At 34.2% G+C, this 61219-nt stretch overlaps 4 protein-coding genes and 1 pseudogene across 7 annotated transcripts; 2 read left to right on the top strand and 3 right to left on the bottom strand.

Moving 5' to 3' along the window:
• Nucleotides 1–18036: 18036 nt before the first annotated feature.
• On the top strand, nt 18037–26110 carry LOC111992152 (DNA-(apurinic or apyrimidinic site) endonuclease, chloroplastic). 3 transcript variants are annotated; one of them, XM_024023991.2, is made up of 12 exons: nt 18037–18317; nt 19470–19650; nt 19735–19835; nt 20038–20117; nt 20311–20562; nt 20731–21047; nt 22813–22920; nt 23413–23550; nt 23625–23672; nt 24192–24272; nt 25200–25359; nt 25721–26110. In XM_024023991.2, the coding sequence occupies exons 3-12, from the start codon at nt 19804–19806 to the stop codon at nt 25840–25842; spliced, it is 1338 nt and encodes a 445-aa protein (XP_023879759.2). In that variant the 5' UTR covers nt 18037–18317; nt 19470–19650; nt 19735–19803; the 3' UTR covers nt 25843–26110. The 3 variants fall into 3 exon arrangements, with proteins under 3 accessions (XP_023879759.2, XP_023879751.2, XP_065633592.1); XM_024023983.2 differs by having other exon boundaries at nt 19462–19650; XM_065777520.1 differs by having other exon boundaries at nt 19452–19650.
• Nucleotides 26111–36721: 10611 nt separating this feature from the next.
• LOC111992230 (uncharacterized) lies at nt 36722–45295 on the top strand. 2 transcript variants are annotated; one of them, XM_065777519.1, is made up of 11 exons: nt 36722–37184; nt 38458–38545; nt 39663–39754; nt 39869–39987; nt 41621–41736; nt 41811–41938; nt 42187–42273; nt 43685–43745; nt 43879–43919; nt 44006–44126; nt 45018–45295. In XM_065777519.1, exons 1-11 carry the CDS (start codon nt 36805–36807, stop codon nt 45066–45068), a joined length of 1284 nt encoding a protein of 427 aa, XP_065633591.1. In that variant the 5' UTR covers nt 36722–36804; the 3' UTR covers nt 45069–45295. The 2 variants fall into 2 exon arrangements, with proteins under 2 accessions (XP_065633591.1, XP_065633590.1); XM_065777518.1 differs by having other exon boundaries at nt 36724–37184; nt 44855–45295.
• Nucleotides 45296–46655: 1360 nt separating this feature from the next.
• On the bottom strand, nt 46656–48831 carry LOC111992367 (protein GAST1). The gene is made up of 4 exons (XM_024024237.2): nt 48687–48831; nt 47467–47526; nt 47261–47294; nt 46656–46974 (listed from the first exon to the last, which is right to left on the bottom strand). The coding sequence occupies exons 1-4, from the start codon at nt 48756–48758 to the stop codon at nt 46796–46798; spliced, it is 345 nt and encodes a 114-aa protein (XP_023880005.2). The 5' UTR covers nt 48759–48831; the 3' UTR covers nt 46656–46795.
• A 4475-nt stretch (nt 48832–53306) lies between these two features.
• On the bottom strand, nt 53307–55551 carry LOC111992376 (uncharacterized; annotated as a pseudogene).
• A 90-nt stretch (nt 55552–55641) lies between these two features.
• On the bottom strand, nt 55642–59105 carry LOC112034041 (uncharacterized). Its single transcript, XM_024066827.2, has 4 exons — nt 58943–59105; nt 58002–58124; nt 56324–56426; nt 55642–56194 (listed from the first exon to the last, which is right to left on the bottom strand). The coding sequence occupies exons 1-4, from the start codon at nt 59035–59037 to the stop codon at nt 55949–55951; spliced, it is 567 nt and encodes a 188-aa protein (XP_023922595.1). The 5' UTR covers nt 59038–59105; the 3' UTR covers nt 55642–55948.
• Between the last annotated feature and the right edge of the window lie 2114 nt (nt 59106–61219).

Below are 61219 nucleotides of genomic sequence, written 5' to 3'. Positions count from 1 at the left end.
TTTTTTTTTTTTTCTTTTTTTATAAATAATTTGATAGTTAGGGAAGTGAGATTTAAACCATAGATGTCAAAGGCATCAAGAGGTACTAAGCAGTTGAGTTATAAGACTTTTAAAAAAAAAAAAAATTTATGAGTTATAAGGTTCTTGATAAGTCACATCACTATTAAGTATGTTATATGATTAAAAGTACACATATTTTTAAATTGTTATACAATGGTTTGGATGAGTGTTTCTCTAAACTTATTTTTGAAGAAAATTTTTATTTTAATTTAAACTTTATTTGATAATGATTGTAATTTATATTCTTACAAAATATTTTAAAAAAATATTATTTCATATGTATTATATTAAAGTTGAAAAATAATTAGAATCCAAATTAGTTTCTAATTGTTGTCTAATTTTGTGCTATATGTTCAATATATTTTTACTAATTTTAGTGTTAAGTGATCGATTCATAATACTCAGCATAAAAGTCGAGATGGTCATCTAAGTAAAACTACCTCATCATCATTATTGTTATATATGTCTATGCAAAAACACAGGTTACAAACAAGTGTTAAAATTATTTTAGGTCCTTTTTTTAAAACAAGTTGAAAGGGATTTTTATCCTTATCACCCAAATATAAAATGTTTATCATGCAGTTTCTCCCCAATAATGGTCCACATTTAACATTTGAAGCAAGTCCAGATTATGCACCATTAGAAGTTTCTTTAACATAACTCATAAGAGACAAATGTTACATTGAACAGAGGAGAGAGGGAGAGTCAATTCAAAACTTAAGTTATCTACTGAACATCAGAACATGAATCCATGGAATGGTTCATACAAAAGAATCTCTAACATTGGCGTGGCAAAATATTTCTTAATTGCTTAGTAATTTTTGGCCTTGACTAATTAGAGAGATAAATTTTCCAACAAATCATGGCCTTACTTACATTAGTTAGATGAATACAAGGACCTCTCTCTGGCAATCACTTGAATTTCAAACAGTGGCTAAGAAGTTCTCAGCGTGGCTGTAGGCCTGAGGCTTGTCAAATGTTTTTGATCCCCTCTCTGCCAGATTTTCCAAGTATACCACACTCATAGGCCATAGCTTCATAAATAAGATCCCTTCTTCCATGGTATTTCTGGGCTTATCGCGTCTTTAATAGCTTTAGCCTTAGACATTTTGATCCTATCTTCCATGGATTTCCGGGCTTATCACGCCTGGCTATATCTATACAGTGTGTAGCTTATATGGAGCTCTAGATGAAAGAGATGGAAGTATCAATGCTGAAAGTGAAAGGATGAGAGAAGAAAATTTAGTAAATTTTCTTGTTGCCATATGTAGTGGAATTGAAATCAATGTTTCTGATTTGATGGAAACAAGCTATATAACTCAAGAACTAAATTGATGTGTTCACAAGTAGTGGATCCTGGTCAAAAAATGATACAATCTTATGTAGTTCTCAAATATCAACTGTCTAAATATGACATACAGAGATAGAGAATGATAAAGAAATTTCTGAACACTGTTTTGTGCTTACCCTCAAGCATTTATCAAATTTAAGTATATAGCCAAAAAAATAAAAGTTCTAATCATTAGGACCAAGAAACTAATAAATGGTAACCAAATAGATTCGTTTTAAATAGAGAAGTAAATAAGAAATACTAGGAATGCTCATTGTTCTGATGAATAGATTTATTCTAAGACCTGTCACCTCAAAACCAAGCATATGATACTAGGGATGTTCAATGAACAAAAACAATTGGATCAAAGACACTCATAATGGCTGTAACAGCAAGATAATAGTTTCATTTTTTCAGTCTACAAAGAATTATGGCAATGCCTATCAGAAGGCCGAATGTCCAAACTTAACAAAAGATAAAAAAAGATTGCACTTCTAGGTCTTTGTTTTATTGCTATTGTACGACTATACTACTAGAGAGACTTTACTGTTCAATAAGATTGGAACTTAAAGAGGTTCAAATTAATATTTATACACCCTTGTCCAAAAAAATTGACAAAAACAAATAGATGAAAAAGCCTTCCATAGTCCATACAGTTTGAAGATTGAGGAACGCAAGTTTTTTTTTTTTTTTTTACCCCTATTGTACAGATTTATTGCTTTTGGGATTGAGATAAGGTTGAGTATTTAAATAGAATAGATGTGTTATTCGCCATATAGATTTAAAAAAAAAAAAAAAAACAAAAACAAAAGATTAGGCACACAAGAATATCAGTACATAACAGGTTCAAAGATTTTCATTTTCAAGATAGCAAATACCATTCTTTTTTCACTTCTAAATTGGGTCCCAAGGTTTACTATGTCAACACTGTTGGACCAACCCCTGGATTGAAGATTATATGTTTGTAAAAGCTCCTTATTTTTCTATTAGTGGATTATAAATAATCACATATAAATAGTAAACAAGCTGAAAAACATGAGACAAAGAATTGATATGCAGATATAATATAATACATTAGAGCTAACATTAATAAGAGGACTATGGAACAGGACATACCACCCCAAGTGACATTGTCTGCCAAATGGATGTGCGTTTCTACACAGACACCCGCTTATCTTCGTCTGATTACTGCAAAGATAAATCATACACCAATTTTTTGTATAAGTAATTCAGAAATGATTATCATAGAAAAGATTTTAAGTGAAAAATGTTGATTTGCAAGTTACAGAAGGTCCTCTATAAAGAGTTTTTGAGAAAGGAGAAGATAGGGATAAAAAAAAATACACAAAGTTGCATAAAATGGTCACTTTTTAAAATTAGAAATACTATTTCATATGGCATGCAGATGCAATTTCTGAAAATGAGAACTGCGATTTCAATTAGCCTATGCTAAAAATGAGGACAATTAAAAAAGGTTGAGCAGATGACTTAGGCCATTATTGATATGGGACAACCCTGTTCAAGTAACAAAAATAATTCCATTACCAGAAAGGAATGGAAACTAAAATTATTCTAATTAAGTTTTTTTTTTTCTTTTTTGCTAACAAAAAACAAATACTTTATTTGGATAATTCAAAAAAAAATTCCATAAATAAATACTACCTTATTTCAATATGGCACACCATTATATTAAGAGAAATGCTATGTCTACAATATTTTCACAACAAATTATAGGTAGCAGGTTGTTACTTGTTATTATTGTTGAGGTAAAAAAGTAATCTCAGTGGTAAGTTCAAATTTGAACCAATAACAACTAACCACTTATGATTTGTTATGAAAATATTGTAAAAATGTTATGAACGTAGCACTTTTCTTATATTAATTAAGGAGGAAAAAAATTGAGTTTAGACTCAAAAACTAAATGATCATGAGGAATATGAGCAAGGCATAACAGTTGCCATGACCAAAAAAAAAACCAAGGCCATGTAGAGAAAAATTGAGGAAAAAGTTTAAATTTTAGCAGGGAATAATAATTCCTACACTATAAATTGAAATTCTATTGTAACTACTGAAAGTTTGTTTATTCAAAGAAGTATATGCATGTTTTCTTAAGTATATAAGAAATACACTTACAATTCAAATTCAAGTTTATTTATTCTTGTAATACAAATATCTTTTGGTAAATCATTGATCCGATTTGAGAATCCAGTAATCTCTTTTGAGATCATATTCCCGTTTGATTTGTGAAGAGATTGATAAATAGGATGATCGGATGGGATTGGCAATGGAAGATGGGAGATAAATGAGCAATTGGAGATGGATGAAGCCATAACAGAGGCATTAAGAATTGAGAATTGAGATGAGTAGGCAGGGCTAGCAAGAAGGGTATTTATGCCCCGAGGACTTATACTCAAAACAAAAGCATGGCACGCAAGTAATGTTTACTTTGGAAACTTATTCGAGCATTTGTTGCAATTTTGGAAACAAAATAAATGGCAGTTTATTACATTACAATTAGCTACCAAATAAAAAAGGCCCCTCAGATTTTCGTGCTAGACATGCCTTACATGCCATTTTATGAACAATGCAATTTGATTGTCCAAAAATGACCATCCATATATTCCATCACTATCAGTTTAATTTCTTACCAAAGCTAAAAAATGCATGCATGAATTAGTTTTTACTGTTTCCCTATGTATAGCATATTTGTAATCTCTTGTCTGTCAAATTTTGATTTTCACATAACAGCCTTATTCTAACTTGTAATTGGTAATTCAGAGATATAAATCATGTCAATATGGATAATGAAAATGCTTGATAATAGCTTGTCTTCTAAAATGTTCTTTGAGTACAACCTAAAGCTACTTCTCATACTAATTAGATAATAAAATATGTGAGTGTCTCAAAACCTAACTACAGTTTAGATTTTGCTGTGATAGTCCTCATGCTGTGAATCTCAAGAGTTTTTAGGATAACTCCACCATAAAGTTTCTAAATATTCAATCACTTTGAAATAAATAGATTGGATTTTGCCAAATCATCAACATTTAAACAAACATTGCTATTACTATTTTTTTTTTTTTAGCATTTATTGAAATTATTAATGAGGAGTCAAAATCCACTCTTCTTAATACAATCTTACAACCGCATACTCTTAGTGTGACAATCATTCCACAAGTACAAGTTCTTGTGGAGTGGGGGTACGGGGGACAATGAGCAGGGTTTAGATCTCTGGGAGGCTGCTTCACACATATATACATTTAGATTAAGTTAAAGTATGATTTCTATCTCAAATTAAAGGGAAAAAAAATTCACAGTCCTCATAACCAATTGATTAGAATAGATGCTGTCTTCAATTGATTGAAAATGACAGCGTGGTCAATTGGTTAGCATAATAAATTTATTGATAAATTTGATTAACCTATCAAAATTGGAATTAAACTTATTAACCCACCTGAATTTGAAAGATATGGATAGGGGTGGCAATTTGTGTTTGTAGGTCAGGTTTGTGTCATGTCGAGTCATGAGTATTCAACAATATATGTTGACTCGAACCTGACCTGTTTAGTAAACAAGTTGACCTGACACGACACGTTTAACCCATTTAATTAAAAAGTTATGTAAAGGTCAATACAAATGACTCGTTTAATAACCCGTTTGATATGGATAAGGGATATCTAGATCCATAAAAAAGAATGGCCAACTAATACCTAACTCGTTAAAACAAAGGTTGGATTAGGTTGACACGTGGGTCACATGGATAAACTTGTTTTCTTTTAATTTTCTTTTTCTTTTTTTGGAAAAAAAAAAAAACTCAATTTTCTTAATTTTAGACTTTTTTATTTATTTATAGAATGCCTTAATTTTAGACTTGGGGTAATATTTAATTAACTTATAGAACAATCATAGTCATAAAATTAAAAAAATTCATTAACCCATTTCATTCACATTTATAAATTCTCACTTCATTTGTTTCACCATTGCCCAATTTGCACTGATATTAATCTCTCTTCCTAAAAGTTGTCTTTTAGCATCAAACCCAAAACCCTCCTCTCTTCCTATAATTCTTCACTTTAGTCAACAAGTGATGTCATTGATATTATAAATTTTACAATATTAACTTTATAAACTACAATGGTTTTTTTTCAAACATAGGACAAAAAACTTAGTTAAAAAATGTATTTATTATATCCGCAGCTCCAAAATTTATTTTTAAAGGGGTCATTGAGAAACTTAAATTAAAAAAAATTTAATAAAAAAAGAACTTGAATATGTTGAGTTATCAACAAAAAAAAAAGTTTTACAATTGTCTTCTACAAGTTTTCAAATTTTGAATTGTTACATGATAGTTCATTATAAGTATTTATTGCCAATGTGGATAGCTATGATCATTTTATTTTGTTAAGTTTGTCTAACATTCTTATTTTTATGCAGTTGTTATTATCTATTTGACATTGTTTTTATAAAAATATTTTAAACTAAATTACTAAACTCAACTCATTGGCTATGTATTAATTATTGACGCACACAGCCACACTCATTCATACATAAAATACACTATGTGCCTATTTAACCAATCATATGCTTGAAAAATCACTAACTTTACAATTTTTTTCTTGAATTTATCTAACTTTATAACAAAAAGTTATTATAACATGATACCAATATACACACATGTAACAAATCCTCTCTATTTTCTAATTATTAAATTATATGAAGTTATATTATATTTATACTATATACACAAACAATATCCACACACATCATTATTCACATAAATAACATTATAACAAAAAGTAATGTATACAATCAATATTAGACACACTCACACACATATAATATAAATTTATAATAAAGACTAATACTTAAAATTCGCAAACACTTACTTTTAGAGTTGGAAATATTTGTTATAAAAATGTATAAGATTTAAGTCCGAGTGTGCAAAAATATTTTTAAAAATAAATTAAAGTATTAAACTTAAAAAAATATATTATATGTATATATAATTTTTTTTTGGGAAGTCAAGCGGTTCAATGAACCCCTGATCAACAAAGTGTAGCGCTACCCCTGATTATATTATATTACATTATTGATGTGGTTCCTATAATAATCATTATTACATTACCTTGTAAGTTTTTTTATAAGTTTTTTTTTGAGAAAAAAATTATTTTTATAGTCCATTAATATCTTTATTCCTTAACATTTCCCCATGGTTTTAAAAATCGAAATGGTCAAAAAATCGTTTTTGCTTTTGGTTCCTAGTTTAACCTGGTTTTAACCAATTTTGTCGGACCAGACTAGTGCTCGGTTCTTGGTTGAACCGGTTGAACTTGCCGGTCTGGTTTGGTTTTTAAAATGGTGCATTTCCCATAATCAAACACAACCAACCCACCTCATCTAATCTCCACGTGTCACTGCGGGTATATGAGTCCACTAAGTGGTGGCTCTAGGATTTTCTTCTAGGGGGTTAGTATTGATGAAGCTAGGAATTTGTCATGGGGACAAGTAAAAAAATGAAATAATTAATTTTTCTTATATGTACAACTTCCATATTATATACATTATACAATAATCTAAAATAGTATTCTAAATAAGGTTTAGCTTACTTTCAGTACTTTTTAACTGGAATCTCCTTTTGTTTTAACGAGAAACTATCACATCAGTATCACTCACTAACTAAATAAAAGGTGGAGATTAAAGTCTACTACTACTTTCTATTGTGTATTTAAAATAAAAGGAAACATCTAGTTAAAAAAGTACTAGAAGTAAGCTAAACCCTTCTAAATATAATTTAGTATAAATATCGATAAGACAACAACCATTAAATGCATAAACAAATATAATTAAATAACTAATCATACACGTGATTAGTCTCTTGGAGTTGGATTAATGGTAAATGTGAAACTAAGAAAAAAAAATAGTAACTGATATAAGTTTTTAGCTTTAAAGTGTATGACTTCCTAACCATACATGTGGTCAATCTTTTGGAATTAGAGCAAACACCAAAAGACATCTTGAATTTGAAAATCTATAGAGCATTTATCAAACTACTTGATCAAAAGGAAAGAAAAACTAAGAAAACATGGAAAGGAAAAAGAAAGATAGAGAGAACAAGGAAATAATCACAGATATAGATACAGATCTATTAGTTGTAAAAGTTGTGTACTTTTTTGTTGATGAAGAAGAAAAGTGTAGGGAAAAACAACCTTATTTTGTTGTCAACAGAAAAGTAGGCCAAAATCCTGGAAAAAAAAAGTTTTTTTTTTTTTTTTTTAACATATAAGCAAAAATTTGAAACATTTTTTTTTTCTTTCTTATAAAATTAAATATTTTAAACAAAAACATTATCAAAATAAAATGCACACATTGATTGTGTTATGCACGCTACACATGTTTGTTTAAATAATAAACACGCATAATGGTCTTGGCCCCTCCAATTTTTAAGAATTTTTGGTCTACAATTTAAGTCTTTCATTCATAAATAAAGTTCATAGAAAAAAATAAAAATAGGAGTTGCCACCCCCCAAAAGAAAGCATAGTCAAATAAATATAATTTTTCCTAAAAAAGAGATTCTAGACGTTGAATCATTGCACATATGAAATCACGTTTAGTACAAGTTGTGAGCATAATAGGGAAGTGAACTCAATTTTAGCTCAATTTCATGTTTCCCTTAATATCAAATCTTCATACGATTTTATATATTGAAATTATTGAAATTATTCAAGATTATCAAGAAATAAAAAAGCCAAGATACATTAATCTATAACATGATATATTATTGCAAACAGGATGAAGTTGAAACTTTATATAACACACACACACACACACACACACACACACACATATATATATATATATATATATTATGTGGATTTTTTAGGGGAGTGTCTATTTTTTATTTGAGTTTATCTTGACAGAATATATAATTCGGCCCCTCCCAACTCAATATTTTTGACTCCGCCACTGGTTTTGGCGGTTCTTCTTTCTCTTCTTTAGACCATGTTGCTGCTAACCCGCGCCCGTCCCTGCTTAACGTACGCACCCTCCTCCGATGAGGCCAGCATTGCAATTTGGGCTTAAGACTTTCATTATTCCTCCTGGGTATGTCTTCCCTTTTCTTTTCCTTTACTTTTATTAATATATCACGCTGGATATGTTTTTTTTTCTTTTTCTTTTTGGGTACTTTTCATATTTCATATATGATAAAATTATAAAAATTAAGAAGAAAAAAAAAGGCCTGAAATTTGAGTTTTCGTACCTCAAGTATTAAAAAGTAAATAATTTTGTCAATAAAAATTTCAAAATATATTAGTTTCATTAGAGAAAGTATATGAACACAAAGAATCTCACAACATTTTCACATGAAGCTGAGGTGGCCATGGGTTTATGCAACATCACTATGGACACAACAAAATTAGTAACTTTTTTACAACTTGTGTAGGTGTCAAATTGTGATTAGTGTAACTTTAGTTTTGTCAAATTACTGATTTTCTTAAAAACTTAAGCTTTCAAGAGATGATGAATTTATTCATTTAATCTAACAAGTTTCACTGGTATCATCATGTTTATTGTACACAAATCATAACTTGCTGCCTCAGCAGTAATGAGAGATTGTGATCTTACTGTGTTTAGACTTTAGACTTATTCAGGTGTGTGTGAGTGTGAGGTGATGGGCCTGGTGTAATATCATTTTTCTTTGATTCTATTTTATTTTCAGTTGTGATGAGCCCTAGCGTGTATGAGGTGCCAGGACGCCTCAACGTGTGAAAATGTTATGCACATAAAAGAACTCATTTTGTTATTCCATCTATTTGTCCTTCAATTAGTTTATTATAGGCCATGTCAGACTTTTGACGTGTCTTTTATCACTTGGTATGTCTTCATTTGAGGACAAGGATCCTCTCCATTTGAAATGGAAGACTCCATTTTAAAGTAAAGATTTTATTTCTTCTTATAATGGGAATATGCCAGCTTAAATTTTAAATAACATGATGAAACTATTCTTTTATATATATATATATATATATTTTGAGATGAACTATTCTTTATATTTGTAATATTTAATTTGGATCTTAAAATGTGTTCATTCAAAATGTAGAGGATTTCCTCTGGAAGATAAAATTTATTTTATTTTATAATGATTATAATTNAATTTCAAAATATATTAGTTTCATTAGAGAAAGTATATGAACACAAAGAATCTCACAACATTTTCACATGAAGCTGAGGTGGCCATGGGTTTATGCAACATCACTATGGACACAACAAAATTAGTAACTTTTTTACAACTTGTGTAGGTGTCAAATTGTGATTAGTGTAACTTTAGTTTTGTCAAATTACTGATTTTCTTAAAAACTTAAGCTTTCAAGAGATGATGAATTTATTCATTTAATCTAACAAGTTTCACTGGTATCATCATGTTTATTGTACACAAATCATAACTTGCTGCCTCAGCAGTAATGAGAGATTGTGATCTTACTGTGTTTAGACTTTAGACTTATTCAGGTGTGTGTGAGTGTGAGGTGATGGGCCTGGGTGTAATATCATTTTTCTTTGATTCTATTTTATTTTCAGTTGTGATGAGCCCTAGCGTGTATGAGGTGCCAGGACGCCTCAACGTGTGAAAATGTTATGCACATAAAAGAACTCATTTTGTTATTCCATCTATTTGTCCTTCAATTAGTTTATTATAGGCCATGTCAGACTTTTGACGTGTCTTTTATCACTTGGTATGTCTTCATTTGAGGACAAGGATCCTCTCCATTTGAAATGGAAGACTCCATTTTAAAGTAAAGATTTTATTTCTTCTTATAATGGGAATATGCCAGCTTAAATTTTAAATAACATGATGAAACTATTCTTTTTATATATATATATATATATATTTTGAGATGAACTATTCTTTATATTTGTAATATTTAATTTGGATCTTAAAATGTGTTCATTCAAAATGTAGAGGATTTCCTCTGGAAGATAAAATTTATTTTATTTTATAATGATTATAATTTATATGCTTACAAAATATAAAAGAATATCATATCATATCATATATATATATATATATATTATATTAAAGTCGAAGCACAATTATAATCCAAATTAATTTCTAATTGTGTGCCACATGTTCAATATATTTTTCTTAATTTAAGTGCTAAGTGATCGATTCATAATACTTAGCATAAAAGTCAAGATGATCATCTAAATAAGACTACCTCATCATCACTATTATTGAATATGTCTATGCATAAACACAGTTTACAAACTAGTGTTAAAATTATTTTAGGTCATTTTTTAAAAACAAGTTGAAAGGGATTTGTATCTGTATCACCCAAATATAACTTGTTTATCATGCAGTTTCTCCCCAATAATGGTCCACATTCAACATTTGGAGCAAGTCCAGATTATGTACCATTAGAAGTTTCTTTAACATAACTCATAAGAGACGAATGTTACATTGAACAGAGGAGAGGGGGAGAGTCAATTCAAAACTAAAGTTATCTACTGAAAATCAGAACCTGAATCCATGGAATGGTTCATACAAAAGAATCTCTAACATTGGCGTGGCAAAATATTTCTTAATTGCTTAGTAATTTTTAGCCTTGACTAATTAGAGAGATAAATCTTCCAACAAATCATGGCCTTACTTACATTAGTTAGATGAATACAATGACCTCTCTCTGGCAATCACTTGAATTTCAAACAGTGGCTAAGAAGTTCTCAACCTGGCTGTAGGCCTAAGGCTTGTCAAATGTTTTTGATCCCTTCTCTGCCAGATTTTCCAATTATACCACACTCATAGGCCATAGCTTCCTAAATAAGATCCATTCTTCCATGGCATTTCCGGGCTTATCGCGTCTTTAAAAGCTTTAGCCTTAGACATTTTGATCCTATCTTCCATGGATTTCCGGGCTTATCATGCCTAGCTATATCTATTCAGTGTGTAGCTTATATTGTGCTCCAGAAGAAAGAGAAGGAAGTATCAAAACTGAAAGTGAAAGGATGAGAGAAGAAAATTTAGTAAATTTTCTTGTTGCTCTATGTAGTGGAATTGAAATCAGAAGGAATTGAAATCGATGTGTCTGATTTGATGGAAACAAGCTATATAACTTTAGAACTAAATTGATGTGTTCGCAAGTAGTGGATCCTGGTTAAAAAATTATACAATTTTATGTAGTTCTCAGATATTGTCTAAATATGACATACAGAGATAGAGAGTGGTGAAGAAATTTTTAGACACAATTTTGTGCTTACACTCAAGCATTTATCAAATATAAGTATATTACCAAGAATAAAAGTTCTGATCGTTAGGACCAAGAAACTAATAAATGGTAAACAAATAGATTAGCTTTAAAAAGTGGAGTAAAATAAGAAATACTAAGAATGTTCAGTGTTCTGATGAATAGGTTTGTTCTAAGACCTGCCATTTGAAAACCTAGCATATGATACTAGGAACGTTCAATGAATAGAAATAATTTAATCAAAGACACTCATAATGGGCTGTAACAGCAAGATAACAGTTTCATTTTTTAGTCTACAAAGAATTATAGCAATGCCTATCACAAGACCGAATGTCCAAACTTAACAAAAGAGAAAAAAGAAAAAGATTGCACTTCAAAAGTCTTTGTTATATTGCAATTGTACAACTATACCACAAGAGAGACTTTATTGTTCAATAAGATTGGAATTTAAAAAGGTTCAAATTAATATGTATGCACCCATCTCCTAAAAGAGAGATTTAGATTGACAAAAACAAACTGATTAAAAAGCCGTCCATAATCCACACAGTTTGAAGAATGAGGAACGTAAATTTTTTTTTAAACCCCTATTATACAGATTTATTACTCTTGGATTATAGATAAGGTTTAGTATTTAGATAGTGTGTTTTTTATTGAATAAATATGTTATTCCCTATTTAGATCAGGCACATAAGGCACAAATCAGTACATAACAGGCTCAGAGATAAACTATTCAAGTTAACAAATGCTATTCCTTTCTCACTTCTAAATTGGGTCCCAAGATTTACTATGTCAACACTGTTGGACCTACCCCTGCATTGAAGATTATATGTTTGTAAAAGCTCCTTATTTTTCTACTAGTGGATTATAAATAATCACATATAAATAGTAAACAAGCTGAAAAACATTTTTTTTTGAGGAAGCAAGCTGAAAAACATGAGACAGAGAATTGATATGCAGACATAATATAATACATTAGAGCTAACATTGATAAGAGGACTATGCTGCAGGACATACCACCCCAAGTGACATCGTCTGCCTAATGAATGTGCATTTCTAGGCAGACATCTGCTTATCTTCGTCTGATTACTGCAAAGAAAAATCATACACCAATTTTTTGGATAAGTAGTTCAGAAATGATTATCATGGAAAAGATTTTAAGTGAAAAATGTTGATTTGAAAGTTACAGAAGGTCCTGTAAAGAGTTTTTGAGAAAGAAGAAGATATGGATAAAAAAACACACACACACATATGCATAAAATAATGGTCACTTTTTTAGATTAGAAATGATAATTCAGCACCCCTTGGCTTGTGTCATATGGCATGCAGATGCAAGATCTGAAAATGAGAACTGCGATTTCAATTAGCCTAGCCTAGAAATGAGAGACAGTTAAAAAGGCTGAGCAGATTATTTAGGCCATTATTGATATGGTCCAACCCGGTCCAAGTAACACAAATAATTCCATTATTATTTTTGTTAGCAAAAAAAAAAAAAAAAACCACTTTATTCTGATAATTCAATTTCCAAAAATAATACTACTTTATTTCAATATGGCACACCACTATGTTTTTTTCTTTACAAGAAAAAACCTTGAGTTTAGACTCAAAAACTAAATGATCATGAGAAATTTGAGCAGGACATAGCAGCGGCCATGCAAAAATAAAAAATTAAAACCAAGACCATTTAGAGAACCATTTAAGCAGGGCATAGCAGTCCCTAATAATAACATTAGCAAAAGAAAAAAAAATAAAAGAAATATATGTTTGTTTTCTTCAACATTAAAGAATACTTACAATTCAACTGTATGTTTAATTCTATTTGAAATACGAATTTCTTCTGGTAAATCATTGACCCGATTTGACAATCCAATAATCTCTTTTGAGACCATATTTACGTTTGATTTTTGAAGGAGTGGATAAATAGGATGATTGGTTGGGGTTGGCAACGGAAGATGGGATATAAATGAGCACTTGGAGGTAGATGAAGCCATAACAAAGGCATTAAGAATTGAGAATTGAGATGAGTAGGCAGGGCTAGCAAGAAGGGTATTTATGCCCCGAGGACATATACTCAAAATAAAAGCGTGGCACGCAAGTAATGTCAACTTTGGAAACTTATTTGAGCATTTATTGCAATTTTGGAACAAAACAAATGGCAGTTTGTTACATTACAACTAGCTACCAAATAAAAAATTATTAAGATCTTCTAGATTTCCTAGGTACTATATCAATAGATTTCCTTAAATCCTAATCACTCTTTTATAATTTAAGGTTCTAGATTCTGTCATATCAGCATTCCACTAGCAATACTCTTAAAACAATAAAATAATGTTACAAACAAAGCAATTAAGATTATTATTAGTGGAATGCTGACATGCAAAAATCTAAACTATTAAATCATTAAAGAATTGTTAAGATTTAAGGAAATCTATTTGGTAGGAAATCTAGAGGATCTAAATCCAATAAAAAAGGTCCCTCTGATTTTCATGCTAGACATGCCTTACATGCCATTTTATGAACAATGCAATTTGATTGTCCACAACTAACTATCCATATATTCCATCAGTTTAATTTCTTACCAAAACTAAAAAATGCATGCATGTTTGTTTTTACTTCTTCCCCATGTATAGCATATTTGTAATCTCTTGTCCGTCAAATTATGATTGTCACATAACAACCTAATTCAGTAATTCTAACCTGTAATTGGTAGTTTAGAGATATAAATATGGTCAATATGGATAATGAAAATGATTGATAATAGCTTGTCTTCTAAAATATTCATGTACAACCTAAAGCTACTTTTCATACTAATTAGATGATAAAATATGTGTCTCAAAACCTAAATACAGCTTAGATTTTACCATGATAGTCCTTATACTATGAATCTCAAGAGTTTTTAGGATAACTTCACCATAAAGTTTCTAAACGTTCAATCACTTTGAAATAAATAGATTGGATTTTGCTAAATCATCAACATTTAAACAAACATTTTCTATTACCATTTTTTTTAGCATTTATTGAAATTATTAATGAGGAATCAAAATCCACTATTCTTAATTCACAGTCCTACTACCATGCACCATTGGAGTGGTAATTACTCCACAAGTATAAGTTCTTATAGGGTGGGGGGTAGGGGGATAAAGATCGAGGTTCAAGTCTCTAGAAGAACATTTCATATACATATACACTTAGATTAAGTTAGACTATTGTAAGGACCAGATTTGAGTTCCTAGCCCAAAAGGTGGATGAACCTAGGCCCAAAAAGCCCAAAACAATGAATTTGTAGAGAGTAGGTTGGAAAACTGGCTTTAGTTAGTCAGATAACAAATAAAGTAGGTCTTCATGACAAAAGATTGAAGCTAGATAAGCTTAAACTGAATAAAAACATCCTCGGCAAAGTTCGAGAAGGTTGGTTCTTATATTTTACTTTTAAGTTTGATTGCAAGTTTGATTTCTGCTTTGCTACAATGTTTCTTTCTTGATCTCTTGATTTTTCCGATCCCTCATTCTCTTGGAGTCTCTTACATTATATAGCTCTCTTTAGACAATCTTGGCCCTCCACTTGTTGATCATCTAAGCTACTACTTAAGTGCTTGTCCCATCAGACACCCACTTAGGGCCTTTGTGCTTTGGAGCAGCCAATGTAACAGTGTTCAGGGGTCTTCTCTACATAAATGCAGCCAGAAAGTTAGCTGTAAAGCATTCAATGCGGTGGCAACAACTTTTCCTTATATATTTCCTAGCTCCCATCCTTCCAGTGCGTTCATAATGCACGTCCCCATCAGTGGAGCTTCCTGGAAGGTGACTTTAAACGACAGGATATACATTTGATCTATGCCTTGTTCATCCGAGGAAATACCTCTCTTTGGACTACCTTCCCCAACCTTTCTGTTTGAAACCTGCTCATGGGATTCTAAACTTAACACCTCCACAACCGTTTATTCGCTCTTGGACCAACTGACGTCCTTGGCCAAGGCCCAATATACAATTTTGGGCCCTTATCCCTACAAGAATAATTTCTATCTCAAAAAAAAAAAAAAAAAAAAAAAAAAAAAAAAAAAAACAGTCATCATAGCCAATTGATTAGAATAGAGGTTGTCTTCAATTGCTTGAAAATGATAGCATGATCAATTTTTTTAGCAAAATAAATTTATTGATAAATTTGATTAACTTATTAAAATTGGAATCAAACTTATTAACCCACCTGAATTCGAAAGATATAAATAGGGGATATTTGGATCCATAAAAAAGGGCTAACCAATACCCAACTCATTAAAACAACGGTTGGATTAGGTTGACATGTGGCCACATGGATAAACCTGTTTACTTTTCTTTTCTTTTCCATTTTTTGAAAAAAACAAACTCAATTTCCTTAATTTTAAACTTTTTTTTTTTTAGAAAGCCTTAATTTTAGACTAGGGTATTATTTAGTAATAAACTTATAGAACAATCTTTTTCTCAAAAAAAAAAAATTATAGAACAATCATAGTCATAAAATTTAAAAATTCATTGACGCATTTCTTTCACATTTATAAATTCTCACTTCAATTGTTTTGCTAGAAAACTTTTATAAAGATAGTTTTCCACATTTTTCAATGTTTGATAGTATTAAAAAAAAAATGATCAAAGAAAACTATCTTTATCAACGAAAAACTCTTATAAAAATAAGACTTATTTTCTATAGGTTGTTTTCAAAAAAAAATTTGGAAAACAATCTCTCTATCACGCAGCGCATAACTCTTATAAATATTATCTTCTTTTGACCTATGAAACAATATTTTCTTTCGCTCATTCAGTCTTTCTCACTATAAACTCTCTCACTTTCTCTATTCCTTTGTTTTTTCTCTCTTCTCACATCCTCTCTATCACCCCCTCTAGCCTCTTCTCTTCCCACAATTTCTCTCTTATCTGCCTCTCTTATCTTTTTCCTCCCTATTTCTTCTCCCTCTATAACACGTTCTTTAATAAGTTTTTTTTTTCTCCTCACAAATCGGTCAACATTTCTATAACAATATTTGTTATTTATCAAACTATTTGTATTGGATTAGTTTGCCAGTAAAACTATTTGGCCTCTATTGCATTTTGAACTATTTAAAATGGAACTTAAGGTTATAATAGTTATTTTGAATTATGAAAAGTATGGTTTTATATATATATATATATATATTATGTATATTTAAAATTGGAAGCTAATTTTGATTGTATCGTTGTCAAAATTTAGTTTGAAAACCAAATTCATTCTTGGTTTATTTATTTATTTATATTGATTACATTAGGTGGGTTTACACAATAACATATTATACATATTTTTAAATTATAAAAAAATGTTATAAAAACTATGCATACCAAAACCAAAAACATTCTCAAGTCCATTTTCAAGGTATTACCAAACAGCAGAAAATGAGATAGTTTTTTTAGAAAATGCTCTCTAGAAAATGAACAATTTTCCAAAAACATTAATCTGAAACAAATAGAGTGTAATATGATGATTCCTCTCTCTCTCTAAACTTTCTTTTAGCACGAACCAAAACCCTCCTCTTTTCCTACAATTCTTCACTTTAGTCAACAAGTGATGTGAATGATATTACAAGTTTTACAATATTAGCTTTATAAACTAAGATGGTTTCTTTTAAACATATGACAAAAAATGTTGTAAAAAAATGTCCTTATTATATTAAATTACATTATTGATGTGGTTCCAATAATAATCTTTTTCATCCCTTTGTAAGTATTTGTAAAGTTTTTTGTTTCTTTTTGAGAAGAATTTTTTTTTATAGATAAACCTTGTGTCCTTATTCTTTAACATTTTCCCATGGTTTTAAAACCGAAATGGTCAAAAAATCATTTTTGTCCCCAATTTTGCTAGACTGGACTAGTGCCCGATTCCCATTTGAACCAATTGAACTGGCCAGTCCAATCTGATTTTTCAAATAGGGCTTTTCCCATAGTCAAACACATAACCAATCCACCTCATCTAATCTCCACATGCCCCTGTGGGTATATGGGTCCACTTGGGTTAAGGCATCACTTAAGTAAGACTAGCTCATCATTACTATTATTGAATGTATTCATGCATAAACACAACAAACTAGTGTTAAAATTATTCTACGTAACATTTTTAAAACAAGTTGAAAGGGATTTGTATCCATATGACCCAAATATAAGAGTACTCACTTTAATCAATGTATAATAGTATAAGAAGTAAATTTTGCATATTCAACTTAAAAATCACCCACATTAATTCATGTAAACTTGTGCAAATTTGGATTGTTGTTATAGTATCACGTTTATCATGCAAGTTGAAAATTTGAAATTGGTAAATATATGTATTAACCCAACAGATAAATATGTCAAGCTATGTAGTCGTGTTCATAGTTTTAAACTCGGACAGGCCCGACAGGTAGACCGAAACCCGGTGACCCAACCAACGTTCATGTAATCGAGTACCTCACCCACAAAACACAACCCAACCCGACAACATCGTACAGCGCACGTGACAGTTATCCTCAAACTCGCCACTGACTTCACTCAAGCCACGCCTACACACTTTTGTGTTCTTTTGGCGGTTCTTCTTTCTCTTCTTTAGACCATGTTGCTGCTAACCTGCGCCCGTCACTGCTTAACATACGCACCCCCCTCCGATGAAGCCAGCATTGCAATTTGGGCTTAAGACTTCCACGATTCTTCCTGGGTTTGTCTTTCCCTTTTCTTTTCTCTATACTTTTATTAATATATCACACTGGATTTTTTTTTCTTTATTGGGTAGTTTCAGTTTTCATATATGATAAAATTATAAAAATTAAGAAGAAAAAAAAGGGTCTGAAATTTGAGTTTTCGTTCCTCAAGTTTTAAAAAGTTAATAATTTTGTCAATAAAAATTTCAAAATATATTAGTTTCGTTTGAGAAAGTATATGGGCATAAGGAATCTCACAACATTTTCACATGAAGTTGAGGTGGCTTGTGAGTTGTGGTGGCCATGGGTTTGTGAAACATTGCTATGAACGCAACAAAGTTAGTAACTTTTTCACAACTTGTTAAGTTGTCAGATTATGATCAGTGTAACATCAGTTTTGTCAAATTACTGATTTTTCCAAAAGTTTAAGCTTTCAAGAGATGGTGAATTTATTCATTTAATCTAACAAGTTTCGCTGGTATCAACATGTTTGTTGTTCACAAATCATAAACTGCTGCCTAAGCAGTAATGAGAAATATTGTGAAATTTATTGTGTCTTTAGACTTATTCGGGTGTGTGAGTGTGAGCTGTGAGGTGATGGGCCAGGTGTAATATCTTTTTCTCATATTCTATTTTATTTTGAGTTGAGATGAGCCCTAGTGTGTGTGTGAGGTGCCAGGACGCCTCAACTTGTGAAAATGTTGTGCACATAGAAGAACTCATTTTGTTATTCCAGCTATTTGTCCTTCAATTAGTTTATTATAGACCATTTCAGATTTTTAACATGTCTTTTATCACTTGGTATTTCTTCATTTGAGGACAAGGATCCTCTCCATTTAGAGTTAAGATTTTATTTCTTCTTATAATGGGAATATGTCATCTAAAATTTTAAATGACATGATGAAACTACTTTGTATTTGCAATATTTAATTTGGATCTTAAAATGTTTTCATTCAAAATGTAGAGGATTTCCTCTGGAAGATAAAATTGGTATCTTCTGAATTTTTCAGAGATGAATTTTAATTTGAGGAGTAAAATATAACTTGGACTACATTTTAGGGACAAGAAGTATATTTTAGCCTTTAAGAGAAGAGAAAAAAAAAAGAGCTAAATTCCTAGGAGAAGAAAGATTTACATCTGAACTGACTCAGGAAATTGTAGCGTTGCAGTACTTCCAAGGAATTTGAGAATTGGAACATTGGTTTCTTTTAGAGTAAGTGCAATGGGGTCTAAACGATCCCTCTCGAATTCATCAGTGCCTGTCCATCTTCGATAGTTGAGGACAAGAAAGATAAGAAACTGAAAGGGTCAATCGGTACAAACCAAGATTTGGAGAAGGGTGCTGTCAAGGTTGTTTATTTTGGCCTTTGTTCTCTGTTATATGTCTTATGGTCATTCTGAATTTGTATTGATTAAGATTTGTCCAATATTTAGGAAAATGGTGTTAGAAGCTCTTTAGGTGAGATTCAGAGATTTAAGGATGACCCGGCAAAAATTGAGACAATGACAGTTCAAGAGCTTCGAAGTACATTGAGGTAAGTAGAAGTTTATGTGCTTTGTGAGTGAAATGTCGTTCATTGTATTTTTGAGAGTTATTAACTTTTGGAGATGGTCTCTATTAGTATGCTTTCCTGTGGATGATGATATTAGAAATGGGTTATTGATAAATAGGAGATGGTACATTTCAGCTGTATGTCTTGTAATTTTAAGTGATTTATTATGATTTTGATTTGTCAGGAGTGTAGGGGTTCCTGCTAAAGGATGTAAACGCGACCTTGTGTATGCTTTGAAGTGTTTCATGGACACGAAAATAGATGGTATTCCTACACTTTATACTGGCATCATGTATTGTGGGTGTTGAGGACATGTAACAAAAACAAGAGGATTTTTCTATATAATCAACTAGTTATTCCAAGCTTTCTATTCTATTCATCGTTGTTCTCTAAACCCTATCGGTGTGCATAGGCGATTTGCTTATTTATAATGGTTAGAAGTTTCTTACATTTGCAGGTGAAAATTCTCTGGTGGTAGAAGAACATGTATCCTATGTTTCTGCTGAAAGTATGTCAATACAAAGTAAGGTTAAAAATTTATCTGAGGAAGAACATGTTGAAAATGTCAACACTGATTTGGAGGTTCCCTCTTTTCCACGGCACAAGGGAAGAATAAAGAAATCTGTGGCTGAGGGAAATGCAGTCAAAGTTGATGCTAAAATGGTCGCTATGAAACAAAAGCTGTCAATCAAATCTGATGGGGTTTCAGGTGCTGTAGAATTTATAAAAAAATTTCCTATCGAGTCTAGTAATGCTATGAAATGATAAAGATTTCTGGAGCTTATCTCTCTCTCTCAATGATGTGCTTTATTGTTAATCTGTGTCTTCAATTCATTTAACTTAGATGGTGTGATTGTGCTGTGGTTATTATTGCTAGGTGGGAAGTTCTCCCGGGCAAAGAGAACTTCAGAGATTGTTACTGAAGCTGTTAACGGTGATGAAGTTAATTTGCCCGTTGTAAAGACTGAACCATGGACAATTCTTGCCCACAAGAAGCCTCAGAAAGGTTGGATCCCTTATAATCCGAGAACCATGAGGCCTCCACCTCTGACCAGGGATACAAAGTATGTGAAGCTTATGTCTTGGAATGTCAATGGATTAAGGGCTTTATTGAAGTTAGAGGGGTTTTCTGCACTGCAACTTGCTCAAAGGGAAGATTTTGATGTGTTGTGCTTGCAAGAGACCAAATTGCAGGCAAGTTTATAAATACGTATTTTGTTTCTTGAGGTTAAAACTTCATGTAAAAGATAAATCAAGGCCCTTATGTTCATTAGAACAAATGACATGTTTCAGTAAGTTTGAGTTTTTGGTTAATTTGCCCCTTAGATAGCTATTAAACTACCACTTATCCCAAACTTTAAGAGTTGATAGGAAAGGGTGAATTTAATCACATAACCGCTATTTTTTGACATTCTCCCTTACACGTGGGTCCAGACTTCCCCTTAAAATGGTATCCTACACATGGAATTTTTGAACTTTTTAAATGGAGGTAGAGTATAGACGTGGTTTGATTTGGGACTATTTCTTTAATACCATGATAAATTACCACTTGTACTAAAGCTTAAACTAATAGAAAGGATGAATTCAATCACTTAATCATTATTTTTCTAACAATAAACATTGCAGAACATTTATGCTAAGAGTTTGGAATTGATTACATTAACATTTTCTTGGATATAGAGGATTCACTTTAGGTAGAAAGCAGAAAGTTGGGAGAAAGATTTAAGTTATGTGAATCTTAATTTACTTTCAAATTGTGATCCATACTAATTCCTCACCACACCCCCCCCCTTCCACCCACTCCCTTTCTCTAGATGGTGGTTAGATTATCAGGAACAGTTCTGAAGCTATCCAACTGTTACCAATACGTAGTACTAAGACTATTTTTGGGCACATATTTAAGGTGATAACACAAATGCATACGTGAAAGAAGTGGTAATGGTTAATCTATTATTGGAAGAGCCAGCCAGATTAAATTATATTAGTTCTTAATGCATGAGCTAAAAGTCTTGACTGGACCCCTAATTAATGGCCTTTAATAGTTTAGTCATGTGTTGACTGGAGGCGCCCCCCCCCAAAAAAAAAAATTTCTGGTAGAAGCAAGCAAGGAAATGTTTAAGCACCTTATGGTGCACTGCCATGTCCTACTAGAATTAGATGAAGTACTGGCAAGTAATTCCCATATCATATGTTAGATCATGTCAGAGCCTGAGCTTGGTAGTTAAGAGGCAGTTTCTCCTTAGGGGAACTAGAATATTCTTTTCAAAAAATTTCTTACCAAAGCTTGTGTTCTTCTGATTTAATTTTGAAGCATTTGTTTGGCTCATAATTTGTTTGTAATGTATATAAATTGAAGTTTGAAAAGTAGTGAACATTATTCACACACTTGGTGGCCTTCATTACCTATACATCTTCCTTTAAATTCACTAAAAAAGTAAAAATGTAAAATTGTGCTACCCTAGTAGACGGGATGTATACAAGAGAAAGCCCCGATTTTTTTTAATTAAAAAAAATTGTTATCTAAAATTCATAATATCACAAAATTCCAATTATTTTGAGAAGAAAGTAAAAATTAGTTGACATCCACTCGTAGAGCAATCTCAAAGATAAAAACTTCAATTTCCTTACTGACAGCTCATTCCTTTCAAAAGTTCTCACATTCCCTTTCTCTTCAAATACTCCACATTAAACCCAAAGGAATGAAATTCTTTTATTTTTTGATAAGTCCCAAAGGAATGAACTTTCAAAGTTAAATGTTATGCCATTTGCCAAAATGTCCTTTCCAGCTCACCAGTAGATCAACCTCGGTTCTTGGCATCACTCACTTTAACTCCAAATACACAAAATACAAGGGTTCTCATTTTCCAAGCAATGTAAACATAAGAACAAATGATTATTTTATTTACCTCTACATCTTTATATGATTGTCTCCCTTTTTAACTGCACATTCATGGAACAGGAGAAGGATGTTGAGGAAATCAAGTATCTCATAGATGGCTATGACAATACCTTCTGGACTTGTAGTGTTTCCAAACTTGGTTATTCTGGAACTGCAATTATATCAAGGGTATGGCTTTTCTTTCCCAAGAACAGGCTGTTAATTTATATCTTTAGAAAATCAAGTAGATTGCTATTTTTGTGATTTTACAATGTGCATTCCTTCTTTTAAATTTTATTATTTTAAATGATTTCCTAAGTGAATAAAAGTAAATTGAAAAAAAAAATTAATAGATAACAATGAGTTTGATGATAACCCGGAAATTTCTCCTGTTAATTTGAGGATTATCATGATAAAGCTGTGACCTTGAGAAAAGAACCATGGTCTCCACTGCTGCATAGTATATAATTTTTCTGCAACCAGGGTCTTGCACACCAGTTGTTTTTTACTAAACCTGTTTGTAAATGCTAATAAATGATTAACTGGATTTATGAATGATGTTTTTCATTCTTCCATTTCATGAATATCTGCAGCCTCTTTATATAAATTGCAAGAAAACCTTTCGCTTTTAATAATAATCTTTGTTTGTTGGTTTCCAATAAATTATCACTTTTCTGACAGGTAAAGCCACTTTCAGTCAGATATGGCCTAGGCATATCAGATCATGATAGTGAAGGGCGGCTTGTGACAGCAGAGTTTGATTCATTTTATCTGTTAAATGGATATGTCCCTAATTCTGGAGATGGCTTGAAAAGACTGGTATTTGACCTCAAGCATTATATCACTCTTAGTTGTTTTCTTTTCTGGACTAATGACTGTCCTTCTGATTCTAGTCATACAGGGTTACAGAATGGGACCTGTCTCTGAGCAATTACATGAAAGTAAGCATGCTTTTATGTGTCCTCTCTCTCTCTCATAAATATTTTTTATGTCATTCATTGTATGTTCCATTTCCATGTCTCCTAGTTTGTTTATTCATGCCACACTCAGATTTTTGTTTTTGTTTTTTCCTGCTTTTAGATTCAAGCAGATTCCTTTGTTATTCATGTTGGATGTATCTCACTATGTCATAAAAATAAAATAATCCCAAAAATAAAGTTTTTTTGTCAGCATACACTAGTAGATTGAATGATGGGGATTGATTTCTCTACTGAAAGCTTAGTGCTCAACAGTCATACATCAACATAGTTTTATATGTCTTGATGAGTTTTAATCAGATAAGAGTTTGCCTAAGATATAGTTTAAAACAGCCTATGAGCTTAAAAGCAACAATGCATGAAATGCATACATGTGTGGAAGTGTATTATTATTGAGGTCCAAAGTTCTTTGTTGTTAACTATTATTTTACTTGGTTTTATGGTAAAACTTAATGCTTATGGTGTTTTTCATGCTTGATACAGGAGCTGGAAAAGTCAAAGCCTGTCATTTTGACTGGTGATCTGAATTGTGCTCATGAAGAGATAGACATATTTAACCCTGCTGTAAGTGATCCAGATTTTCATGTTGTGTATGAACCCCCTGCCTGGTATTGAAACCTTGGAAAATGGATGCAGACTAAGAAAATATTCCTAAAACACTATAGTAATTTTAACCCCAGGCGAAAATAAGGATAAAGAGATGATGTTAATAAGAACAAGAGCCTGTATTGAAGATGCAGATAGTTCTATCTTTTCTCACTCCCATGTAGCACTTTGGTGTTTAACCTTTGAAGGGGTTGTTTCTTTAAAAACCTGAGGCTTTTTATTGTCTTCCTCCTGTATTCACAGTGTTTACATTTTAAATTAAGATTTCTATGATTATTTATTCATATATTTATTTAAGTTTATGACAAGTGAAAACTTGTAGAGCAAGAAGAGCTGTTTTGAAGAATTTCAAAATTAGCATATTTATTTAAGTTTATGACAAGTGAAAACTTGTAGAGCTAGAAGAGCTGTTTTGAAGAATTTCAAAATTAGCCGGAAGAGATGAGAAATATCTGTAACATTGTGCCATGAGAAAGAGTACCTAAGATATTTATTCCAAAATGCAGCCCAAGGGTGATTTTCAGTTTTGGTTCTTCTTTGATATATTAAACAGCAGTTACAGTCTCAACCAACTAGAAAAAGTTTGTCTCCAAACTGCTTTGGAGGAAAAGTCCTTCAACCTGCAACATGGTGATTGATAAATCATCCACATGTACTTTTAGTCATATGGCCTATTTAATGAGTTATGTAACTTGTTTAATAGAATGCACATGGATTGTTTTATGTTTTTCCACATAATGGGTTGGAGGAGATTCCTTCAAACCAGTTTGGATGAATTTTTGTCCCATAACTATGTTGTAAACTGCTGTGGTTGGCTTATTCTAGCATTCAGTGTCAGTTTCAATTCCAGAGTTACAATTTCTTTATTTTTGCATCAATCCATAGGGAAATAAAAGAAGTGCTGGGTTTACTGATGAAGAAAGGAAATCATTTGGAACAAACTTCTTATCAAGGGGCTTTGTGGATACATTTAGAAGGCAACACCCAGGCGTTGTTGGCTATACTTACTGGGGTTATCGGCATGGTTTACGCAAAACAAACAAAGGTATTCCTCTGCCAACATTCATAATCTAGTTGTTATTTTTTCTCATTGACTTTGATATTTCAGGAGTACATAACTCCATCCTTGTATGATTACATTTTGTGCAAACACATTGTAATTTCATTCCAAGGATACATATATCCTTAAAAAAGTATTTTGAAACCAAATCATGGAGGTCGGGTTTCGATCTTATGTTGCATTGAACAATGAACCTATAGCTTTGTAAAGATTTCTCAAGGTTTAATTTTTCTGGTACTTACATTATATTCTAGTTAATGTGTTTAAATCAGTATTCCTATTACCCCAAGCCCCTTGAAAAAATTATATTTGTTCTTGCATTTAACTAGATTGTATTTTGATACAGGGTGGCGGCTAGACTACTTCCTTGTCTCAGAATCCATTGCAGACAAGGCTTATGACTCATACATTCTCCCCGATGTTGGCGGTAGTGATCATTGTCCTATTGGCCTTATCCTTAAGCTTTAGCTCACCTTGATGGTAGGAGGGCTAGTAGCAATTGTTGCCTGCTTGGCGCTTGGCACTTGGCCTCGTATTCAAACTTTTAGTTTTTCCGACCTGTCAAAGCCAATATTTTGGGGGTGTTAATATTCTTTTTGGCTTAAGATTATGTGATCAATTTAAATCAGAACAAACAGAACTTAGTAAGTAGTTAATGGTGGAGGGAAAATTTTGTAGAGCTTGTTTTGCCACTGTGTTAACATAATTTCAGGTGTTCTAATAGTTCTTACATTAATCTAGTCTTTTGTCAAGAAGCTTTTATTATTATTATTATTATTATTATTATTAAGATTGCTGTAATTTATACAGGAGGTTGAATTATGGAATATTTGTAGTGGGTAGAAATTGAAAAGTCATGAAAATTTGAGATTTCCTACTGTAGAAACCATTCATAGACAATATCGCCCAAAAATAAACCCAGCATCTTTTGAAGTACCTTGAGGACTTGATCCAAGTGAGATCTTGGACCTAAAACGAGGCATATTCTATGCGGTTGGTGTATGCTTTACTCTCAAGCTAGTTAATAATATACTAGTAATTATTATGTCAAGCACCATAGTTTCCTTTCACTTTTAAAGTTGTCAAAAGTCCATTTTTTAGTGTTAACAATTAACAGCATTGTTGAGCATTCACAAAATGGCCATGTCTTCTATTATCGGATTATGCATGATTCTCTTGTTATTATTATATAAACCAAAGCTTTTGAAATTTTAAATTATATGTTTCTTTTTTGAGAATCATTTTAAATTATATGTTAAGTGTATTATTCACATATCAAAATTAGGTAGAAACGTATTGTATATGATTGTGATTATTCTTAATCGCACTTGTGCATGTATAAGGAATTATAAGTTAGTAATTTTTTTTTTTGGTTTTAGGAAAGGAATTATGAGTTAGTTTGAATGAAAACAAGTTTTAAGCAAAATATTCGTCAAATTACACTTTTGGACCTCCAATAATACAAGTTTCATCCTTATATAATTAAAGTGCCATCCTTATATAATTAATGTCGTTTCTCAACTATTAATGGTATTTATCTTGTTTCTTGATAAGGAATATTTTGATTCTAACTTTCAAATTCAAGTCCTTTTTAAAGATGATTGAGAAAGTTTTGGTGCATACCAAAGTCTCACAAAATTTTCACAACACCCTAATTTTTATTGATACACAACACCCTTATTTTGAGTTGCGGTGACTGGTGAGTTTCAATATTATTTATTTTTATTTTTATTTTGAATATAATAAATAGACACGTTAACTTGTTGTAAAAATGTTATGAGATTTTGTTATTATTGTAATAAAACTCAAATTGATAAATGAAATTTCAAAAGTGGGAATATAGAATTTAATGTATAGAGATGAAATTGAAGTCATGACAAATGTATGGAGTATCAAAAATTGTATTTTGGCCTAAAAATATTTTGACAATTTTTTTGTTAGTCATGTATTTTGTAATAAATAATTGACTTTTTGTTAATTTGGATAGATATCCTAATGATGTGAGATAAAACTGTTATCATTATTATTATTTTTTTTTTTTTGAGAAAGCAGTTATCATTAACTAGTAAGTTTCCCGTGCGATGCACGGATAATATTATAATGTTTTATATAAATTTGTTTTTGGAAAATATTATACATATATTATAGCATATTTATTATAAAACTTTGTTAGTAATGAGTTCATCATAAAAAGTAACAATTATAAATTGCACACATATATCTATTATAATTATTTTGTTCAAGTAATAAGCAATAATGAAAACAACTTGGAGTAATATTGTATAATAAAAGTTGATAAAAACATATTAATTCATTCTATATTATTGATTTTTATTATGTGATGTAATAAAAAGCTTCATTATGATTTTTTTTTCTTCAATGCTTTGTTATTGTGGTATGGTGATGCTTGTTGTCATCATCAGTTTCTCCATCTTCAACATTTGAAATTTAGTCCGTCCATATTTGTTCAATTTTTGAGCTTTCATCATTTTTTCCTTTTGTTGCATCATTTGTGTTAATTACTAATGAATTGGCACCAAAAGATTCTTGATTAGATCTTACAAAGTTTGGACTTTGTCACTAAGATTTTTCATAAGTATTTGCATTTATATTAAATTTCAATGATGTGATAGTTTTTTGTAAATTTTTTATTTTTGTTAATTTTGGAATAGTGCAGCAAAAAGAATTAACATAGCATGTTGAATTGAGTTTTTTTTTTTTCTTCCATACCTTTTTATTATTTGAAGGCGCATCAAAAATCTTAACAACTATATAATTTTCAAAACCATCTTTTAGATTGAATTCATTCAAATGAAGTAGAGAAATACATTTTTTTTCCTAATTTTTTTTTCAAATAACGTGAGATTCCTTCTCTAATATCAATATTTTTACAATAATTTAAATAAATTATACCTTAGTTTATTTTTTAGCAAGATCTTGATCTTGTAGATTTATTTAGGATTTTCTCGGCATCTCGATCAAATATCATAAACTTTATTTTGTTAGTTGCATTAAAAACTTCAATTTGAATCCTGTATCTAAAGTAGTTTGCAATTGCATATATATATTGTAGTTATAGTGAGATAAATATATTATAAATATTTGGAGAGTATGTAGTTAATATGAATGTCTCTAACTTTGGGATAGAAAGATTTATTTTTGTTTACATTTTGCACACCAAAATGATCCTGTTTGTAATTTGACATTTCTTTTACAAAGTACGCATAAAATGTAATACCAACCCATTGTTGTATCAATGTTACTGTGGGGCTAGAAAATCGGGTAGCCTCGGCCCACTTCAAACCAGGCTCAAATGGCCTACGCCGAGGACGACCCTGTCCTCAGTCGTCCGAGACCTCGGAAAAACGCGATGACCGCCCCACTAAAGGACTCCTTGAATATCCGAGGAGGAGAAGGGCCCGGTGCCATGCGTCGGCGGCAGAAGCACGGTGAAGGAGCAAACCCTGGGTGGACTGTCACCTCTGCATTGAATATGCTCACCTAACCCTTCTGGCCATATTAATGGGGATGTAACCCCTTGACAGGGCAACATCGATCAGGGTGAGCCACCTGAGCACGGATATGACCTCTGATGGGACAAACAGTCAGAAGGGAGGCCAATAGATGATCAACCAGAGGAGGAAGAGAGGGGGATATAAGAAAGGGGAGCAAAGTGTAAAGGGGGGGGTTTTGGGGGAAGAAGGGAAAAAACCTCCTCGGCCCATGGCCGAGGAGCATCCCCCAGTTGTAAATTGTTCTTAGTATTTTTCAATAAAAGAAAAATAGTTCATGCTTCATGCACACCGGCGAGCGCCTAAACCTTCAATCCACTCTCTACAAATTCATTGTTCTGGGTTCGTTGGGCCTTTAACCCATATCCTTTGGGCTTGAGCTACAAAAACAGACCCTACAATTGGCGCCGTCTGTGGGAAGGATTAGTGCGCTGGCCGGCGCAATAGGCGATCGTTCTAAGTAATCATTCTACGGAAGATTGGTGGTGATTCAAAAAAAAAAAAAAAGAACTGCCAAACAAACATTGCAGAAAGATAAAAGTTCGAAATAGAAGATTCAACGGAAACGGAAAGAAACTACACATTACTTTATTAAACAAAAAGTTACAATGTACAATCAGAGGCTCAGGCAGGCGTGTTTTAAAACTACTCCTATAAGCTAGTTCTACAATCAGAGGCCCAGGTGGACCCGTCCTAAAACTAGCTAGAGGGAAGTGTCAACCCATGCTCTTATTGGCATCAAGAGAATGAGAGAACTTGACAATAGAATGGGGGAAGGGGGCTGAGGCTGGCTTGCTTCAAGGCCACCGACAACTCCTTTCTCGGTGCGGCGGAGCTTGAACAAAGCGAGGAGCAGATGCAAGGGCACCGGGACGCCCTCCCCCGTGATGTTCCCTTGATTCTCTCCAATCCTCACGAGCGTTGGCCGTTGGAGACGGCAACGCTCGGGCACCAGCCATGACATGAGTTCGCGCGTCTCCTCCGTCGGGGGTGCGCTTCGGGGAGAGACATTAGGTACTTCAACGACATCCCTCATGACCGCCACGTACGGCACTGTCAGTGTTACGCCTAGACTCTGCCGCACCGAAAGCCCAGTGGGGGCTGCGGTTATAACGGCTCTTGGCACGGATGTCCTCACACCCGCCCAAAACCGCCCCATATCTGCCAACTCCGGTCACAATTTCGGCGGGATTATTAAAGGGGCTTGGGGAGCTGAAAGGGCGTGTTTTCTGTTTGTGTTGGGAAGTTCATGGAGTATGGAGAAACCATCCCCCCGGAAAGCCTTATATAAAGGATGAAAGTTGGTGGAAATTAATCCACACAGAATTCGAAAAGAGAATTACCAGCAGTGCTAATAACGAAGCTACCAAATTCTAAGGGGATCGTAGACCGCTGGATTTGTGTTAATTCACGAGGACATTAATGAAGGCGCATCTCGCGCACCGAAACATCAAGCGCGGAGCACGAACGGCCAAAGGACGCCTCGTAAATGAAAAAGATGGGGACTCAAGCTGGAGGCGAGATCAACGCCACATGTAAGATCATAGTCCGACCCAAGGAGGAATCGTCTCCAATAAAGCGGTCCGAGGACAAACCCCTCCTTACAGAGAAATGGAAGCGTTAGACAGAACCAAGGCATTGCATGGTCCTCGAACTCAAGCCTATGGGATAACTAACCGCTCAGCTATACCTGGGTACCAGATAGAACAGAGGCATTACATGGTCCTCGGACTCAGGCCTACAGGGAGACTAGCTACAAAATGTCCCAAGTTAGGAAAGGATTAAGCCCCACCTAGCCCTTGAGACGCAAGAGGGCTGTCCATGCATGCATTCTCTCTCCTTATCATCGTTACTGGCGCAATTGGTCGACATACAATTCAAACTAAAATCGTGCAGATCGAAGGAAAAGAGGAAAAGCAGGCAGCGTGTGCACAAATAAGCAATTGAAATAAATAGAAAGGGAAATTAAATTCGCATTACAATAACGAGTTCGTAAAGTTGCATGGCAAGAGCCACAGTACATAAAGGAGAAGTACAACAAAATAAAATGAAACAACGCAAAAGTAGGACGAACCGAGACGCCGGGGAGTTTACTTTTTTTTCTCAGGTTGGACGGGGGCAACCCCTGACCCCTCCGAGCCCTGGCCTGAGGGACGGCCTGCAAAGGTGCGGCGAGAGCAGTTGCTTCCTCGGTGGCGGGGGTTTGATCGTCGGAAGGGATCTCTACTATCTCTTAGGGCACTTCCTCGCTCGAGTGCTCCCCTAGTTCAGCAGCCCCCACCTCCTCAACAATCTCCCCGGCCTTAGCGCCATCAAGGGCGGCCACGCGGATAGCGGGGGGTAATACATGCTCTCTGCCTTTCATAGGTCGGACGTGGCCTCCACCCCAGCTTATTTGAGGGCCTCAGCCCAGACCTGGGAACAGTATTGCCTACACACCCCTGGGACTTGAGCTTTGTAGAGGGCCTCTACTGCAGCCACCCATCAGCGTAGGCTGCAGTCTCAGCCTCCTCCTTGGCACGCTCGGCCATCTCCCTGCCATGGTTAGCCTCGTCCTTAGCCCACCGAGCCTGGTCTTTAGCCCATTCTGCCTCCCTCTGGGCCCCCTTGGCCTTTGTCACCTTAGCCCGCAGATCCGCGATCAGATCCCTCGCAGTCTGCAGCTGATCCTCCGCCTTGCCCAGGCGCCTTGTCTGCTCCTTGGCCTGGGCCTAGGCGCCCTCAAGACCAGACAGTGCACTGTCCCGCTCCCTGGTCACCGCCTTCAAATCCTCTCGGGCCTTGGCAAGGTCAGCCTCGGAATTCTTCAGAGCCCCGGTGGCTTGGAAGCGCCAATCACTCTCCCGTTTGAGGGCCTCCTTCTGGTCGTTTGCTGCCCCCTCTAACATAAAGATAGCTTGGATAGCCTGCCAGAATAACTAATGTGCTATAAGCCCAATAAAATAAAAAGAGTGGAAGAAGAGTCGAGGTTGTAGCCCTTACCATCCCCACATATCGCTTGAGGCTGAGGAAGACCTGCTCGCTCGTCAAAGAGTTAAGCTCAGCCATATCTGTTGGGAGTAGCAGGCTCCTCTCCAGCGCATCGGCCACACGCGCACCTTCGCCCTCATTGAAATCCCTGAGGGAGGCGTTATCCCTCAAGGGCTCCCCACGGAGCATCGGGGCTGGGAGCCAGGCCTGGGCCTCGGAAGAGGTGGTGTCGACGACCTGCCTCTCCTAGCTCTTATCGCCTATTTTAAGCTGCTTGAACGGCCGCAGAGTAGTGTCCTCCTCTTGCGAGGACACTGTCTTATCCTCCACAGGCCTTTTACCCTTATCCTTCTTCTTCTTGGGGCCAGCAGGCACGAACCCAGAGGGCGAGCGTGTTTGAGAAGGAGAAGGAGGGAGTTTCTGCGAGCGGAAGTCGACCTAATCTTCGGAGGTGGAGTGGGAAGTTTCTGTTGGGACTCCCCCAACTGGCCCTCAATTAGGTCCAGCAAGTTGGTGGTGGGCTTCCTTTTGTAACCCATTGTCGGCCGAGAAGGGGCTTCTAAAGCAAGGAGGTCTGCTTCGGTCAAATTGGGATCACCCAAGTCCTCGGGAGGGTCCTCGGACTGATCAAGCTGAGCGAAAACGTCAAACGCGTCCCTTTCCCCCTCTAGAGCTTCCTCGACGGCCTTGGCGAACGGTTGGGAAGAAGGGGGGACGGCTAGTGTGATAGCTTCCTGGTTTGAGGGCTCCTCGGGGAACGAAAATCCGTCCTTTGTCACAGTAATCCTCTGAAGCCGAGGATCGTTGGCTCGGATGACGTGCTTTAGAACCGGGAACGATTTCTGGGCAGGTTTATACCCCAAAATTATGTGGGCGACCCTAACCTGATTGTCGTCCTCGTTTATATACACCGACGCCCTCAGCACCTTCTGCAAATCTTCCCGGTTGACCAGATGGAAGTGACGCTCAAAAGCGTGCGGGTCTGCAAACGGAAAGCACCACCGCGTTATTAAAAAAGAAAAAGGGGGAAGAAAAAAGGCGAGAACTTGAAACCCCTCCTGTTTCCCACTGCCCCACCTGGTATTCCCTCTGTCGTTGGGCAGTGAAGGCCATCGTGCCACTCCCTTGACACGATGAGGAAATCCTCATTGAACCCCTTGCTGGATTCGAGGAGGCACTAAATGAGCCGCACCCTGTCGTCTCTCGTCTTCAGGTAATACGACTTGCCCTTAAGAAACTGAAAGTTGTAACACCAGTTCACGTCGTGGTGGGTCAACCTTTGCCCCATCTTCTCGTTTAGGGCGTCCACACAGCCCAGAATCCTAAAAACGTTTATCCCACACTAGGTGGGGGCCAATCGGAAGTGCGTGAGGTAATCCCTCATCACCGGCCCCATGGGGATCGTCATCCCCCCTTCAAGGAAGGCGACTATGGGAATTACCACCTCGCCCTCCTGCCTGTGTATGCGCCAATCCCCGTCCTCACAATATCTCAGACCGACATTGCCGGGAATTCTGTGGTCGGTGATGAATTTCTCCATCGCCTCCGCAGTATCGACGTATTTCTTAAACCTACCCATCCCAGTTGACACCTAAAAGAACTAAGAAAGAACAGGCGAAGTAGAAGAAAGGGTAGAGAGAGAGAGCTCAGAGAGAGATAGAGCGACTTATTGAAAAGAGAAGGAGCTCCTCGGACAGGCTTTTTGTGCTGGAGGTGCTAGTGAGAGTGTGGCTGAACTCAGGAGGGGCGCACGAGAATTCTTGATTACAAATGAGGAACAGGAAGAAGCGGTTCGTACGGGTATTTATACCCCAAATCGAGGAACCATGCGGGTTTTCCTGCCCATAAATACAAGACGAACCTCCACCGTTGGATGGGTAACGCCTCATTAGATGTGGGGAGCACAGAGCTGCCTGAATTTAATGATGGGCACATTACGTGCTCCGAAACGTCAGCGACGTGCCTTGGGCAGGTGAATAGACCCCAGTACTGACGGGAGGGGGGGGTAAGGCCGAGGATGTCAAAATCCTTCTCCCCGCCCGAGGATGCGTGCAGCAAGATTTTGAGGGGCTATTGTGGGGCCAAAAAATCGGGTAGCCTCGGCCCACTTCAAACCAAGCCCAAATGGCCCACGCCGAGGACGACCCTGTCCTTAGTCGTCCGAGACCTTGGAAAAACGTGAGGACCACCCCACCAAAGGACTCCTTGAATATCCGAGGAGGAGAAGGGTCCGGTGCCACGTGTCGGCGGCAGAAGCACGGCGAAGGAGCAAACCCTGGGTGGACTGTCACCTCTGCATTGAATACACTCACCTAACCCTTCTGGCCGCATTAATGGGGATGTAACCCCTTGACAGGGCAACATCGATCAGGGTGAGCCACCTGAGCACAGATCTAACCTCTGATGGGACAGACGGTCAGAAGGGAGACCAATAGATGATCAACCGGAGGAGGAAGAGAAGGGGATATAAGAAAGGGGAGCAAAGTGTAAAGGGGGGGTTTTGGGGGAAGAAGGAAAAAAACCTCATCGGCCATGGGCCGAGGAGCATCCCCCAGTTGTAAATTGTTCTTAGTATTTTTCAATAAAAGAAAAATAGTTCATGCTTCATGCACGCCGGCGAGCGCCTAAACCTTCGATCCGCTCTCTATAAATTCATTATTCTGGATTCGTTGGGCCTTTAACCCATATCCTTTGGGCTTGGGCTACAAAAACAGACCCTACATTTACTTATTATTGTAATACCCTAGCAATTCACATCTTGCAATGAACTTCGAAATTAATATGTATTTTTTTTAATGTAAATAATATGATCTATTATTATTTTTATACATAAATGATGAGTATAATTTGAAATAATTAACAAACTTTTTTCATAGGATCTCATTCAATGCATTTTATCTTTACTATTGTCTTCATATTATTTAAAGATAAATCCTCCTATGAAAATTGTTTTGCATGTATTTTTGGTATTTCTTGTATAAGATCATGTTTTTTACCATTCCTATCATTTAATTTTTTTAAAGAAAATATCAAGTTAATGGCATTTTGTGAGATAGTATATGCTCTTTATTAGACTTTTTTGTTATTATAAATTTTAGAAATATGCACTTGTGAATTATTTCAGCAACCTGAGAGATCTCAAGATTTATATATATTTTTGTTGCACTGGTCAATGACAAAGAATTTGTCTGCATAAATTGTATAAAATATTATTAATAGACAAAAGCATATTGAATTGAAATTGGGAAAAAATGAAGAGATATTTCATGAGAATGAGATTTTTTAGAAGTATCATCTATACGTGGGGAGGAAGAAGAGAGTTTGTAAGGGGGTAAGAGTTTTTGCTTTGATTTACACGTGGGAATGGTCAAACTTGGGTTATAATATGTAAGGTAAGAATTGAGCCTGAGTTTTTCATAAGGTTTTGTCTACTTTTAAAAAGTAATCAATTTTATAGTGAATAACTTTTGAAAAAAGGTAATAGTAAAAAAAACTTAATAAAAAAAGGTAAAAAAGGTTAAATGCAATAAGTTACTATGATTTATTGAGTAACAGTAAAAAAAAACTTAATAAAATACGTAAAAAATGCTAAATTTATATAATATTAAAAATAAATTACTATAATTTATTGGGTAATAGTAAAAAAAACTAAATGAAAAAAGGTAAAAAAAGTTAAATGCAATATTAGAGTGCCACGTGGCAGGACCTCATGCACTCTCACATGAGGTCTCTGCTTTTATATATATATATATTGATTGATTGTTCAGAGTGACATTGCTGATTTCTTAGTTTAAGTTACTACCTTGCTAGTACACCATATTTAATGGGAGAAAGTGAAGCTAAAACCATTTTTAATGGGGAAAAAGTGAATATAGAATGATACTTACTAGTGCTCACTAAGCATTAGCAACGAAATAATAGAAATTTTATGGACAGAATAATTAAAAAAAAAAAAAAAACCAACATTTGATTGTTGTGACAGATTATTAGTAGTAGATAAAAAGTGATGTTAATAGTGAGTACAAATAAAAATTAAGAAAAACTTGCCAACTCAACTGTTATGAAATTTTTTATATATGTAGTATTTCTTATGAAATAATAGTAGTTAGAAAGTGAAGATGACATATAATGTATTGAGCATATATAATCATTTTCTTGTAAGAGAGGCAATATCATGTCTTCGAATATGTAACATTTATTTTACATTGTATCAATTAAGTGGATGGTTCCTTCTCAAAAAATAAAAAAATTAGGTGGATGGTAATAAGAAAGAGATATTACATTCAACATAAATATAAACATAAATATAAGATACATTTTTCTCACATAGGTCTAGTAGAGTGAGATGCTAGAGAAGTAGATAGGAAATATATATAAAAAAAATGAAGAGTTTGATGTTAAGATAAGCTAATCAAGATAGGTAAGTTATTTATTTATTTTTTTTTCATTTTTGAGAAGAAGATAGGTAAGATAACTGATTCTAAAATAATAATAAAAAGAGATAAATAAGATAACTTTTTAGATATCTGATAAAAAAATTTACCATATATATACATATAATTGTTAGAAAATAATTTAACTAATTTACCAAAAAAAAAAAAACTTAATTCATATTATTGTCATGGGCTTGACTGTGCCAGAGATTTACAAACCTTGGTAAATGGGACAAAAAAAAAAAAAAAATCAACACTGGGTGAGCAATGAGCATAACAATAGCCAATCTAAGGTGAACTCATTGCTGATGTGGAGAAGAAGATGACATGGCAAGCAATGATTGGGCCAAATGACACGACAATGAAAATTAAAAGAAAAATTCTTCCTCCTCAAAATTCTAATTCTTGCCTGGTCAAAAACGCAGAGTTTTATTAAATTGCAAAAAATTCCAACAGAGACATTTTTAAACACAGGGAGAAGAAAACATTTTACACGGAGAGAAAGAGAGTCAGCCATGACAGCTCGCAAGAGAGCTCAAACAGCCACAGAACAAGAGAAACCCAAATCCCAAGACCCCAAAACAGCAGCAACAACAACAACTGCTACTACTACTACTACTTCAAATGAGCCTCCAACTGCGCCACTGAAATCCAAGACAAGTTTCATTCTCAAGCTCTCGCTTTTGCTCCTAGCTCCTTACTTCTACCTCATATTCCACCACTACAACATCGACCGTGACCTCAAGAAATCCATCCTCATCAATGCTGTGCTCAGCCTTGTTGGGTTCCTCGTCACCGTCAAGATCATACCCGTCGCTTCCAGATACGTCCTCAGGCGCAATCTCTTTGGCTTCGATATCAACAAGAAGGGCACCCCTGGAGGCACTCTCAGAGTGTGAGTCTTTTTCACCTTTGCTTGAGGTTTACTTGTAATTCTTTGTTGAATTTATCATCTGGGTGTGTTTTAGATTTTGGTTTTAAAGTTTGAATTTTGTCAGATGGGCATGTGTCAAATTTGGTTTTTCGTTGACTTTTGTCAACTGGATATGTGTTAGATTTGGTTTTTGATTGAATTTTATTAACTGGGCATGTGTTAGATTTGGTTTTTAATTGAATTTGTCTACTGGATGTGTGCTAGATTTTGGTTTTGAAGTTTGAATTTTGTCAGCTGGGTATGTGGCAAATTTGGTTTATGATTGAATTTTATCAACTGGGTATGTTTTAGATTTGACTTTTGATTGAATTTGTCAACTGAGCATCTGGGTCGAATTTTATGAAAGTGAGTTTCTGTTGGATTTTCAATTTTCATGGCAATTGCGATTGGAAGTGTGATTTTTTTACCCCCATTTGTTTGAAGTTATTTCTTGATTGATATTAATGATTTCTATTGGTATGTATCACTTTGCTTATCACTGTTAATGTAAAATCTATATATATAAAGTTAGTTAGATGAGCTGATTATCTATAAGATCCAAGATTTGCATCTGGGTTGTTCAAATTTTGTTTTTTTAATTTTAACGTTTTAAAATTGTTTGTTTATTGGATATTATACGAGCTGCCTCACCCTTGTTTTGAATCGGATTTAATTTTCCTATGAGACTTCTTAAACTTAATAACCATTTTAAAATTGAATGTCTGATTATGTTTGTCTTCTCCTTTTTGGTTTAATACATTCTGTTATTTCTCTTTTGTCAGACTATAGATGAAAACCTGTAAAATGCAGGTTCACAGTTTGTAGGTGCTTGCAAATGGTCCAACAACCCGAAAATAAAATTTTATGGGGGCCAATTTATATATGATTTCTGCTATTAAAAGTTTCAGGAGTTCCTAAATACAAAATTTAACAGGTCTTAAGTAATCAATCAATTTTTTATTGTGAGGGTTTGTAAACCGTAGGAGCAGATATTTCACATGAATGCTTGTCAAAGGGAAATGCTAAGTTCAAAGAAACACCATGAATATTATTGTTAAATTCTGTTCTCTCCCTTTAAAGATTCTTGTCATTCGTAGTAATAATTTGAGATAAGATTTCAGTACATATTTCTTCCCCCCCCCCCCCCCCCTCTCCCCATTGTTTTGTTTATCTATAAATCTTATGTATCTATAATCTTATGTATGTATTAAAATTCCACCATTGAACTTGATTATGATATTATGTATGTTTGCAGGCCTGAATCATTGGGTATAGTTGTTGGAATTGTTTTCTTGGTCGTGGCCATCTTATTTCAGTATTTTAACCTCACATCAGATTCAAATGTAAGTTTATTGTCTTATTTCTAGCTCATGAACTTGTACAAAATTAAAATGGAAAAGAAGAAAAAGAAGAAGAAGAATGTTTGAGTACATGGCTTTTTTAATTATATTGTTCAATTATTGTTTCTTAAATCTTCTACCACCGAAAGCTTTAGTTCAAGTGGTACCTCCCCAAGCATTAGTGCATGGGGCTGAAGGGTGCAGGAGGTCAGGTAGTAGTAGGAGCATAATTTCTAACCATTATCAAAAATTTCAAACTAGAAAATTCATGATAAAATTTTTGCACTATGGGCTTCTAAGTACTGGTAACATTTTGAGGGACCTATGGATATCTATCCTCCCCCCCCCCCCCACCCCCCCCCCCCAAAAAAAAAAAGTATTGAGGGGCATATGGGTGTGTTACAGTCCTCTAGTCAGTTTTTATTCTATCTAATTGTATCCTTCTGAATTTTGAATTTTTCTGTTTTTGAACTTAAGGTTAATGTGGTTATTAAGGACATTTATGATGAAACTATTGCTAGTTTGAATATTCACTGAGGACAAATAAATATGACCAGACATTCTTGTCAAAAAATTGGCAGTGATCTAAGATTTTAAATGGATCAAATTTCAGAATTTTCATGGCTTCTTTTATCTTGATGGAAGTGAGGTGGGGAATGTTACCAGTAGTGGTGATGGTCTGGTAATTGGTTTGAGGTGGGATTGGCATTATAGGGTTTTCAGGAAGGTAGATATTATTGTGGTCCACCTTCAGCAACCTTTAGCAGGCTCTCAGGAAAATGGAGAATCTTTGGGAAGCATGTGAGAGGCATATAATACTTTTGTACGCAATCTATTCTTTCTCTGTCTTCATTTCGCTTGAGAAAGTGGCAGTTGATGGGGATTTTCTTTTCCACGTTTACTTCAAATAAATTCTCTTCTCTTTGTTTCTTTGTGTTTTCTATCGATCATTTTAAGGTAGAGATGTTTTAAGTTTCTTTTTTATAGTTGCTGGGCCTCCTTGGATTAATTTTACGCTCAACTTAAGTCATCATGGCCTTATTCCTAATATCATATTAATAAGTGGGTGACATGCTTTAGCTAGAAGAAAATTGAAGTGTTTACTAAATCAATTATGCAGTGGCTTGTCGAGTACAACGTGGCATTAGCATCCATCTGCTTCATGACATTACTTGGGTTTGTCGATGATGTCCTTGATGTCCCTTGGAGAGTGTGAGTCCCTAGTCATCTTTGCCTGTTTTGTTCTGTAAGCATTTGTTTTAGCATATTTTCTGTACTATTGCTTTGTTAATTTCTTGTATGCTTCCTTGTGATTGTGAAGAGCAGGAAATTACTGCTGCCATCATTTGCTGCTCTTCCTTTGTTGATGGCCTATGCTGGGCATACAACTATTATTATACCAAAGCCTCTCATTCCATATGTTGGCCTAGAGATTCTTGATCTAGGTATGATTTCTGATGTAGAGAAATGATATGACAGATAGAAACAAACCATTGAAAAATGTCTTTATGTTATTTATTCTCTCTCTTCTCTCTCTCTCTCTTTATTACATCAACCTATCTTTCAATCATTTTTTATTTTATTTTATTGTTGTAATATCATTATGTACTGTTCCATTCTCCATTGGTGTCTAAACTTTGACATTTATCCAATGACCGGAATATGATAGAACTCTTTCTGTTACTAATTAATTAGTGATCCTGAATTTCAATGAATATGTGAATATGTAACAGTTTGACATAAATGCATAATATGCTATCACTGTTCCCAGTGAGTTCATGTCAACATTAGAGGGTTGCAAATGATTTGTAACAGATCTAGAATTTGTAGTCTGATCCATCAGTTTAAGCTTATGTATAAAAGTAGGGATGCAGTCAATATTGTGAAATTCTTTCTCGACATGGTATCGCCTATTTTAGGAAGTGTGAAGTGAGTGTAGGGCCCTCCTACTGGGTGAGGCATCAGCTCCTTCATTGTTCAATTTCAGAAGATTTTTGCTAAAACATGGAATTATCCATCTAACTTTATGAGTAGTGTTATTGTGATGATGATTATTGTGAAAGGAAATTGTTTATGGTTTTTTATGATTCTAGACTTTGCTATTCCTTGGTCAATGCCATAATCAATGAGAATGAAACTTATATTTCTAGACAATGCGGCAATCTATGATAATGGAACTTATATTTGATGAATTGAATCGAGTAAAGGAGTGTGCTATTGCCAGCAAGCCCTAGCTCAAATAAGACTTCCTCTTCCCTCAAGAGTGGATAGAGGGTGATTTATCAAAAAACAAAAAAAGATTGGATATAGGGTGAGGTTGTGGGAAACCTATTGGGTGGTGTGTGACTTACTAATTGGAAAAAAATAAAAAGATTATACAAAATAAGATTTAAAAAAAAAAAAAGTGCTATTGGAAAAAGTTTATATCATTATGATCATAATTTCTTGTGTCCTATTTTTGAAGTACTTGCATAGAATAATATGATTGAGCTGGACATGGAAAGTGGAATTTAATGAAAGAAGAAGAGGTGAAACCACTTCTTCCACTGAGGCTTCTGATGTCACCAAATGCATTGTGGCATCAGGGAAGAGACATGGCAACAGTAAGGATGCAGTGGGGTTTAAGGAGATGCAGATTATATTTGCTGTTAGGTATCTGTTTTCTCCATGCACCATTGAAACAAGGTTTAATAGCATAAAGTGAGCACAGTACCAATGAAATATCCTTTTCTAAGTGGTTGTTTTACTCTTGTCCTTTCTCTTAAAGGTATGATAAACAAATAATTTTTTTTGAAGACAGGATAGAAAAATCTACCATAGCACTGCTTGAATTGCATTCATGATCATGCTGTAAACTTCAAAAGTTGGATCCATTGTTTGAATGAACTTAATAAATGGCTCAGTCCCCCACCCCTGTTTGGGGGGTAGTTGGGGATATTATCGTGGTTTGATTGGATTGAATAGGTTCTGCCTGCTCGACTGTGCAAATGCTTTTTACTTGAAATGTTGGTTGTTATTTTAATTGTTGAATTCTTTATCTTTCCAGTCTGTCTTACCACTATCTCCCGGATGTCACAGGATGGATATATAAACTATATATGGGGCTTTTGGCGGTTTTTTGTACAAACTCTATAAATATTCATGCTGGTTTGAATGGACTTGAAGTTGGCCAAACAGTTGTCATTGCATCTGCTGTAAGCATGAAGACTCGTAAAACAGTTGGATTATAATTTTGTTACAGAATATGACACATTTTACCAATTTGCAGATTTTGATACACAATATCATGCAAATTGGAGCGACTACAGATCCTGAATATAAGCAGGCCCATGCATTCTCTATTTATTTAGTTCAACCCTTCCTTGCAACATCATTGGCATTACTTTCTTTCAACTGGTAGTGATACATTATCTTGTTATGGATTTTTTATTTTTTTAAGCCTTATTTACACTTGCTTATGATCATTCTTTTTGCAATTTCAATTAATTCTTTGTAATCTGTAGTTGGTTTTTTGGAACATATGAATGTCCATTTGTAATTCTTTAAGGAAGCTTGCCATTTTCAGCTTTCCTTTCTTTTTATAAAATATCTCACTTATAAAAAAAGTAATTATTCTTGTTTTTTTTTTGTCTTGCTTATGATAGGTACCCTTCATCAGTTTTTGTTGGAGATACTTACACCTACTTTGCTGGGATGACTATGGCTGTAGTTGGGATCTTAGGCCATTTCAGGTTTGTTATCTTATGTTCTCTTCTGAAGTGTATGTGCTTCAGACAAAGTTGGGCTTTTCTTTTTCCTTTTTTTAGCCAAAATTATATGTTGTACTCGTCTTAAATATAGGAGAGAGAATATTTTTGTTTTCCTTGATTTGTGTTTGGTAGAAGGCATAGAAAATGGCAGGATGGAAAATTAATATACAAAATTTTCCTTTTTTGGTTTGGAAGAAAATTGGAAGGAAAAAAAAAATTGTAATTGCTATAATTTTACCGCCATGCCGTTGTCATAAATCATACCAACATTTTTCAATTTTATTTTTCATACAACGTAAATGGGCAAATACTAAGTTACTAACAACAACAACAACAACAATAACAACAAGTGGCATTCATTCATGAACCCCTTGTTCATATCAAACCCACCGATTTCTTTTGAGGACTCCTCTGATCTAGCTGATCAAGCACTTCAGAGCTTATCTCAGCATCAAGATTTCCAATCTCTCTCCAACACTTAATTCATACTTCTCCTTTTTCTCCAAAATTTGTGGAAAATCAGATTCCTGTTTCTGTCCCTTCTTTTCTAATTTTTTTTTTTATTTTTTATTTTTTATTTTTTATCATAATATATCTATATATCTTGTGGTGTTCTTAAAAAAAATTGGTGTTCTTTAATTTATGCTCTGATTTGTTTTTTCCTCTTTCATTTGGTACTGTTTTGAAAGTTAAGTCGGGCTTTAGGTTACTTTCTGATTATGAAATTATGGGTTACTTTTTTATATACAATTTAAGCTCCAGCCCCATCTAAAGCATCATCACCATTGATTATGAACCTCTTTCCTCTTTTTCATAATTATCAGGTTTTCATTGTCTGAATTTGAATAATTTTTCCTTGGTTAGGTTGGTGTAGCCCTGAAGGTAGACTTAATTTGATGCCAAAATGAAATGTTAGAAATGGGTAGAAGAGGGGCAAAATTGTCATTGTCTTTTCCTTTCCTATTTCCTCTCCTCTTTTCTCTCCAATTCAAGCAAATTAGATATTGTGGGCACAGGTGGAGAACACTTGGTCATTTTATTTTCTTATTTATTTATTGTTAAATCCATGACATTACCCATTTTCTCTCATACCAAACACAGGAAAAAATCAACTTCTTCTCCATTTTCCTTCCCACCTTCCCCTAACCAAACATTCTAAAGCTCATTTGGTTGCTGATCTAATGTGCTGTTTATGCATTCATTAGAAGAAGAAAAAATGCTAAGTTGGTGGATCCTCTCCTGTTTGCATTTCATCTAAATCAATGCTACTTTTATAGAGTTAATCAACACAATTAAAAGTTCACTAATCTTCAATACTGTTTGTATTACTATGCTTATCTACTCCTAATAATGATTTTTTTGTTGTCTTTTCATTTTCAAATTTTTGTTGCAGTGAAACGCTGCTGGTTTTCTTTGCTCCCCAAGTTTTGAACTTCCTCTTATCACTCCCGCAGGTTTGATCTAATAAGCTCTCTCTCTCTCTCTCTCTCAACACACCAAAAAAGAAAAAAATCCTGATAGTTTAGAACTCTACTACATAAGAAATAAATCTAACCTATGTTTGAAAAAAAAAAAAAAAAAAAACAGCTTTCCGGTTTGGTTCCATGTCCACGGCATCGTCTGCCTAGGTAGGTTCATGTGTCCTAAGGATTTCTGCTCTAGGAATTGGCATATCTTTTCCAATAACATCTGGCATATCTGTTTTGATCACCAGGTTTGATCCAAAGACTGGACTACTAACTGGGACAAATGATGGGACGCTTGTTAATTTTACTTTAAGACTACTTGGCAGGAAGTCAGAAAAGTCACTTTGCATTGTTCTTCTTGTTTTCCAGGTGATTTATTAATGTTATATGTTTTTTGATCTGTGGATTTATTAGTAGTAATCTTCAAATGCAAGAGCTCTTGCCTAAACCACCTGAATAGTATGCAATCAGAAATGAAAACCCAATTGTTTGTTAGTTGATGCAGAAAGGATTTGAAAAAAATAAGAAATATAAGGTAGAAACAGAACCCTAGGCTTTATCAGATAAGGGTTCTTGGCATCACCTTAAAATCAGAGAATTTAAAATTTGAAATAAATTTGCCTGCTGTTCCTGCATCAATGGTCCTGCCTGTAAAACCCTTTTAGGCTTGAATGATTGTGAAATGTGTGTGGAAAGATCTAACTAACTCTTGCCAATCCCACCCAGTAAACTTTGGTTCTTAAGTTAGTGATTTAGAAAATGTTGATCGAGTCAATGTTATGCAAACATGCTGCTTTAATTAGGCTTCCAATACCAACAGAAAACAATTTTGTTCTATTTTCAATTTTACTCGTGCCTTTACAAATTGGTTGCTTACCAGTGATAAAGTTGACTGGATTTCACTACAACCCAAACCTTAAGAGTTTCAGCTTTTCTAGAGATATTGGGACGATAATTGGGGAGGAAAATATTGTTTGTGTTTTTCCTAATCAGAACTCATGCAAGAGAGTCTATTGGATGCTACACATGTTTGCATATGTGTTTTTATGTCTTGTGCAAATATGGCTCATATGTGCATTCATATCCATTTTCAACAGGCTATTGCGTGCTGCCTCTGTTTCGCACTGAGGTATTTCCTCACCGGTTGGTACAAATGAGGCGGCAATGTCAAACAGATGATCTTCCTAGTTATATTTATTAACATCTGGTTAACTTTTCTTACTTGCTGGATATTTAGTAATATGACCTCTTGCTGTAAAGGTGGTTAAAATGCCAAACGTACTGGAGAATGCAAGTAGCTTGCAGTTTTGACATTTTTGGAGATCAGTCTAAATGACAATGTACTGGTTAGATTGATTTATAGTTACCTAAATGTATTGTGGCCTTGTGGCCCTGGGAGAGTAGAGGACCAACTGGCTGAGTATATCTTTCTGGAAATCCAAGATAGAGTTAAAGTCAATGTCAGTGCTGATATTTCTCTTATTATACAACTACACCTTTGTTATATGATTAGTGCTGATATTTCTCTTGTTATACAACTACACCTTTGTTGTATGATTATTGATGATGAATCCATATGATATGCTGGTTTATAATTTAGGATTAGACAGTGGATGATGCATCTCTTTTTGAAAAAATATGAAGATTTTTTGGCTAGACAATTGAACCTATTTGATGTGTTTGTTTTTTTTTTTTTTTTTTTTTGGAATGGAATATGGGTTTGTATGTAAACTTGAAATCCAAAATTGGGTAATTGTTCTGGAAACTCTGTTGCTTTATGGTATTTTTAAACTCTACCCCTCCAGCGAAAGGAATAGAACTATTGTTTATGTAGAACTATCACGTGTCACAATGAATCGCCAGACAAACTTTCTGAATATTGTGACTGTTAAGCCCAAAACAAGAGTAACAATCAACAAGCTAGACACAAATCTTAAGGATAAAGAGGAAGACCCTTAAATTTTTTACCTAGGACATTGAAAATTGACCCAAAAAAAAACTTCATTTTCTCTTTACCAAAGCCATAAGACAGATTGAATCTGCTTTTACCAATTCCTCCTCCTTAGACAAGGTTTTCTCATCATCCGGGACATTTGACTGATAAAAAAAAATGCATAAATCTTCAATCATTTTCCTAACACTTTGATTATGTGTTTTTTTTTCCTCTTTAGTTTCTACCATTTCAAAAGTAACAAAATTTGAGTAAGATTTAAATTAAATGTTTCTCATATAAATCTTTTAAAAAAAATATCGAAATTTATTGCTAAATATCACATGTCACAGGGTTGTCCAAACCAACCTAGCACCAAACAAATCCAACCAACTTGGCCCCACCTGAACTTAAAACAACTCAATTTGAGTAGTTAGTGGTCAATGACATGTCTCTGGTATTAGAAACTCGAGGGGTGTGGGTTGAGTGGCAGTTTTGAGTTTTGAAACTCGACAGCAACTGATCCGACGAATGCAAACTCGTCGGAAACTAGCATCCTCCTAACCTCGCCCTCTGTCTTTGTCTCTGTCTCTGTCTCTGTCTCTCTCTCTCTCAGCCTTAGATCTAGTTCCTTCGAGATTCGAACTAGTTCCTTCAAGATTCGACAAGAAGCCCACAGTCGTTGTTTTGTGGTTTCGCCTAAAATCGAATTTCGACCACTTGAGTCGAAACCAACTCAACCCATGCATATGCTGAGAAGTTTAGGAACTATGGTGATTTTTTTAGGTTTGATATGATGGCCTTGAGGGGTTCAAATTTGTTGTGTTTTCTTGAATAAAATCAATTTGTGAATTATTCAAATTTTGTGTGTGTTTTTCTGCATTTGATCAAGTCTTAAATCTCTTATTCAACAACAAAAAACTTTATCATTTATATATCCAACAAAAAATATATTAAATCACATAAGGTAAAAAAAAAAAAAGTATCCATTCAACATTCGATACAAACAAATGATACCATACGGAAGAAGAAAGAAAAAAAAAATCCCAACAATTTATATTGCTCACTACTCACTAGATCACAACAATTTTAAGCAATGAAAGAAATTTCAAGGACATTTGGGTCCTCCTCTCTTGGTCTTCCAGTTATTGTAGCAAGGGCAGAATTCCTTGTTCCCATAAGTTCCTGGAGGAACCACAAGCATTTGCACAGCACTTTTGCAGAAGAACATGCATGGCTTTTTGAATGCTGTTTTTGAACATCTTTGGGTGCAACGTGGAGAACACTCTGCAATATTCAAGTATATACAAAAACAATATGGTGAGTCTCTTTTCAAAAATTTATTCCAAAGAATAATCTAAAGAAAGTGCTCCACTGGAAAAAATTTCTCTCTTTTTTTGCTAATTTAATTTATTTGTAATTTGATTAAGAGAAAAACAATTTTCCAAAAAATTATTGAAATTTACTTTGAAACTTTTATCAGTCATATTTAGTACATAATTAATGTTGCCTAACATAATTCTATTAATTTGATGTGACTTCAAGATGCTTTAATTAATTAAGCTGCCATTACCTTGAGGTTGAAGACTGCCTTGGGTTACGCCATGCTGAATTTCAATAAAAAAAAATAATAATAAAAAAATTAAAAAAAAAAAAAAAAACTAACATAAGAATTTCACAAAAATTCTAAAAATAATTATGGGATTTTCGGAAATCATATGGAATGTCCATCTACAAATACATCCGGAGAAAATTTTGTTCATTTTACAAAAATCTCACCATGGGAAGGGGGCTAATTTGATGTGGCTGTGGAGTTGGAGCCTCAGTGATGATAGCCGCCTGAAAAAGCATTTTAAGGACATATTATTAGCAATAAATAAATAGGGAGATGCTTTGAGGAAAAAGAAAAAGAAAAAAATAGGTACGATGAAATTTAAATAAAAGACCTCATCGATTAAACTAATTGAAACCCACCAATTTGAAAAAAATATTTACAATGATGCATTTGGGGACAAAAGACCAATTGTACAATGATACAAATACAAAATAGTGGACAAAAAGGGACAATCATGAAATAGATGACGGTGAATGTCTAAGAATAAAATTGGGCAGCCCAAATAATTCTCAATATGGTCTCACTATTAGCATAACTTTTTTCTACCACAAATCATAACATGTTATCTCAATAATCATGAAAAAATAATTATAAAAATGTTGTGTATCTGTACTTATTACCTTTGAACTTTGAGTAGGTGCAATCTTGCAATAGTGGCATGTGAAATTTAGTTCTTAAAGGTAGCTTGTAGCATAGTGGAGGTTTTTCCCTACAAATGGTCTTTCATCAACTCATCATGCATAGCTGCGTACAAAGAAGTGAACGATGAAGTTCACTAAACTACCATGTTGTCGACTCATGATCACCTTGTCACCCAATGACTCTCATACTTTTATTCTTCTTATCAATTATTATTTAGGCAAAACTACAAATTTTTTTTATCATTATGTATTTATTATAATTTCGATTTCACCTATTCATTAAATTTTGTTAAATTTCATCCTTCAGTTATCAAAATAAAGTTTCTTTAACTATTAATTATATCAAATTTATCCCTCAACCTTCAATACCAAGTCACTTATATCCTCAAAAGTTAACTTATTAAAGGTAAAATTAACTTAATTTTGAAAGTTGAGGGTCGACATTGACACAATAAATAGTTGAAGAATAAAATTGACATAATTAAATGTATAGAAATAAATTGAAAAAACCCAGTTACAAAGAACTAAAAGTGTAATTTGACCTTTTAGTTACCAAACAAACAAAAAAGAAATAGAATTATCCCATTTTTTTTGCAAATAGCTAACACTAAGTGGAGTCTAGAGTGAGAGGTATCTTCACTACAATGTCTCTACTTTAGGTCTTAATCACTCTTAAATCAAAGAGAGAAATGTTGAGGTAAAAGAAAAAAAAAATCAAAAAGAGTTATAAGATTGTAGCTTACATGGTTCTCTACTAGTAAATGCAGCATCATGATGACTACAGAGAACATTATAAGGCATAGCTTCACTGCCATTGTAGGGAGAGTGAATTTTAGTGATTATGTGAAGATGGATGCTTATCATTTATCATGGAAGTTTAGAGTATTTATAGGCAATTTGATTACTAGTACACTACGATTTGGGATTTGAAATATTTAATCTATTTCACATGCATGAAAGTTATAAGTCAGTTTCTGTAGCAGTTTCAGACAGCAACATAGACAAAATTTGTAGCTTCCAAAATGACAAATAAAACTATTGCAATGGACAAAATACATAAATATAGAGTATCAATTAAAATTACCAATTGTACCCTTCATATAGTTTATGTTTGGGCAGTAATAATGAAACTGTACTTTGAAATTATTGCATTGCTTTCTACCCTTATCCGTTGTATGTAAAAAGAAATAATAACAAGGAGGGAAAGTCATCTCATTAGTTCTTTAGTTTGTTTATTTTGTGGATAAAGATTTAGATTTTTGGTAAATAATACTCTTCATCTCTTAATTGGACAAGTATCTCAAATTTGAAAATTTTCGAGTTAGCCCTTGAAATAAAAATAAAATAAAAATAAAAACAATTTTGCACATCTGTTTTTCTATTTATGTGATTAACAAGATGCTTAAATACCCCATTTTTAGGGACTGAGTCGAACAAATCTCATATTTAAGGTCCAAAATCAAACAAAGCTTCTGGACAAAATTATTTCATGTTTTTTTTAGAAACCAAATCCTAACTTTTTAAATTTAAATCACCAACATCAAATTCACCCCAAAGTTTAGAGACCGGACAATATTTTGCTACAAATTTGGTTGTAGCCAATGGTTACAACTTCCATTAAAAAAATTAACATAACTACACATGAAATTTTTTTAACCATTTCATATAAATATATGAAAATTTTTTAACCATTTCATATCTATATAAATATATAAAAAATTAATTTTTGTTGGATTGCAAGTTCTTTATGTTCTTAACAAATATATGAAATTCTGTCTTAGTTGGATGTCATTTACCATTCAATCTATAAATTTATTTTTATGCATAATTTTAGACTACAAAAACATGAAATTTAGACATTTAATTGATCACATAGCTAGTGACCTCTGATTTTCTAGAAATTTTGCAAGCATAAAGGATATAAGAAAAAATATATAATCCAATGGTGGATTTATCAAAATTTATATCCAATAAAAAGATATTGAGTAGAATTGTAGTAATTGGCTACAATAAAGTTTGTAGCCAAACTTTGTCCAAATATAATTTATCCATAACTTTTCAACCCTGTTGTTTCAACCTAAATCATGCTAGTTTCATTATTAAAAGATGAGAGAGATAAAATGGGTTATCATACAGCTTAGCTTAAGATTAAGGAGAATTTTAATGGGGCCGGTTTGGATTTATGCCTTCTGAACCTTTGAGTAGTGGGTGAGATTCAGGATAACCACATCTATTTTATTATGCTAATCAACTCTAGGCACCAATAGTTTGAGATTGAAGTTTCTTTTTAATTTGCAATGGCATCGCTTTATACATGTAAACCATAGACAAGGATAAAAAAGTTTCACTAAAGAAATTCATATATTTTGTGTCAATTAAGGCCAAATTGGTCATGTTCATAAAAGTATGGGTTTGTAATGGTGTTCACTTCCAAAGCTTCTTTTGATTCTCATCCACGTGAAATGGGTAGGTTGAAAATGATGTGAGGCCTACTCACATGTGCATTCACATGCCGAACTTTAGGTTTACTAATGCCACTCAAACACAAGCAACACAACAGAGATTGATTAAAGAACTAAGCATAAACCATACACTCAACACTCAATATCCCTTCTTTGTCTTCATAGGTTGAGCTGCCTATTGTTAAAATGCTTTCTCTTAGTCTATTCCACTCCCGTGACTACCTTGTTTTGTTGCTATCTTTACTGTTGTAATGTTGGAAATCCATCATCCATGTGTGTGTATGAGAGAGAGAGAGAGAGAGAGAGAGAGAGAGAGAGAATATGCCATATTGGCTATTGCCATAGCCGCCCATCTGAACCATTAGGATTAGGTGTTCAGTTGGTTATGTTAGTTTCCTCTTGTGAACTTTTCTTTTGTTTCTATTCATTATTCAAATACCCGATAACTATTTGAATGTTGTTTGAGAAAATGACAAAAAAAAAATTCTCTTTTTTATGTGTGTGTATATAGTTTAGTTAATTGTAAGAATAATTCATGAACCCCACACCACTCAATGATGACATGAATCTTTAAGAAATTAAGACTGGTATTGTGCATCCTTGCATATTAATTATAAAGAATCAAAGGTGTAAGGAAATTTGGATGGATTAGTGTGATAGGTACATGAAAATGCATCAGTACCTTGAAGACTATAGATTATGTAAATTGCAAAGGCATACATGTAGGATTGTTATCAGTGTGGATCAAGTTTACCCAACCGAAGACCCACAAAGCATCCACATGGGCTAAAGATGAGTGAAAATTTTAGAGAGAGAATGCATATAGTTATAGAATACATTGTTTTTGGTATGAAGTTAACTTAAGTATCATTATTTAGCCCATAAACAAATAATGCAGCACAACCGTGCAATACATAATATGGTATCAATAACACTACCAACAGATGAACACACATTTAACATTGTAACTGCACAATCGAACAAGGTAATCAAAATTGAAAATGTAGAATTTCCTTCTTCTGTTTCCTCATTCTGGCTCAGCAACAAGCAACATGGGGAAGACACATAGCAATCCCCTTTTTCTAATTTTCAACAATTTTTTACAATGTGTTAATCTCCTTAAAAATTCAAACAGCCTGTGTTTGCTATTTACTTCCTTTTTTGTTTCTCAGTAAACTTAAAATTGAAAGAGTAGAGTGGTTAAATAATTCCCCTATATCGTTTAATGGGCTTTATCCACTCCTATTTTCCTTTGATTTTTTACTGAGGTTCATATACCATTTGATGACATTTTCTTCTGCACCAAATTGTTAAGGGTGATTTCAAGCAGGGAAGGTGGATTAGCATGCATCACTGCATGTCAACTTCGAAAATATAATAAGTGAAACTGTTAGAATTAGTTGTCTATCAAGAGAAATTGTTAAAGAGCAAGAACTAGGCTGGGTATTAGGATGACCAGCCTTCTAGAGAAAAAGAAAGTAGAAAAATGAGGAAACTTTCTCTGTTTTATTCAATGAACTCTGCTGCTAATATTGCAGCTGTTACTTGTCTTGATAACCATGACATTCCCTACAGAAAAATCAGATAAGTAAGCCTAATCTCAAGTCCTACTCTAACAAACTACAACTTTTATCATCTTCTTTGTTATCTTATCACAAACTACTCCAACACATTATTCTTATCAGCAACATTATCATTAGCCTCAAGCATCGATACTCCACGTGTGATCCTATGTCAACGTGATCACTCATGCAACATGGATCCTTCATGCAAGTCTAGCTTGAGCTCTCTATGTAACTCAGTGGGTCCAACTTCCTGGATCATAGAAGAAACCTCAAGGAGAAAGCTTCTTCAAAGTTTGATGGTTTGGCTAAGAACATCCTTGAGTCTTCAACTAAATTAGTTATTAAGATCTTTATCCTCGTACAACAGACTTTAAATCAAATTCTACCTACACCTAAGGACTTAAGGAATAAGAGAGGACTATCTCTCATAAAGTAAATGTTCATTCAGAGTAACTGTTACGCCTACAGCAGAAATTGAAGTAATCACAAGCCAGCAATCTTTTTATTTATTTTGAGTTTGAGGCAGAACTGAGGAGAAGAAATTGAGAAAAAGCATTTCTGCACATAGGTAATCCAAACAATGGACAAAACTCATAGGGCCAACAACTCTCAAGTGCCCAAAAATAGACAGAGAGAAGGAGGGAGAATTAACAAGCAACTAAATATTTTATTTTATTATATTAGGTCAATCCAAAAACTCTAATTTATGACTAGCCTCAACATATGGGCTTCGTCCATGCGATGAGACTTTTTTTTTAATAGCAAAAATAAAAAACTTGAGTTTTTATTTTATATATATAATTTTTATTTTGAGAATCTAATTTATAAGTAGATAAAACAATTTAAAAATTAACATGATAGTAGCCCTATTTTTTAGGCAATATTTTAGTAAGAGTTATAGTTATATATTTACAAGATTGTCATTTAATTTTGTCTCTACTTAAACATAGGAGTGTAAGAACTTTTTTGAACCAAAAGAATAAGGATCCCAAATAAGGGAAACCCTTTAAATAGTAGTATAGATATCATTTTTATACTCCAGAGCCATAACATGGAAATGTATATATAACTTCTCCACCAAGACCTATTCCCCAATTTAGAGTTGGGTGGGGAAGTAAAATCAATCCTTGTTCACACATCATATTGTTTTTATTATCTTTTTTTGCATAAGGAACACAGAATAAACATATAAATAATAAAAAAGGACATATTTAGGCAAAGCAAACAGCTGTGATATATTCTGTATTTTGGATATTTTTCCCAAACAATCTCATATTTTCCTAAGACACTTTTTTTTTTTTTTTGGCCAAGTGTGCCTATGAGATCTGATCCAATCTTGATATAATATACTGTTTGTTTCCACTCTCCAAAGGCACTTGAACACTATTGTTATTCAACCAATTATAAATCTTTTGTAGTTGGTTGGTTACGAAGTCATGATCAGTTGTGAAGGAGCAATACATGTTGTCTACAAGTACAAAATTTGATCAATAAATTTTGAATTAAGGAACCAGTGCATACAAAATAACCTAGCATAGATCCTAAAAAAACCAGAAGGCTTCAATAAAAGCATAACCAACCTAGAAAGGAACCAATATTCTTAAATCAACTCATTCCTACAACAATCCAAGAATTGAATCAGGATGGACAATCATGCGATGATGAGCCTGCAAAATTCTAAATGCAACTGATGAGTAGCATGAAATGGTTGCAGGGGAGAAAATGCTAGTGAAAAAGTGGAAGAATCATTGAATATGAAGAGAGTCACGATCTGCAGCAGGCAAGAATTGAATCACAGCAGATATACCAATACTCTTTGTAGGGGATGAACATCCATGGCAATGGTGATGGAAGAGCAGTACCCAATGGCCAATGTAGACGTTACCCTGAACAAATAAAAAAGTGATAAATATAGATAGATAGAGGAACTAAGTTTGAATTTCAGAAAACATGAAATGATAGAGCAGCAAGAAGAAAACTAAATAGGCAAAGAACACCTTTTCCAGTGAGGACACCACGAGTAGATTTAGCAAAAAAACAACCAAAAACCCCAGAAAAGACATTTCTATAGTGAGGCACAACTAGCTCTCCTGAAATATAATTTCCAGTTATGGTTAGTGAAAAAAAACACCACATACATTGACAGTCAAAGATAGATGTGACATGGTAAAATATAAACTTAGGTGTGTGCGCGTGTGTGAGAGAGAGATAGAGAGGGTATTTCCTTAGCAAAGCCCAGGTCTTGAAATGAAAGGCTTTGTTAAGACTCATCCCTACAGAAACATCACTAAATAATATCACGAGTGATAATATAGCTAGAGGCCTCCCTCACCTATACTCAAGAAGTTTCTGTGTAGAAATGAAACTAGAATACTAGATTTCTCTCCATTTTGATTACAATGCAAATTCTCTGATGGAGAATCAAATTTATCAGGACCACAAATTGTAGGATCATCAATCAGATTACTCCAACAAGATAAAATTTCAAACCATATCCTAGAAGGAAATCCTTTTTGCATTGCCAACCAAAGGAAAATTTTGATATAAGGTGTGGCATGAATAACAGAGATAGCGACTTCAATCAGTATACATATAAGGCTGATGGTTGTGTTCACAATGCTAAAGAAGGAATAGAAAATAGAAGTCAGTAAGAGAAGTAAGAGTGGTGTAAACAGAAGAGATTCAACAACATGTTGCTTCACGGTGTAGTCGTAGCTATCTAATCTTTGATGAAGAGGATTCCATTTTTGGCCACTGCCAAAGAATCAGCAATTACATGAATCGCTTGAAACAGGGAAAGAAAATATATGATCTCCGAAATAAGACATGATATTATCAATGAAGTAAGGAAAAAGATATTTTACACCTTAAAGTTCTGTCTTGCAAAGAATATTGAATCTAGCAAGTGCACAAGCTGATCTCTTTTAGAGAATAGAATTTCTCATCAACCAAATAAAGAGGAATTCTTCTTAACTGTCATCAAAAACCTAACCTATTTAGCATAGGAAGTCTCCCAAAACTTAAAATTATTTCCTTCAAAAGTAACACTTTTAACTTTCTAAGATATAAGAATATTGTTCTTCCATTAAGAATATCGTGGCTTTAGACCTAACTTTAGGTGCAAATCTATAATCTTCATCAAAGACTGAAGCCCCATATTAATTAGCATTTAAAACCTGATGTACAAATAAAAAGTATAATTCAGAAACCTCATCTTACCTCAGGCCATTATCTTGAAGGATGATTGGCCAATACAAGATCTGATAGCAGCGGATTCAAATACTTATCCACGTAGACCTGAATATCTTTGCTGATTTAATACATATCCACGACTGTGATCCAAAACTCAAAAGGATATGGAAAAGCTGAAGAATGAAGTAGAATAAAGTTGATAATGAAGCCATAGACATTGCAAATAGTTGCCAACTGAAGGTTAGAAACCTGAAAGCCAAAACAAAGGCAATCAAATATTGCAGACCAAATGGGAGGAAAGAAGGAAGGTGGGATGCAAGACTAGAGTCTTCAAGAGAAATACCTGCAAACAATAAAAAGCCAAAGAAAGGGCCTCCTAGGGAATGAAGTTAAAAGGGAAAAAAGTAGTAGGGTTTCTTTTAGAGGGTTATAGCTCAGTCACTGGAATGATAATTCTCAGGAATGACCACAACTAAATATGGAAGCACAAAACATAATTTTATTACATATTTGCTCAAAACTTCAATGATCAATCAATAACAGAATCTATAGTTTTTGTTAACCCAAAAAAACAAAAAGGATTCTTGAGAATCTTAACATATAAAAAGGAAAGAAAAAAAAAATCCTTTCTAAAGTGCTTGGCCTGCTAATTGAGCTCACATTGGACCTAACTATCAAAGCCAATGTATTAGAACCCTAGTGGTTTAGTGGCCCTAACTATTATCAGAACTAAGGATCCAGAAACAAAAGACAACACCATGTTTGTGCTCTAGTGCCATTATAGGGTTACCAGCCACCCCCCCTGAATCTGTCTTGTGCCTCTGCTGCCTTCTCCTCTTTCAACTTCTGCACAATTTCAAGTATCTTGGGGTTAAAGAAACGGTCACGAACGTACTTCCTCTCCTCAGCTTGAATTTCTTTGATAGCACTAGGATATGGGTTAGGAGGAGGTTTCTTCCCTTGAAGACGTGCAATCTGCTTCAAGCGAGAATATGCCTTTTTCTTCGCTTTTTTCTCTGCTCGATATTCCATCTAGACACCAAGAAACAACAGCAATTAAAAATTTCTTCATGGGGTGAGGGGGGGTGCGGGAGGGGAATAGAAACAAAGGAAGAACAAAGTGCAGCAGTTTTTCTGAATTTATGAGTCTGGAATACATACATCAGCTACAGCCATTGCTTCTTCCTCACTAACTCCCTGCTCCTTCAGGTCAAGCACCCGCAAACCAAATATACGAGCTGGAGGGGGATCAAAACCACAGATCCTGTAGAAACACAAAGCCTAAGTGAATTAATGTTGGACTTACCATTCATGAGTCCAGAAACCAATTTTAATGTTGCTATAGAGATCATGAAAAGACCCCAAATCATAAGATAATTGTAGACTTGAAAACAAGGCCTTTATGCAAATTACTTGATACTCAGCAAGTTAATACAGGAAATAGGCTCACTTATTATCAAGATTCACTCTGAAAACTTAGCAAATCTTAGAATCCAAAGAAGATGGAATGAATTCAAATTAAATATGAAAGGAACTCACAAAAATTACTAGAAAGAAGACAATAAAAATAATGAGTCACTTGCAGCTTGTAAAAAAGAATTATTCTACAACCATCAATGCTGCAGTAAGCAAACAAAACTTCCAGCCCACACTGGATTAAATGCGAAAATTTTTGGATAGTGGCCAAGCTAGCAACATGACCTATTTTTTTTGTGATTTGGAGTTCTTATTTTCCTAGGAGAAGTACTAGGCAGCTAGGGTTATTAACTTATGAATATAAAAGAGATTTGTATATGTATTGTGATGTGTGCATGCCACGGAAAGCAATAGAGAGCACGTTGCGTGAAAAGAAAAAGAAGAGGCGAGCTGCATAGAGTGAGTAGCCAAGTGTGTGATGCATCAAGCGCAGTGAAGAAAGAAAAATTATGTGTGTGAGAGCAAAGAAAACAAGGAGATTTCCTTTAGCCATGAGACATACACAAGGGAAGATAAATTGAAGTTTTCACTAGGGAGAGGTTTTTTGGGTTTTACAACCAAGGAAAGTTGTTGTATTCAAGTGAGTGAAGATCTCATGTGAGCTCACATAAATTCCTAGACATAGATATAATTGTAATTTGGTGTGGATCTCAAGTTAGAGATAAACTTGAGAGGATATTACCTATCAAAAAAGATAGTGAAATTGCTGCAACTCTACGGAAGTAGCCAAACCATGTAAAATTTGTGTCTGTGTGATTGTTTCTTTTGCGTAATTTCTTTCTCTATTTTTGGCATCTCACAAGTTCTCAGTAGGGTAAATTCCTAACACAAAGACACAAAGAAAGGAAGACTGGAATAAATAATTATGCATCCAAAGCAGGAATAAAAGCAATGAACAGTTCTTCATCAGAACTGTGAGTCAACACTGAATTCAAAAGAATTTCCATCTTTCAAAATCAAGCAACTAGTCTACTCTTGTGTTTTCAGGAATATAACTTGTGCATGCAATCACAAACCCCTGAACAGCAAAGAAAAATAAGGTCAGCAACATGCAGGATACATCTCAATCACACAGATACCCAGTTCATGCAGTATTAAAATGTTAGCAAACATTCAAGGTTGCCGACCAATAGAACTAATGTGCAGAACAAACTCAGAACGTTTTGTTCCGTTTTGTTGTTGTTGTTGTTCACATATAAAAATTTGGGCCATCAATTTTCTTCAATAACGTACTGCTAGCACCATAAGAAAACCAAATTTATAACAAAATAGGTATGTTACAAGCATATCATAATAACTGAACCAAGAAAATAGATAGCAAACACTGCAAAGGAAAACTAGACATATAGAAGCAACGTAGTACTTGATGGCATCTTCATGTTTTGAATCCGGATGTTTCTGAAAGAACTTTTTTATATAAACGTCCTCTGGGAGACTGATCCTCTTCACTTTCCCATCAGCACGAGGAAATGTTGCAGGTGGTGCACTGCACAAAAGTTAGCAACATAATCAAAATACTATTTTCATCAGTAATTTACACAAGCACCCAGTGGGTCTTGAACCTATAATCTCATTGCCACCTTCCTCTTGCAACGGAAGGAGGTTCCATTTGAGCTAGAGCCCATTGGCGCAACATATTCAAAGCATTAACATTTATGAATAAGAGCTTAAACAGATTCTTAATATGGGCATCACAGGCATCAAAATCATAATTTTGATAATAATAGATTAAGAATGCTGGAATTGAATGTATTCATTTGAAGAAAAGTTCACACTTATGACATACTTTATTCACAACTATATTTCTTTTGCAGTGAACCAAATTGCTCTTTATCATTGGACTAGGACATCCATTGGTTTTTGGTTTAAGAAGAGTTCAAACCCTGATCTCTTATTTGAGGGCAAAGGACTTTATCAGTCGAGCTAACTAGCCTATTATAATTTATACTATTCAACCCATTTGTTCTTAAGTAATTTGACTCAAAAAAAAAATCCAAATCGAAATAAATAATGAACAGACTTGACAAATCAATTTAGAAATTGCAAAAATTGAAATTAGAATCAAGCAGAATTGAGACCATAACAAATTAAGCCTATTCTCTTAAACCCCACCACATTTTCAACAAAATAATGATGATTAAGTAATACCCAGAAGCGAAATGGGATTACAAACAGTACACATATACTGAATCATATATAAAAAATAAAAAATAAAATGAAACTACAATTTGAGAAAACCCAGATAAAGGTAAGAACTAATAAGTTATTGAATGCAATAGAGAGAGAGAGAGAGAGAGGCAAAACTGTTCCATGGCTTTGAGCCAGATAGGCTCGGACTTGGCCAAGCCCTTGACGAGCTTTCTGGTACGAGTAAGTAAATCTCCTTTGAGGAACGACATGGCTTTGCTGATCTGTGTCTTCCTGGTATTGTGCACTACCTTGGTTTTTTATGCTTGTGTTTTTTGGGACTGAGAAATTTATATATGGGCTGTACTCGGGAGAAGTTCAAAAACATACATGGGCTGGACTCAAAATCAACAAGATTGTGTTTTTTTTTTTTTTTTTGGTTAAAGGAAATACCATTTTCATCCCTACATTTTCACTATATTTTTACTTTGGTCTCTACTTTTTCTTTTTACCATTTTTAGTACCTATTTTGAAAAACGCGTTCCGTTGTAGTCCCTACCATCATCTCTTTAACGAAAATATCCTACATGGCTAACAAATTGCACTGTTGTCTATTGGCATTCAGAACGTTTACATGGCCATTAAAATAATAATAAAATATTTTAATTAACATAAAAATCTCCATGTTAGCATTCAAATAAATAAATAAACACAACAGAAAAATATAATAAGAAAATTCTAAAATTCTACTTTAAAAAAAATAAGATAATTAAATTAATTTTTATATTCCTCTCATTCATTTTTTTGGAAGAACATCATCATATTCTTTGTGTTCATCCCTAAAACATGATTCATATTTTTAGCAAATTAAACCTTATTTTCTTCGCTTGTCTTTGTCTTTCTTTTCTTTTTCTTTTCATGTATTTTCTTGGCAACCAAACCCGAAAAAATCTCATTCACAAACCCAGAATATTTTCACACACTCAAAAAACTTCAAACCCCAACACTACCTTATCAAAACAGTTCACTACCTCCTAAAATATTCTTAAACCTTCTTCTCTCTCTCTCTCTTCCAAAACTCTCACAACTTTTTCTAATTCCATGGCCGGCCTCCTCTGCTCATCGTTATAGCTGCCACCACCACAACAACTAGCGATGGTTCTTTCTTTTCTTTCTCTAACCGACCCGCTCTTTCTATCTCACAATTCGCTCAAATTTAGACCTAAATGGCTCAAACTCTCTCTATCTCTTGATTCTCTCTCTTACGAATCGTTGTCTCTATCTCCCAAATCGATAAGTCTCTCTCTTTCCCCTCTTTATCTCTTAGGTCGGTGGTGTATGTTGATTTATGGGTTTGTGGTGTACATTGATCTGGGTTTGTGGGTTTGTTGTGTATGTTGTATTCCGATGTTGTATTTTGATCTGGGTTTGTGGGGGGGGGGGGGGGGGGGGGGACTCATAAAACTCAAACCGTAGCTACCATTTGTTAAATGCAGCAAATCGTTCAATGGTTCATCTCATAGGCAAACCCGATTTGAATTTCAGCAACCAACCATAGAGTTCATACAACAAAGATCTACATAATCTTCTTGTTAAAACCCAAAAATTTAAAACCAAAAAAATTAACATCAAAACAAAATTAAACATGAACAAGTCCAAAAAATCAAACCCTCACACCACCAAAGCATCAAACACAAAATCTAAACCACAAACCTAGGTACGCCACAAACCACAACCCAGATCAGAATATAACATTGGGATACAACATACACCACAAACCCAGATACACCACAAACCGGGGAAATTGCAAACTAACACCAATGCCTAAACAATTTTGTTAGTTAGCATCATTTCTAAACTATTTAGGAAAATAACATCTCGATTGTGTAAGGCTCGATTTTGATGTGCTAAATTGAGTATAAACAACTCGATTTCAAGTGGAACTCGAGTCTTAAAGACTCGAGTTCTTCCTCAACCTAGACACCCAACCCAGAAATAGAGCCCCTAATCTCAAGAGCGAAGCAAAAACCCAAACCCAAACCTTAAAATAATGATCTCAAAATCAAAGCAGAAAAACCCAAACCCAAAAAATCGCGATCTCGGCCCTGGGTTTAACGATCTTAGCTTGGGTTTGACGATCTTGGCACCAGAGCTTGGATTTATGAATCTCGGCACCAAAATTTGTTGATCTGGGTTGTGTTTTCCGATTCGTTTTCTGTGTTATGTTTTTTGAGTTGGTCTACAATGGGAAATGGGTTTGAAGAAACTCGAGTCTTATAGAATTGAGTTCCACAATGAACTTGATTGTAAACAACTCGATTTGCTACAGTGATCTCGAGCCTTGAAGACTCAAGATGCTAGTTTCCTAAATAGTTTGGAAACGTTGCTAACTAATGAAATTGTTTAAGGAATGGGGTTAGTTTGCAATTCCCCCCCCCCCCCCCCCCCCCCCCC

Source organism: Quercus suber, unplaced genomic scaffold (assembly GCF_002906115.3).
Source record: "Quercus suber isolate HL8 unplaced genomic scaffold, Cork oak 2.0 scaffold_157, whole genome shotgun sequence".
Lineage (NCBI taxonomy): Eukaryota > Viridiplantae > Streptophyta > Magnoliopsida > Fagales > Fagaceae > Quercus > Quercus suber.
The sequence above is the reverse complement of the archived record's forward strand: the minus strand, read 5'-3'. Positions and strand labels throughout refer to the sequence as shown.

Coding starts and splice junctions, on each gene's coding strand:
- LOC111992230 (XM_065777518.1), top strand. CDS start 36,805: ATGACAGCTCGCAAGAGAGCTCAAACAGCCACAGAACAAGAGAAACCC. Junction 37,185..38,457: donor CCTGGAGGCACTCTCAGAGT/GTGAGTCTTTTT, acceptor GTATGTTTGCAG/GCCTGAATCATTGGGTATAG. Junction 41,939..42,186: donor GCATTACTTTCTTTCAACTG/GTAGTGATACAT, acceptor TGCTTATGATAG/GTACCCTTCATCAGTTTTTG.
- LOC111992152 (XM_024023991.2), top strand. CDS start 19,804: ATGACAGTTCAAGAGCTTCGAAGTACATTGAG. Junction 22,921..23,412: donor GAACTGCAATTATATCAAGG/GTATGGCTTTTC, acceptor CTTTTCTGACAG/GTAAAGCCACTTTCAGTCAG. Junction 25,360..25,720: donor TTTACGCAAAACAAACAAAG/GTATTCCTCTGC, acceptor ATTTTGATACAG/GGTGGCGGCTAGACTACTTC.
- LOC112034041 (XM_024066827.2), bottom strand. CDS start 59,037: ATGTCGTTCCTCAAAGGAGATTTACTTACTCGTACCAGAAAGCTCGTC. Junction 58,125..58,942: donor TGGCTCAAAGCCATGGAACA/GTTTTGCCTCTC, acceptor ACTTTTGTGCAG/TGCACCACCTGCAACATTTC. Junction 56,427..58,001: donor AAACATGAAGATGCCATCAA/GTACTACGTTGC, acceptor GTGTTTCTACAG/GATCTGTGGTTTTGATCCCC.
- LOC111992367 (XM_024024237.2), bottom strand. CDS start 48,758: ATGGCAGTGAAGCTATGCCTTATAATGTTCTCTGTAGTCATCATGATG. Junction 47,527..48,686: donor ATTTACTAGTAGAGAACCAT/GTAAGCTACAAT, acceptor ATGCTTTTTCAG/GCGGCTATCATCACTGAGGC. Junction 47,295..47,466: donor AAATTAGCCCCCTTCCCATG/GTGAGATTTTTG, acceptor ATTGAAATTCAG/CATGGCGTAACCCAAGGCAG.